Source organism: Mustela putorius, unplaced genomic scaffold (assembly GCF_011764305.1).
Source record: "Mustela putorius furo isolate JIRA1106 unplaced genomic scaffold, ASM1176430v1.1 tig00003847_pilon_pilon_pilon, whole genome shotgun sequence".
NCBI lineage: Eukaryota > Metazoa > Chordata > Mammalia > Carnivora > Mustelidae > Mustela > Mustela putorius.
The window spans coordinates 273513-345601 of record NW_025422000.1 but is presented as its reverse complement, the minus strand read 5'-3'; the positions used below and the strand labels follow the sequence as shown (position 1 = coordinate 345601).

The window sequence follows — 72089 nt, the reverse complement described above, 5'->3', positions numbered from 1 at the left end:
CTTCAAGGAGCATTGATTTATCTCACTGGGTTTAAGCCATTGGTTTCCATTTATATTACTTCTCTCCTTCTGTAACCTTCCAAAGGCAGGTTAAACCAAAGGATTCGAATAAAATGCTCATGAGGTAAGGCACGGAACAAAAATGGCCAAAGCTGCTCAGGGGCAAACACTAGGGAATGGTGAGGAGTGGGGAGTGCAAGGAGGGCATCACCCCTCTGCTCCAGCCAATTGCTGCCAGGCAGATGTGTGGCCCCAAGTATAGTTAGCACATCTGATGTTTTAAGAGGTACTCTCTATAAATCTGGAACTTTAATTTTTAAAATTTATTGATTTATTTAAAGATTTTATTTATTTATCAGATAGAAAACCCAAGTAGGCAGAGAAGCAGGCAGAGAGAGAGGAGGAGGAAGCAGGCTCCAGGCTGAGTAGAAATCCCGATGCAGGGCTCAATCCCAGGACCCTGAGATCATGACCTGAGCCAAGGGCAGAGGCTTTAACCCACTGAGCCACCCAGGTGACCCCAAAATCTGGAATTTTTAATATGAATCTTCCTTACCTTTTAAACTAGTAAACCTCTGTTACAAATTATGCTGTCTTCACTGTTCTTCATTCTCATTAAGGGAAGCCCTAGTCAAGGACAGAGATACTGAAAAGACAATATGAGCAACACATTAAGCTCTGTGAAAAGAAGGCATGTAGATTCTTTTGGGGAGGGACTGGTCTTTCCACAGACAGGACCTGCATTGATCTACACAAGCTCTTTGTGTTACTCTTCTGAAACTGTATATACTGTTCTTTGTGACACTAAGCTGCAGGTGTGGGAATGTCTCATTGATCTGAAGGTCATATCAAGGACATCTCTCATTTCTTTGTCATCTCTGTGGTCTGTGGTTCAGCACAGATGAGGGTATCTATCATATCATAAACACAAGTGTTAAGATATAACCTGCCCCCATCAACTTAATATCCTGGTTTTGCTTAATTTTCATGTGTAAATTTCTCATTTTTGTGCATGTGCATTAATTAGTCTCAGCTGAGAAGTTTGATGAACATTTTCTTAGTATTTATTCATTCAACAAATATACAGGCTGAGAAGTATTTAAGAACTTGGAAAATAAGGTGTTTTATAATTTAAGGAACAATGCTTAAAATCTGATTTGGTCAGATATTGACCCTTTCTAAATTTCTTAGATTTCTAAGATTAAGGAACATTAACTATGAACAACTTTTGATAGATTTCTCCCTTAGTGTTCTAATACAGCACAATAGTTTAGACATTCTTAAAACAGTGCAGTGTTTTGCAAGAAATGTCATTGTTAATAACAGTATTACCATGGGACCTGAATGATAGCACTTTGATTTAGAACCAGCCTCTATAGCCTCTATAGCAATGGTTCAGATTCTATTAGTCTGAGTTATTCATCTGAACATAATAGGATCTGTCTTCTTGTTAGAGGAACCAAACTGAGTTATTTTAGAAGATGTAGAGGGTCATAACTGGGTACCTTAGAAAAAAAAGGGACAATGCAATTAGTTATTCTTAAGGAAAAACTTCAGGTGAATACATTTCTCTTGGAAAACCTAAGTTTATAAAAAAATTGCACTGTTTATTTTTAAAAATAAGTTTTGAAGATTATGGATTGTTTATTTCAGAACTTGAACTGTTCAAAATTATCCTTGGCTTAAGTTTGTAAGCAGATTTCAAAATATTCTGTTTTTTTTTCTTTTAATGATGAAGAAATAATTATTAAAATTTGTTCTAGATTTATAAGTATTTAGAGATAGGTGTTCTATTGTTTAAGAATTCTGTTTCTTTTAAATACAGGTAGGTCTTCAAATTAATGCCATGCTTCAACTCAACTTTCTAACCATAGAGCACATTTTATTGGACTGTGTTCTTTTTCCAGATAGTTACACCCATATGTAATCATATGATTGAAGATGAAATGTTCAATTTGCATATAAAATTCTAGTTTCTTAGAAAGAATATTATGTCTAACTTTTTTGAAAATTTAGAATTGCTACTTCAGTTTGGTAGCTACTTATTGAGTATTTTATCTAGTAATTCTATTGGTTATTTAATTAAGAAAAAAAATATATGGGCCAAAGGATTGGAGAAAATATTCTGGAAGGAAGTGGGCTTTGACCTAGGCCCTGGAGGATGGATTGAAACCTTCCTTCACCAATGCAGTGGTGGCTGCAGTTCTTATCAATGACACTGGTGACTGAAGGGAAATGAGTGGAATTAGAGTATGATTTTGAGACGAGTAATGGCTGAGCGATAAAACTTAAAAAGCTAAATGAAGTTCTGTAGGAATGATTTATGTAATTTTAAACTGATTATTGCTCATCTACTATCATCTGGTCCTAGGTGATTCCACTAGATGATTGCATACATCTAGTGCAAGCCAGATCATGCTTGCTTCTTCTTCTTCTTCTTTTTTTTTTTTTTTAAGATTTTATTTATTTGACAGAGATCACAAGCAGGCAGAGAGGCAGGCAGAGAGAGAGGGGGGAAGCAGGCTCCCCGCTGGGCAGAGAGCCCGATGTGGGGCTCTATCTCAGGACCCCGGGATCAAGACCTGAACTGAAGACAGAGGCTTTAACCCACTGAGCCATCCAGGTGCCTCTCATGCTTGCTTCTGTCCCAAGGCTATAGGCTACACTTACTATCTCAGAAACCTGCAGCGGGGGTCATCAAGCAGGTAGCTATTGACAGGCAAGAGGGAAAAACCTGCATTAGCCAGCCCAGGAATCTTCTCTTTTTCCTTTGACAATTATTTGACATGGCATAGATATCAGAACAAAAATTCAGCTGGAGTTGCCTTAATATTGTCACTGAATGTATTTTTCTAAGTTTTGTGGTAGAGAAGAGAGAGATTCTTTCACTATTTATAGCCTTTTGATGTCGACTAATTGTTTCTCTTAAATCTTGAATGAAATATCTTCCTGTACTTGAAGAAGATAATACAGATGACTATGAGTTATTTACATATAATCGTATATTAAGCAGTTGTTGGAAAATTGGAATTCAAAAAAGAACACTGGAGAAATGAAATCGTTATTCCCAATGAATTTGACATTCTTTTGTTTTGCATCTATTATGCGTGAGATTCTGGGCTAGATTCTGTGAGAGAACCAGGGAAATAAATTTAATCCCGGTTTTTAAGAATTTTATCAGTAACTACCGTTGCTGACTCTGTATTCGGGAGAACTGCTTCACCATGAAGTCCAGATAATGTGTTAACACCTGTGTATGGAGCTTGTGCTATGTGTCAGACCATATAAAATCCAGGACACATTAAGAGTAAGAGCTGTGCCTGGAGAGAACACAGGGGTTAGACCCTAGAAGACAGTATATGCAAAGGAGATCTATACAATTTGAATATAATTTGATAGGTGTATAATTCTATCCTAAAACTAATTTTTTTTTTAATTTTAAACATTTTGAGGGGAAGAATTGTTTTATCTTTTTTTCTTTTCTTCCCTGCTTCCTGCTTCATATTTTTCTCCTCTTCTTTTAGACAGTTTACTTAGTACACTCCTTATGTTGATTGCCCTCCATACATAATGATATATATAATAAAGTTTTATAGATAATGGAAGTATAAGGTTTAGAGTTATTGTAAAGTTACTGAATAGAATTACATGGCTTTTCATGCTTAGATTCCTTATAATTAGTATAATGCATAACATTTTCTTAATAAGCCTTTTATTATGGGTTTTAATTTTTTTATTTTCACTGCTTATGTATCAGTGAATGATATAAATTGCTATGATATAAATGGCTCACCTGGTGATGATTGAGAATTGGCACTTTAACTTAGTTTTAGAGTGTCATTTGTAGTCCTAGATAAAACCACATTCTCCCCAACACTTGGTATTGCTAGTCTTTATTATTTTAGTTCCTGGTATTAGTGTATCTTATTTTCATTTTGATTTGATTGTTCCTGATAACAGATGATCCAAGCTGCTCTTTTAAGTGTTTATCAGCATTTTTGTATCTTCTTTCTGTTCAAATGTTTACCCGTTAAAAAATTGTAAAGTATTTCTTTTTTTATTATTGATTTAAATATTTGTATATTCTACATAAGGAAACTTTGTCAGACTTACATATTACAGATATTTTTCCCCAGTCTGTGGTTTGCCTATTAATTTCCCTAATTAATGGTGCTTCGATCGGGGCAAAACTTAGATTTAATATCATAAAAGAAACAGCTTTCTGGAGAATGAATGCTTAGGATAATTATCATTATTAACTACATTGGTCATCTTCAAAGGAGATTTTATGCTGTTTTGAATTCATTAGTACATTGTTTTGGATGTCTGAAGACTGATTCAGAGTTTCAGGGTTTGGCATGTATGCTATGTCCTAAACCCTTATAAACTCCTGTATTTCTCTCTGTAGTAGTAATACAATAATTTTGGATGAAAACAAGGTAAACTCTAAGTATCTAAATTCCTCAAATGGTGAAAGGCCATTTCCTACATTTTGTAGGTGAAACTAGTGGATAGTATGCTAACCAGGCAGACTTTGGTCTGCCCCTGGTAATTGCTGGAATTTGTTAGCTGAAAGTAGGTACTCAGTTGTATTGTGCTCTTTAATGTGGTCTTAACTTACATGCTATAATTAGGTTAAGAGGACAGGATTTTCAGAGAATTTTCTTCTGTAAGCAATATTCTGTTACAGATATAAGAGCTTACTCAAATTCTGTGCTTTTTACTCATTTCAGGAAAAAGTCCCTACAATCAAATCTAGTAGCCTTAAACAGAAGATTTCTGTGCTCAAAGATATGAGAGAGTGCCAGAAACTGAACATAATTTGGTTTCTGTCTCAGCCTCTGCATGAGGTCTCCTGACCTGACTATTTTAGTTTCCCTGTGAGGGAGTGTGGGTCTCATAATCCAGTGCTGAGTCAAGCAAGAATATAATCCAGGATCCCTCATATCCTGGCTGCTTGAACTTGAAGTTACTTCACCTTTTTAAGACTCAGTTTCTCCATTGTTAAAATTCAGCTAAGATTATATCCAAACTTAGAGGATCATGGAAACATTAATTGAGTTAATTTATAGAACTGGTGAAAAAAATGGACACTTTATTTATTAAATAATTAATGAATTAAATGTTATTGCTCTATATGTGATAGAAATAGTAAGTTTGACCAGTAACCTTAATTATTCTGTACCTGCATTTCTTTTTCTGTTCATGTGGCAAGGGCTAATTATTTCATGTCCCTTTATTCATATGTGTTTTTATTAATTAATTCTTTACTGAATAGGCATCAAAGCAGTTATGTCTGTCTTTACTTAGTCAACTGAGAATTCAGAGTTGTTTATATTTCTTGCCACTGAGAAAAGGGCCTTGCCAATTTATATGAAATACTCTTATTTTATATTTTTTAGTTTAGTATTTAGGCAATTTACTTATTGATTAAAATAAAGTTTAATATTTTTCTTAAACAGTCACAATCCATATATGAAAATATATATAACATTTCTTATTTCTGAACAAATATTCCAGCGAGTGTGGACTTTTGACCCGGGAGGAGTTCATCATTCCTTTCTATCACTTTGGAATGAGAAAGAACCCAGTATGGCCACATCTCATTCATTCTTAACTTAATGAAATGATACATAAGAAAGCAATTGTTGACCTTATTTATAAGTAATAGGTTTTTTTTAAAAAGATTTTATTTATTTATTTGAGAGAGAGACAGTGAGAGAGAGCATGAACAAGGAGAAGGTCAGAGAGAGAAGCAGACTCCCCATGGAGCTGGGAGTCCGATGCGGGACTCAATCCCGGGACTCCAGGATCATGACCTGAGCCGAAGGCAGTCGTCCAACCAACTGAGCCACCCAGGCCTCCCATAAGTTATAGTTTTTGATGGCTTCTTTAATTCAGACTACAGAACAGAAGGGAAAATTTAAAATGAAAAAAAAAAAAAAAAACAGAGAACAGAAGAAATAGTCATGCATCTATTCCTTAACTGGCATTTTAAATGATTTTGAGAAATAAAAAATGGGATTACTTGGATCGGTGTTTATTAATTGAAATGGGGTGTGTGTGTGTTTGTGTGTGCATATGGATGTGTGAGAAACATTTTAATTATGGAAGTACAAAATTCATTTCACCAAATGAGAGATGCAGTAGCTTCATCACTCATCTTCCTGCTTCTGAGCTTGCATCTCATTTTTTATTATCAGAAAGCGACCAGACTCCATCTAAAACATAGGCCAAGTCCTGTCACTACTCAGTTCGAAACCTTCCCCATTGCACTAGGAGTAAAAGTCAAAGTTCTCATAATGGTCAACAAGGTCCTATACTCTCCCCTCTCCTTACCTCTCTGCTCTCATGCTCTACCTCTTTTCTTTCTCTATAAGGTGATACTATTTTTGGCCCCTGCTTACACGTGAAGAAACGGAGACCCAGAGATTTCTTAATCTAGCTTGCATTCAGTCCATTGTTCATTTCTGAAACATTGAATTTCTACTATGTGCAAAACAATGGCCTGCTATTTTGGGTATAAAGGCGGTTAAAATATTGTGTTTATCCCCATAAGCTTCAAGCTAGAGGGGGAGAGGGGTACATAAATTTAATGCAATCAAATAGTGCACAAGGTACAATCATGAGAAAGTGCACAGGGCATTCTCGAAGCCAGAAGAGCAGAACCAACTCCAACCTAGAGAATTAACGCAAGGCTACCTACAGAAGAGGACCCTGAACCACTGTTAGGGAGGAGTAGAAGCTGACTAAATTTGGAGTGGAGGAGGGCATTCCAGGGAGAGGGCATGGTGAGGACACAGGCACAGAGTACGAAACAAGGTGATAAATGGACACTGGGAGATGGCGGGTGTTTCAGGGCCATAAACTTAACACAAAGCAACAAGCGATAAACAGACTGCATCGCCTCTTCCACCCTGGGAAGCAGGATCTGGAATTAGTTTTACTGTCTCAGGTCCAGGGAACTGGACCTAATCCCTCAGTTTCAAGCTGATAACGCACTTCTGCAGTGTGACTCGGCACTATAAAGTCACATGCTACTTCATTTCTGAATTTTATTCCAGTTCTTTATCAGCTTTAGGGTCCAAATCTAAATCCTATTGCATTTGGAAGAGGCCATGACAATAAAAATTATTCCCCGGTAGGTGCCATTTTCCCTTCCTCCCACCTCCTCTTCTCCCCACTCCACGTCAAGGAGCATCTGTATATTCGTATAACTTTCAGACCAATGACAGCGGGACACATGCTCCCATCTCCCTGAATATTATCATTGCTGCCTGAAGTCTTCTTGCTGGGGGCACTTAGGACTTCCAAACAAACCCCGAAATATTGGGTGTAGTTCTGATTAGATTTTAGTTTACTGTTTAGTTTGTTCTTTATATTGTTTGCATTTTCAAGCTCTAAGCTCTGCAAATAATTGCCCTAACCCATGTTAGTAATGTGCACTCAGCCTAGGGACAATTTCATTTATATCCCATTAAGGCTGCTTCTTGAGGATCTAGGATGATTTAAGTGTTCTGAAACAATGAAAGTACTGGTATTAGAGGGTATTTGCTGTTTTGGAGCAGTAAGCAAATCTATTGCATCTTTGTGGATATATAACAAAATTCATAAAGTTTTGAATGAACATTAGCTTTTTCTTTGTTATTTTACATAACCCAGGCCAGAAAAAATGCATAAATTTTTGTTGTTGTTATAATTGTTGTTATAATTTTCCTGTAAGGGCAGTTTTCTCATTTACCTGCATCCAACTTGCTTCATGAATATTCAGCTGTTGATGGAGCTGCAAGCTAATATCCATGGAAATGAACACATTAATAGTATTTTCCTCGCTCCTACTTGGTTCATGAAGTATACAGACCATTTATGATATTTCCTATTTCATTTTCCTGTTGGCTCTTGAAATATAATGAGATTATTGATAATAATTGTTATCCCAGATTTTCAGTTATTTTTTTCTCATATTTCTTGAGTGCATAAGCAAAATATTTCAGATATTTGCCTTTTTAAAGATTGTTAATGTGTACTTATAAAGCAAATTATGAATAAAAATTATAAATGGATTAAAGACCAAGATATTTTACATATTTATACATATATGATACTAATCCTTTTGTTAATGCATTGATTATCACATGTTGTATAAAAGACTGATTCTTCTTGAAGGTCTTTCAGAGATTAAATGTACTGTCATTTAATGAGAATAACATCTGGCAAGTATATTTGGTGATATAAAATAAAATAGGAAAAAATAGTAGTAGTTATAGCTAACAATGATATATTGGTTTCTGATGTAATAGTTGCTTCACAAATATTAATTTATTTAACCTTTGCCTGAAGGCTATAAGAAGAAATACCATATTAATTCTCATTTTACAGATGTTGGGACAGCATCAGGGAAGTAAATTTACTGGTGAGATGTCTTCTATCTAGCATTTGGTAGACCTGGGGTTTGAATCCAGGCAGACTGGCTCTAGAATTCAAACTTTAAACCACTTCATGTTCTTTTTTTTTTTTTTTTTTTTGTTGACAAAGTCTGCAAACTGAACTGACTGTTGTCTCAACACCTGTGCATTCCTTCCCCACTGATTTTTTAAAGTACTACGTGCTTCATGGGGCATCTGGGTGGGTCAGTTGGTTAAGCCTCAGACTCTTGATTTTGGCTCAGGTCATGATCTCAAGGTTGTAAGATTGGGCTCCACGTGGGGCTGTGGGCCAGCATGGAGTCAACTTGAGGATTCTCTCTCTCCTCCTCCCTCTGCCCCTCTCTCCTCTCCCCTATGCATGCTTGCAAGTGCTCTCTTTCTCTATAATAAATAAATTAATTAAAAAAAATAAAGTGCCACTGGTTTTCAAATACAGAATTCCCTTCTACTCAGAGTGTTTTCTGGACTCTCTTCTGTTCCACTGATCTGTACTAGCCCCAAACTAACTGTTAACATTACTATACATTAGTTCCTTTTAGAAATAGAGTTCAGATAGAATGAAAATGGAAAGGAAACAGAACTATAGACTGAAAAGTGGATGGTATCGTGAATATCTAGACATGAAGAAAGGAGAGAAGGGGGTATGGTAAGTCAGAAGGGCAAAAGAATGTTGGTAGAAAAGTCATATGTATCTTAAGGATAGGAATGGACAATTTTAGGAGTTCTGAAGAAAAATTAAAATAGATACAGAAATTTCTAAATAAAAAAAGTTCTTTAAATTAGTTCAAGCATACATGTATCATGAAGCAAATTTAAAAAAAAAACCTTTCTTCTCGACCTTGTGGGATTATATAGTGAGCTTGAACAGAGTGTGGAAAAAAAAAAAAAAAAAAAAGAGGTCTGGATGCCAGGCAGAGACGAATCCTCGTGTTGGGATCCTCAGTCATTTCTCTGGGTTGTTTTCCAGCATTAAATACTTTTCCTTCCCTCGCTGTTACATTTCCTTTTCATGGGAACTGAATTCTCAAATAACAACTTAAACAGGAATAGTGTTCTGCACTTTAAATTGGGGAAATGACCAGTTTCCTGTACCAGAGAAAAATTTGTGCTTGAGAATATTATCTATATAATGTGCTTTGTACTTCCTGCTTAGCCTTTTCTTTCACTGTGCTGTATTTTTTAAGTTATCTGATATCACTGTGAATTCCTGAGCAGCACAATATGAAGTATTATATTAGAGCCACAGTAGTCTCCTGGCATCTCTGAATAAATATTTGTGCAATATTAAAAATAAGTTAATTGAGCTGGCATTTTATTGAGATAAAAATTTCACAAATGTGTTCCTATAAGCTTATGAAAGGCCCTTGGAAATTCATTTTATCCCAACACCGGAAACATACTTTTATCTTATTAAATGCCACCCAAAATTCTGAGATATTTGAAATACCCTTTTTTGTTATTAATTCAGAATGTAATGAAAGGTTCATTATTTTCATGTGACTTTGAGATCTTTTACAAATATTATGACTTGTAATACTTAAAGGAATAGATTTTAATTTTTGTTTTATAATCTCACCTAATGCACCATGTTTGTTTAATGGTTCTCTTGGTGCTATAAAGAATTAATAGTATTCAGAAGAGCTAAGGCAACTCCAAGAGTATTAGTCTACTTTCTGTACCTGACTTTTCTGTAGAACTTTTTTTCAGATTGGCCTGTCATTTTATTTTATTTTAAACTATTAATATTTTTTGATAAAGTGATTTTTTGGCAATAAATTTCTTTTGGCTTATATATTCAAAGTATCATTTGATTCATGATGATCTTGTATTCCTTGTATTGTTTTGAATGATTGAGGTCTTTTTCCAGAATGGTCAGTGAAACACCAAACTTCAGGAAAAAACCAACTAAATAAATAAGATTAAGAAGTGCCCAATGGGGACGCCTGAGTGGCTCAGTTGGTTAAGCAGCTGCCTTCGGCTCAGGTCATGATCCCAGCGTCCTGGGATCGAGTCCCATATCGGGCTCCTTGCTCGGCAGGGAGCCTGCTTCTCCCTCTGCCTCTGCCTGCCATTCTGTCTGCCTGTGCTTGCTCTCTCCCCCCTCTCTCTCTGATAAATAAATAAAATCTTTAAAAAAAAAAAAAAAAAAAAAAAAGAAGTGCCCAATGTTTATTGTTGGCTGTTTTGAAACCCCTCAGAGCTAATCCTCCTCAACACACCTATAAACACCTACGCAGATACAGGATGTCTCAGGCAGGGAATGCAGCCAAAGCTCTGAGCCTTGGTTTCCTCACACATTAAATTAGGTTAGAAATATTAGTACTTTGGGATGTTTGGGTGGCTTCGTTGGCTGAGTCTCTGGCTTTTTGCTTTTGACTCAGGTCACTATCTCAGGGTCCTGGGGTAAGCCCCACATCCAGGTCTGCACTCAGCAAGGAATCTGCTTGATATTCTCTGCCCCCCCCCCGCCCCTACCGCTGCTTATGGGTGCATGCTCTTTGGCTTTCTCTCTGTCTCTCTGTCTCATTCTTGTTCTCTCTTAAATAAATAAATAAATCTTTCCAAAGAATAATAGTACTTACCTCACAGAGAGGTGAAAAGAATTCACAGAGGTAATTTTGTCGGCACTTTGCACAGTGTCAGTGCATAATCAGAGCCAAATAAATGCTGACTGGTATTTCTGCCACTACTACTGCTGCAACCACAGCATCTACTGTGGTAGATCTATTACATCTACTGTGGTTTTATTTATTCCTAACACTAGAGAAAAAATAACTAAAGGGTAAACCCCCACCTCCCGTTTTTGCTCCTCTCTTAACAGTAAATCAAGCCAACTAATGCTAACTTCAAGACAATTCCTTGGTTTCAAAACAAATAAGTCAAGGTATTTGTTTGGAGGGGGTGCTATTGTTTGCTAAAATATATGTATATTCCATATTGTCATATAGTATTGGATCTTTTCTGCTCAGAATTCCAGGTTTGCCCTCAAATGTGGTTCATGTCAATCAATCTCTTCAGTCCTATTTTCTAAACATTTCAGAAATTTAAAAACTAACAAATGCAAAGAAGGTAGAAAAACTTAATTCAAGATCAAACTGTAAGGTGTTTATAGAGACTGCAGCCCATCTATAATCCTTGAGAGGACTTAGAGCACAAAGTACTAATATAAGTTGAACAATGTATGTGGAGTAAGGCCACACTATGGCTTTGATTTCAGTGATCTGCTAAATGATCTTGGTATGGACAGAACTCACACAGGTTGATTAAGTAAAATGACAGACCTATCCGAAAAAAAAAATGTAAACTTTATGTTAGAATTAACATCTAATGTAATTGTTAATGCCTTGGAAAAACAGATGTTAAGTAAATAGGCTCCAATTTTCTTCGTGCTATTTCTTTAAGCTTTTTCTCTTCTCATCTGGGGACTTTTTCACTCTAATACTTTAAGACCATGTGCCATTTTAAACTCTCCGGGCTCAGTCAGGGGACCATGCGACTTGATCTCAGGGTGCTGACTTCAAGCCCCACCTTGGGTGTAGAGATTACTAAAAATAAGCAAACTTCGAAAATAAAATCAAATAGAGGTTAGAAGTATGGAATTATAAGGGCCCCTCCCGCCAGAGGGAGCCATTTCCTTGTGGGCTTGGGTTGACCCTGACCCTCCTGGAGTAACTTGCTTGCAGGCCCCAGATCTGGGGGCGGGCCAGGTCGGTTGGAGACATCCAATCAGTGGGGCACGCATATATTTGCCGTGGTAAGTTGGAATTTAATTGGCCACCGGTATTGCTGAGGGAGGGTGACTGCAGTTTTCCCTGTTTGTTGCAGTCTCATTGGCCACGTGTGTGGGCGGGGCTCAACCGCCTCTATAAAGATTAGTCTGCAAGGCAGGCAAGTAGTGATAGTCGTCTGGGGGTAGTAGTGGTAGCGTTGGGGTCGTTGGGGTTGTCGGGATTGTCAGGGTCATTGGGAGCGTCATGGGCCTCAACAGGGAGCGGCCTCGCCTCGCGGCCTGGCTTCACCAGGTAAGGGGAGTGGTCTGGCCCGGCCTTCCCTCGGCGGGTAAGGGGAGCAGCCTGGCCTGGCCTGGCCTGGACTCGCCTCGCCTGGTCAGGGGAGCGGCCTGGCCTGGCCTCACCTCAATGGGTAGGGGGTGGCAGCCTGGCCTCCTCTCGCCTCGCCCGGTGAGGGGAACCGCCTCCCGGGGTGAGGGGAACTGCCTCCCGGGGTGAGGGGAACCGCCAGGGTCCGTGTCCTGGTCCTCGTCGCCTCTTTGTAAGAGAGGGCCCCAACTGGTTGGTTTGATTTTCGATGCTTGCTGCGAAGTAAAGCTTTGCTTGACTTTCACTTTGCGTTGGTTTCATTCCTTTGATCACGGACCCCAGCAGACTGATTACTATTAAAGAAAGCTTTATAAAGCCCACAGGGCCTTGGCAAAACCTCAAGATTATGTGCTGAAAATTTAAAGGGCCACAGAGATTTCTAAGTCACAAAAATCAGTAAAATGAATTTTATGTAAATTAGATACTAATATTAGTGTCGAGAATAAAAAAACAATTGCCATTTAGTTTTGGTCTGGGGGTAACAGGGAATAGTGATGACTGCAGGGAGGGAAGGGAACTTGTGGTTGCTTTTGCTCCAGGCTATTGCTGCCATTCAGGAATCTGGAACCTGGGTTGATTTTTTTTTTTTTTTTTTCTAGTGTTTGAAGAGGGACTGTAATGATTGATTTTTATGTAAATGTTCTTATTAAATGGAAGCCGTTAAAACAATATCTTAACCAGTTGTGTTATGTTCAAAAATACCTCCACTTCTTTCAATCTCCGCTTTAGACTTAACTCATTGCCTTAAGTCAATGGAAGTTAAATATCCAAAAAAGATGACTATTATTAATCTACTTTTATGGGTTGAGTGGTGAGGATGAGACGGCAGGAACTGAAATCACAGAAACACAAGAGAAAAACAAAAACTTAACAAAGTAACAAAAGTTGACAAAAAACACAATTCAGAAAAGTTTGCTTTTATTTTGGTACGTTATTGAAATCACTTAATAAAATCTGATTTTTACTCTTCGTTCAATTTTATGCATCTCCGAGATTTCATTGATCATGGTTGTGGTAAAACTTCATCTTCTGTCCATTTTCACTAGTGGCTTTCTAGCCACCTCTTAACCACCCTTAAAATCTTGTGCCTTGTATGTAGTTAGAGTACCGATGACATGCTGATCCTTCATGAATTCTTTCCCCTGAGAAGTCCTGAAGAGCACAGTTCTGTCATGCTGCCTTTTAACACATTGAGGTCAAACAGAAAACACTAAATAATGTTTTAATTATCCTCAAATCCCAGGGAAGTTTCAGCCCAGGAAGTTTAAAAAGTATGGTTGTATGGTGAAAAATTATCTTCGCCTAGATGTTGGTGATGTTAATTTTGGAATAATAGTTGTTTTGAGAAAGAATAAAACATCTTTTGTGGGAAATTAAGTATAGGCTCTCAACAAATATGACATTATAAATCCTTTTGATTCTGAATCATGAAAAACACCAACATTCCAAGATTTTTTTGGTCTGGATATTGACATAGTGTTTGGTATCACTGTGATGTTTTTAGGCATCTATCTGAGTAACCCAGGGTGGCATATATTTTCTTTTAATGGTTTGTAGAGAGATAGATGCCCAAGAGGGTCAGTCTTCAGTGCTACTGAACAAGTGACAAGTGATTTATTATTCTCTCAGTTTTTGGAGTTTTATACGGATGGAATGTTGTCATGGCAATCTAGGGACAAACTAATATCTGTTCCAAAAGATGAAAACATGCTGCCCATACATTCTCTGTAGCATCATATAGTCTGATGGAGAACAGACATGCAAACTCAAAGTATTTTATAATTGTTGTTCATTGTGTCTGAGTTGAAACTACACAACAAAGGGAGCTTTAAAAATTCCGCTTTGTTTGAAAGGAACTTTAAACTCTGCCTAATAATTTTATAAAAATGTGGTGGACTTTTTACTTATAATCTAACGAAATCATTGTGGGACATTGCTAAAGCCCAGGAAGCCAGAAAAAATTACTTATTTTTATAATGTAGCCCAGAGATGTTGATAATGCAGATGCTTTTAGTCTCAAATTTGTGAATCTCCTTAACAGTGCTATAGGTATTTTAGGATTGTATATACCAGGGATGCTCAACTGCACCACTGTGGTGGTGCTGAGTCATGGCAATGTGGAGAGACATTTTTGGTTGTTGCAACTGGGATGGTAGTTGCTGTTAGAATCTAGTCAGTGCAGGCCATGAAACTCTTAAATATCCTACATGTAAGGACAAACCCCACAACCAATATTTTTCTGGCGCAAGTGTCCAGAGTGTTAATATTGAGATACCCTGGTATATGATGATGAAAAAGAAAAGCAATTGTATGATATTTTTATACTCTAAGTTGCTGATGATTAGATATATTCTAATATCTGGGAAGATAATACAATAGGGGAATTAATACTACACAGTCTGGTAGTCTTTAGAAACGAAGATCTAGTAAAGAAAATATTTTTTACTTATACCACTAAACTTATTGAGTGCTTACCAAGTGCTAGGCATTGTTGGGAGACACTGGGGAAACCCAAGTGAACAAAACAGATAGACTGCCTTCACAAAGCTCTGGTATGAATGTGGGAGACTAGTAAACTAATACATAAAATGGGACATGGAGGAGCAAGTAGTGCCATAGGGTACATAAAGTGGAGTAGTAATGGGGTAGGTAGGTAATGATAGAGGGTGGGAAAGGGAACACTTAGACTGGATGACCATGAGAGACCTGAAGCTTAGGAGTGAGTGACAGCAGGAGGCAGCCTGATGAAGTGGGTTTTAGGCAGAGGAAGAAAGTTGTGAAAAGGTGTCAAGGTGGAAAGTAGGTGTGGCTTGCTGGGAAGGCGCAGAGAGGTGGCTGTGGTTGGGCAGTGGTCCAGAATCGGGAAGCTGGGATGAGACAGAATACAAGAGGAGGGAGGGGCCAGATCATGCTCATTTCTTTTTTAGGTTGAGAATATTCCATTGTCTGGACGCATTTATCCATTTACTTACTGAAGGACATCTTGATTGCTTCCAACTTTTGTCATTTATGAATGCAGCTGCTATGAACTTCTAGGTGCAGGTTTTGTTATGGATAAATTTTCAGCTCATTTAGGTAAGTTCTAAGGAACACGATCCTTGAATTGGCATGGTAAGAACATTTATGGGAAGAATATGCCAAACTGTTTCCAAAAGTGGCTGTATCAGTTTGCATTCCCACCAGCAATCAGTGAGAGTTTCTGATTATTCACCATCCTGCCAGCTTTTGGCACTCTGAGTATTTTGGATTTTGTCCTTTCTGATAGGTGTGTAGTATTTCATTGTTTTAATTTGCAGCTGCCTAATGACACTAGATTTGAACACCTTTTCATATGCTTATCTGCCATGAGTATATCTTCTTTGGTGAGGGGTCTGTTCAGTTCTGCTCATTTTTTAATTTCATTGTTGACTTTCGTATTGTTGAGTTTTACTTTGTACCTTTTGGACAATGGTTTTGTTTTTTTTTTTTATCACATGTGTCATATAATTCTTAGGGAAATACTTCCTGGTTTGTGGCTTGTCTTCTTCTCTTGTCATTCACAGAGGAAAAGTTTTTAATTTTAATGATGTCTGGATTGTCAATTATTTTTTTCATGAATCATACCTTTGGTGTTACATCTTAAAAAGTCATCACCATCGGTGGTGTCACCTAGAAATTTTCCCCTATGTTAATTCTAGGCACTTTATGGTTTTGTATTTTATATTTGGGTCTGATCCATTTTGAGCTAATTCTTCTGAAGGATGTAAAGTCTGTGTCTAGATGATGATGATGATGATTATTATTATTGTCTTTTTACATGTGGATGTCCAGTTGTTCCCAGCACTGTTAGAAAGACTGTCCTTTCTCCAATGTATAGCATAGCCTTTGCTCCTTTGTCAAAGCTTATTGAACTATATTTGTGTGAGTCTGTTTCTGGGCTCTCTGTTGTATTTCATTTATCTATTTGTTCTTTAACCAAATCCATATTGTTTTGATTATGGCTTTATAATAAGCCTTGAAATCAAGTAGTGTCAGTCTTCTGACTTTTTTCTTATTTTTTAGTACTGTTTTGGCAATTCTGAGTCTTTTCATTCTCCATATAAACTTATCATTTTGTTGATACCCACAAAAGAACGTGCTAGAATTTTGATTAAAGTTGTGTTAAACCAGGTTGGGAAGAACTAGCATCTTGACCTTACCAAGTCTTCCTATCCATTAATGTGGACTACCTCTCTCCACTTATTTAGTCTTTTTTTTGGTATATTTTTATCAGAGTTTTGTGGCTTTCCTCCTGTTGTACATATTTTGTTAGATTTATACCTAAGTATTTCATTTTTGGAGGTGCTAATATAAATGGTATTGTGTTTTTAATTTCAGTTCCATTTGTTCATTGCTGGCACAGAGGAAAGTGAGTGAATTTTGTATATTAACCATGTATCCTGCAACTTTGCTATAATTGCTTCTAAGTTCCAGGAGGTTTTTTTGTTGATTCTTTTGCATTTCCCACATAGATAATCATATCATTTGTGAATAAAGACAGTTTTGTGTTTCCTTTCCAACCTATATGCCTTTTACTTCCCTTTTTGTCTTATTATATTAGCTAGGAAATAGAGGACAATGCTGAAAAGGAGTGGTGACAGGAGACATTCTTGCCTTGGTCCTGATTGTAATGGGAAATTTTCTAGTTTCTCACTGTATATATGATGTTAGCTGTAGGGTTTTTTTTTTTTAAAGATTTTTTTAGCTCTCTCTCTCTCTCTCTCTCTGTCTCTCTCTCTCAATGCCTGCCTCTCCATCTACTTGTGATCTCGGTCAAAAAAATAAAATCTTTAAAAAAAAAAAAAAAAAAAAAGAAAACCGGGCGCCTGGGTGGCTCAGTGGTTTAAGCCGCTGCCTTCGGCTCAGGTCATGATCTCAGGGTCCTGGGATCGAGTCCCGCATCGGGCTCTCTGCTCAGCAGGGAGCCTGCTTCCCTCTCTCTATGCCTGCCTCTCCATCTACTTGTGATTTCTCTCTGTCAAATAAATAAATAAAATCTTTAAAAAAAAAAAAAAAAAAAAAAAGATTTTTTTAAATAATGTTGAGGAGAGAGGAGTCAAGATGGCGGAGAAGTAGCAAGCTGAGACTGCTTCAGCTAGCCGGAGATCAGCTAGATAGCTTATCTAAAGATTGCAAACACCTGAAAATCCATCGGCAGATCGAAGAGAAGAAGAACAGCAATTCTGGAAACAGAAAATCAGCCACTTTCTGAAAGGTAGGACCGGCGGAGAAGTGAATCCAAAGCGACGGGAAGATAGACCCCGGGGGGAGGGGCCGGCTCCCGGCAAGCGGCGGAGCAACCGCGCACAAAATCAGGACTTTTAAAAGTCTGTTCCGCTGAGGGACATTGCTCCAGAGGCTAAACCGGGGCGAAGCCCACGCGGGGTCAGCGTGGCCTCAGGTCCCGCAGGGTCACAGAAGGATCGGGGGTGTCTGAGTGTCGCAGAGCTTGCGGGTATTGGAACGGGAAAGCCGGCTACAGAGACAGAGCCGACAGTAATCTCGCAGCTCCGTGTTACCTTGAACCGGTCGCAGGCTCGGTGAGCTCGGAGCGCGGCCGGAGGTCAGGCAGACGGGAGTAACTGGGCGCTGTTCTCTGAGGGCGCACTGAGGAGTGGGGCCCTGGGCTCCCGGCTCCTCCGGGCCGGAGACCAGGAGGCCGCCATTTGTATTCCCGTCCTCTGGAACTCTACGGAAAGCGCTCAGGGAACAAAAGCTCCTGAAAGCAAACCCGAGCGGATTACTCACCCCGGCCCCGGGTAAGGGCGGTGTAATTCCGCCTGGGGCAAAGACACTTGAGAATCACTACAACAGGCCCCTCCCCCAGAAGATCAACAAGAAATTCAGCCAAGACCAAGTTCACCTACCAAGGAGTGCGGTTTCAATACCAAGGAGAGCAGCAGAATTCCAGAGGAGGAGAAAGCCAAGCACGGAACTCATGGCTTTTTTCCTGTGATTTTTTTTAGTCTTGCAGTTAATTTAATTTTTTCTTTTTCATTTTTTTTTTTTTTTTCTCGCCTTCGGGTAAAATTTTTTTTTTTTTAACTGTTACCTTTTTCTTTTTTAACGATTTTTTACTAGTTTATCTAATATATATATATATATATTTTTTTTTACATTTTTCTTAGGTGTTTTCTTTTTTTAAAATTCTTTTCTTTTCTTTTCTTTCTTTTTTTTTTTTTTTTTTTTTTTTTTTTTTCTCTCTTCCTTTTTGAACCTCTTTTTATCCCCTTTCTCCCCACTCACGATTTTGGATCTCTTCTAATTTGGTTAAAGCATATTTTCCTGGGGTTGTTGCCACCCTTTTAGTATTTTACTTGCCCCTTCATTTACTCTTATCTGGACAAAATGACAAGACGTAAAAATTCAACACAAAAAAAAGAACAAGAGGCAGTACCGAAGGCTAGGGACCTAATCAATACAGACATCGGTAATATGTCAGATCTAGAGTTCAGAATGACAATTCTCAAGGTTCTAGCCGGGCTCGAAAAAGGCATGGAAGATATTAGAGAAACCCTCTCGAGAGATATAAAAGCCCTCTCTGGAGAAATAAAAGAACTAAAATCTAACCAAGTTGAAATCAAAAAAGCTATTAATGAGGTGCAATCAAAAATGGAGGCTCTCACTGCTAGGATAAATGAGGCAGAAGAAAGAATTAGTGATATAGAAGACCAAATGACAGAGAATAAAGAAGCTGATCAAAAGAGGGACAAACAGCTACTGGACCACGAGGGGAGAATTCGAGAGATAAGTGACACCATAAGACGAAACAACATTAGAATAATTGGGATTCCAGAAGAAGAAGAAAGTGAGAGGGGAGCAGAAGGTATACTGGAGAGAATTATTGGGGAGAATTTCCCCAATATGGCAAAGGGAACGAGCATCAAAATTCAGGAGGTTCAGAGAATGCCCCTCAAAATCAATAAGAATAGGCCCACACCCCGTCACCTAATAGTAAAATTTACAAGTCTCAATGACAAAGAGAAAATCCTGAAAGCAGCCCGGGAAAAGAAGTGTGTAACATACAATGGTAAAAATATTAGATTGGCAGCTGACTTATCCACAGAGACCTGGCAGGCCAGAAAGAGCTGGCATGATATTTTCAGAGCACTAAACGAGAAAAACATGCAGCCAAGAATACTATATCCAGCTAGGCTATCATTGAAAATAGAAGGAGAGATTAAAAGCTTCCAGGACAAACAACAACTGAAAGAATTTGCAAATACCAAACCAGCTCTACAGGAAATCTTGAAAGGGGTCCTCTAAGCAAAGAGAGAGCCTACAAGTGGTAGATCAGAAAGGAACAGAGACCATATACAGTAACAGTCACCTTACAGGCAATACAATGGCACTAAATTCATATCTCTCAATAGTTACCCTGAATGTGAATGGGCTAAATGCCCCTGTCAAAAGACACAGGGTATCAGAATGGATAAAAAAACAAAACCCATCTATATGTTGCCTCCAAGAAACACATTTTAAGCCCGAAGACACCTCCAGATTTAAAGTGAGGGGGTGGAAAAGAATTTACCATGCTAATGGACATCAGAAGAAAGCAGGAGTGGCAATCCTTATATCAGATCAATTAGATTTTAAGCCAAAGACTATAATAAGAGATGAGGAAGGACACTATATCATACTCAAAGGGTCTGTCCAACAAGAAGATTTAACAATTTTAAATATCTATGCCCCCAATGTGGGAGCAGCCAACTATATAAACCAATTAATAACAAAATCAAAGAAACACATCAACAATAATACAATGATAGTAGGGGACTTTAACACTCCCCTCACTGAAATGGACAGGTCATCCAAGCAAAAGATCAGCAAGGATATAAAGGCCTTAAATGACACACTGGACCAGATGGACATCACAGATATATTCAGAATATTTCATCCCAAAGCAACAGAATACACATTCTTCTCTAGTGCACATGGAACATTCTCCAGAATAGATCACATCCTCGGTCCTAAATCAGGACTCAACCGGTATCAAAAGATTGGGATCATTCCCTGCATATTTTCAGACCACAATGCTCTAAAGCTAGAACTCAACCACAAAAGGAAGTTTGGAAAGAACCCAAATACATGGAGACTAAACAGTATCCTTCTAAAGAATGAATGGGTCAACCGGGAAATTAAAGAAGAATTGAAAAAAATCATGGAAACAAATGATAATGAAAACACAACGGTTCAAAATCTGTGGGACACAACAAAGGCAGTCCTGAGAGGAAAATATATAGCGGTACAAGCCTTTCTCAAGAAACAAGAAAGGTCTCAGGTACACAACCTAACCCTACACCTAAAGGAGCTGGAGAAAGAACAAGAAAGAAACCCTAAGCCCAGCAGGAGAAGAGAAATCATAAAGATCTGAGCAGAAATCAATGAAATAGAAACCAAAAAAACAATAGAACAAATCAACGAAACTAGGAGCTGGTTCTTTGAAAGAATTAATAAAATTGATAAACCCCTGGCCCGACTTATCAAAAAGAAAAGAGAAAGGACCCAAATAAATAAAATCATGAATGAAAGAGGAGAGATCACAACTAACACCAAAGAAATACAAACTATTATAAGAACATACTATGAGCAACTCTACGGCAATAAATTTGACAATCTGGAAGAAATGGATGCATTCCTAGAAACATATAAACTACCACAACTGAACCAGGAAGAAATAGAAAGCCTGAACAGACCCATAACCAGTAAGGAGATTGAAACAGTCATTAAAAATCTCCAAACAAACAAAAGCCCAGGGCCAGACGCTTTCCCGGGGGAATTCTACCAAACATTTAAAGAAGAACTAATTCCTATTCTCCTGAAAACTGTTCCAAAAAATAGAAATGGAAGGAAAACTTCCAAACTCATTTTATGAGGCCAGCATCACCTTGATCCCAAAACCAGACAAGGATCCCACCAAAAAAGAGAGCTATAGACCGATATCCTTGATGAACACAGATGCGAAAATACTCAACAAAATACTAGCCAATAGGATTCAACAGTACATTAAAAAGATTATTCACCACGACCAAGTGGGATTTATTCCAGGGCTGCAAGGTTGGTTCAACATCCGCAAATCAGTCAATGTGATACAACACATCAATAAAAGTAAGAACAAGAACCATATGATACTCTCAATAGATGCTGAAAAAGCATTTGACAAAGTACAACATCCCTTCCTGATCAAAACTCTTCAAAGTGTAGGGATAGAGGGCACATACCTCAATATCATCAAAGCCATCTATGAAAAACCCACCGCAAATATCATGCTCAATGGAGAAAAACTGAAAGCTTTTCCGCTAAGGTCAGGAACACGGCAGGGATGTCCATTATCACCACTGCTCTTCAACATCATACTAGAGGTCATAGACTCAGCAATCAGACAACAAAAGGAAATTAAAGGCATCCAAATCGGCAAAGAAGAAGTCAAATTATCACTCTTCGCAGATGATATGATACTATATGTGGAAAACCCAAAAGAATGCACTCCAAAACTGCTAGAACTTATACAGGAATTCAGTAAAGTGTCAGGATATAAAATCAATGCACAGAAATCAGTTGCATTTCTCTACACCAACAGCAAGACAGAAGAAAGAGATATTAAGGAGTCAATCCCATTTACAATTGCATCCAAAACCATAAGATACCTAGGAATAAACCTAACCAAAGAGACACAGAATCTATACTCAGAAAACTATAAATTACTCATGAAAGAAATTGAGGAAGACACAAAGAAATGGAAAAATGTTCCATGCTCCTGGATTGGAAGAATAAATATTCGGAAAATGTCTATGCTACCTAAAGCAATCTACACATTTAATGCAATTCCTATCAAAGTACCATCCATCTTTTTCAAAGAAATGGAACAAATAATTCTAAAATTTATATGGAACCAGAAAAGACCTCGAATAGCCAAAGGGATATTGAAAAAGAAAGCCAACGTTGGTGGCATCACAATTCCGGACTTCAAGCTCTATTACAAAGCTGTCATCATCAAGACAGCATGGTACAGGCACAAAAACAGACACATAGATCAATGGAACAGAATAGAGAGCCCAGAAATAGACCCTCAAATCTATGGTCAACTAATCTTCGACAAAGCAGGAAAGAATGTCCAATGGAAAAAAGACAGCCTTTTCAATAAATGGTGCTGGGAAAATTGGACAGCCACATGCAGAAAAATGAAATTGGACCATTTCCTTACACCACACACAAAAATAGACTCAAAATGGATGAAGGACCTCAATGTACGAAAGGAATCCATCAAAATCCTTGAGAACACGGGCAGCAACCTCTTCGACCTCTGCCGCAGCAACATCTTCCTAGGAACAACGCAAAAGGCAAGGGAAGCAAGGGAAAAAATGAACTACTGGGATTTCATCAAGATCAAAAGCTTTTGCACAGCAAAGGAAACAGTTAACAAAATCAAAAGACAACTGACAGAATGGGAGAAGATATTTGCAAACGACATATCAGATAAAGGACTAGTGTCCAGAATCTATAAAGAACTTAGCAAACTCAACACCCAAAGAACAAATAATCCAATCAAGAAATGGGCAGAAGACATGAACAGACATTTCTGCAAAGAAGACATCCAGATGGCCAACAGACACATGAAAAAGTGCTCCATATCACTCGGCATCAGGGAAATACAAATCAAAACCACAATGAGATATCACCTCACACCAGTCAGAATGGCTAAAATCAACAAGTCAGGAAATGACAGATGCTGGCGAGGATGCGGAGAAAGGGGAACCCTCCTACACTGTTGGTGGGAATGCAAGCTGGTGCAGCCACTCTGGAAAACAGCATGGAGGTTCCTCAAAATGTTGAAAATAGAACTGCCCTATGACCCAGCAATTGCACTATTGGGTATTTACCCTAAAGATACAAATGTAGTGATCCAAAGGGACACATGCACCCGAATGTTTATAGCAGCAATGTCCACAATAGCCAAACTATGGAAAGAACCTAGATGTCCATCAACAGATGAATGGATCAAGAAGATGTGGTATATATACACAATGGAATACTATGCAGCCATCAAAAGAAATGAAATCTTGCCATTTGCGACAACATGGATGGAACTAGAGCGTATCATGCTTAGCGAAATAAGTCAAGCAGAGAAAGACAACTATCATATGATCTCCCTGATATGAGGAAGTGGTGATGCAACATGGGGGCTTAAGTGGGTAGAAGAATAAATGAAACAAGATGGGATTGGGAGGGAGACAAACCATAAGTGACTCTTAATCTCACAAAACAAACTGAGGGTTGCCGGGGGGAGGGGGTTTGGGAGAAGGGGGTGGGATTATGGACATTGGGGAGGGTATGTGATTTGGTGAGTGCTGTGAAGTGTGTAAACCTGGTGATTCACAGACCTCTACCCCTGGGGATAAAAATATATGTTTATAAAAATAAAAAATTAAAAAAAAAATAATGTTGAGGACATTCCCTTGTATTCTTAGTTTACTGAGTATTTGTAATGAGTGGGTGTTGGAATTGTCAAATGCTTTTTACTTCATCTTTTGATGAGATCATATGATTTTTCTTTTTAGACTGGTAATGTGATGGATTTCATTAACTGATTTTAGAATGTTGAACCAGCTTTGCATACCTATGGTAAATTCCCCTTGGTTGAGGAGTACAATTGTTTTTAGACATTTGTGGCTTTTATTTGTTAATATATTGCTTAGAACTTTTATACTTATAAGAGATATTGGTCTGTTATTTTCTTGTGAAGTCTTTGGTTTTGGTATTAGTGTGATGCTGGCCTCATAAAAAAAGTGAGGAAATATTTCTTCTACTCATGTCTTCTGAAAGAGATTGTAGAGACTTGGTGTAATTTAAATGTTTGGTAACATTTAATAATTATTATTTTTTTCAAATGTGTAGATATGTTTTTATTATTACAGTAAGATCATTGCTCAGTTTTAGCACCTAGCTTCTCGTATGCTGAATATATGTTTATTGCGTATTGTCTGCCTCCTCCCACTAGAATAAGAGCAGAAATTCTTGACTATTTTGTTTATTTGATATGTTTTATATGCCTAAAACAGTGGTTCTCAGTGTGTGCTTTGCAGTTTCTTGGGGTTTTGCAAAATCCTTTTGGAGAATATAGAAGGTCAAAGCTATTCTTGTGGTAATACTAAGACTAAGAATTAATTTGCTTTTTTCTGCCACACTGTGCTGTTGCTCACACTGGTCAGGGAAAATCAGTCATGTGTAAAACTGCTGATGTTTTAGTGTGAATGGAGCAGTGGCACCAAATTCTACTAGGAGCTACTACATACTTCCTGGTCCTCCCTCATGAGGGAGTGACAAGGGGATGCCAATTTCACTTAAAGCTGTAAAAAATATGAGTTTTATTAAGTCCTGACTCTTGAGCATGTGCCTTTTTAATATTCTGTGTGATGAAATGGGAAGTATACCTAGTACTTCTGCTGCATACTCAAAAATATGGTTGTCTCCAGGGACTAGAATTTGTGATTGAGTTGCTATGGAACATTATATTTACTTGAAATAACAACTGTGAGATAAACTATGTTTCAGTTTCAGGGCACTCAGGCATTTGGCAGATACTTTTTTACAAAAAAAGAATGAAGTAAGCTTTTCACCTCAAGGAAAACAACTAATAGTACTTGTTGATGATGATAAATTCAAGTTTGCAAGTAAACTTTCGAGTTTTGGAAAATTTATATCTATGAGCTGGATACTTTCCTAATACCTACAGATTTTTCTATTGAGTTGGATACTGATATTAACTATTGTGATGGTGGGTTTTCTTTGATATAAAATAACAAAATGTGTTAATATCTTGAAGATATATTTTAACTCCCAGTGAATCATTGCTAAAAAAAAAAAAAGTACAGCATCAAGCATATGTAATCGATCCCTTCAAACTGCAGATAGATTAGTTGGTTTTAATGCAACAGAGTGTGGAGAGTTCACTGATATCGTTGGTTTCAGATTAAAAATCATGACTACCCTTTAAGAAATGACCACTTAATGAAGTTTGGTGTTGTATTAAAGAAGAATATCCACAACTATCTGAAAATGTTATAGCAATGAACATGTCTGTGTGACTTTTAAGAGTGATCTACTGTGCGTGCCTGACAGGAAGAGTGGGGAGGACAAAAATGAGTTGAAGGAGATAAATTAGTACATCAGAATTATAAAGTAAACTGGTACATTCTGAGAATGAAATTCATCGTGGAGTTTGTCTTACCCTTTCAACAAGCAGTGGCCCAGATGGGCAGACATGGAGGAAGGGAATTGCTGTTTTCGCTCTCTTTTATCCTCATGAGTTTTCTTCCTTCTTTTACTCTCTTGGTAGCACATTTGTGACATTTTTAGCTTTCTTAAGCTTTAATTAATATATGACATTTACCCCGTTTTACCAAATACATGGTAGGAAAAAAACAAAATGGAAGAAACTGAAGAGGAGATGAAGAATTCTGTTCTTGGTGTAGGGAAAGAGAAGCCCCTGACTGCAGTGAATCTAGGAATGTGTTGTGTAATCATTGTTAGCTGAATGCTGGCAAACTGAGTTCATGCTGACACACCTGCAAGCTGGAAGGCACAAGAAAGGGTAACTGTGAGCCTCACCTCTTCCAAATGCAATGTAGTCTGTCTTAGGTCACTGGTCTCTGCATCTCCCTAGCCTTCAGACATATTATGCCCCGTTTATGCAGCCCATATTTGAGGTTCATGATCCAAACGGTATCCTCTGGTATGATGATCAGGAACACCAAGTGGCAGATCCAGAGGTTATTGTGAATAGAGGGAGCTGACATAGGGTTTGAAAATAAAGAAGAAATAACTGAACCCATTTTTGCTATTGAGACTCACTTATTTCTTCGCGGTCTGTTTCTTTAGTCTTTGGAAGAATAAACTCACAGGAGTGTTCATCAGATGTGGTCTCTATACCAATTGCATCAGAATCATCTGGGGAACTTACCAACGTGCAGATTTCTGGGTCCTCAACTAGTCTGCTGAGTCAGACCTTCTGGGGATAGGGCAATCTGCAATTAGAAGAAACTCTCCAAATTTCATGCATAATAAAAAGCTTGAGAACCACTGGCATTACAAGCTTTTTCCAGTACTTACTTTCAATGTATTCATATCAAAGTGAAAATGACCTAATTCTGATGAAACTCTGGACCAATAAGAATTAATGAATGCAGAGATAAAACAGTGTATGAAATCTCTCATGTATTTTTGTATTTAGGTATTAATGACTAATTGGAGAAAAATGCTCCAATTACAAAGACTGAAAGGACTTTGTAGATGCTGGTTTTTACAAGAGGATTCTGAAAACATGTTATTTTTCTTTATCTTAGGGAAAGAAGACTTACATGTTTTGTTAAGAATGTCAGTTTTAGTGATTTTGTGCTTTAGGCAAACTATCTGAAATCTGACTGAACGATGTGTATAAAATGAAGCTCTTAGAAAGATAAATGCCTCATCAGAAATGTTAACAATTTCCAGGTTTTATTTCATATACAGTTAAACAAAAAGTTCCATGTTGTCACAGAGGCTAAGAAGATAAAAAGTCAGGTGAAGATACAGTTTACTTTCTTAGTTTGTATGTGCCTTTCTAACTCATATTTTGATCCATTCGTACTGTCTCCTTACTTTAATTCATGGGCTTCAGAATGTGATTGAGTTTAGCTCCTAAGAAAAGGTTTATAAATGTAGAGGTGAACTTTCGGTTTTGCTTGCATGAGAGGTTACCTGTTTACTGTGTGGTCAACATGAAATGTAAACTAGGCGACTACACCACCATGTTATTTTAAGACTAAGTGGAAAGAACTGATGGAGCCTTTTTGATATGAGTGTACAAAACCAAATCTAAAATTAAAAATGAGACTGATAGTGATTCAAATGGGCAAAGTCAGAAATTTGAAATCTCTTTTCATGAGTAATTTTACTTAACTCTAGATAATAGTTCAAAAATCATATCACAAGTTTCCAATTAAAAAAACAAGGACAAGACATCCATTACTTTCTTATTAAGTTTATTTAATTCAGCCGAATTATTTCATTCTGTTGAGGCTGTTAGTATTGATGTGGCTTCGTAATTATAGACTGAAACATGAACTAATTGAATCAGGAATAGAGATGAGTTTGAAGCTAATGCTAGGAATGAGGTCCTATGGCTCATTTTTTTTAATAGTTTTGCTTTTCTTTTTACTAATGTTACAGTATGCTCACAGCCAAATATTCTGTGCATAAGGAGGTATACAAAGGTCACTTTAACCACTGTTGCATTTTGATATGTGCTACATATTTTTTCTTAGTATGAATGCACACTGCCATTACACAAGTATATTTATGCCTATATGCTTGTGTGTGTAATATGTATTTGTGTGTACATATAGTGTGTGTACCTATCAAGAAAGCTGTTTGATAAATTTGTTCATGAAACAATATTTTATAGACATCTATTTACACATATTTCTATGAAATTTTTGTCACATTCCACTTATGATTATAGTTCTGCATAGTATTTTGTAATTTGCATGTACCATTATATAAATGATTCCCTTTTGAATGGGCATTTATGTTGTTTCCAATGTTTTCACTTTTGTAATTAATATTTCATCTTATCTGAAAAGTTTTCTTGAGATAAATTCATGGAGGTAAGAATTTCTGGGTTAAAAGGGTATGCCCATTTAAAATTTTGAGATATATGGTCAAGTTATTCCCAGATATGTTGTGCCATTTTATACCCCCCCCTTTTTTTAGAGAGGGAAGGGGGAGGGGTGGAGACAGAGGGAGAAAGAGAATCTTAAGTAGGCTTCACACTCAGCCCAGAGCCTGATGTGTGGCTCTGTCTCACAAACTCAGAGATCAGGACCTGAGCTGAAATCAAGAGTTGGATGCTTAACCAACTGAGCCACTGAGGCGCCCCTGTGCCATTTCATATTCTTACTCCAGTGTGCTTGAGGGTGATTTGGAACATTATGAGCAATACTGGGCTTTCTTAATCTCTTAAGTCTTTGTAAATATAGCATGTCAAAAATGGGATTCTTACTTTAATCTTCATTTGTTTGATATAGTATCCAGAGGTTCCTTGGAGACTCTGTGTGCCCTGGGGATTGATGGGCTATGTACTCATACCCCAACTTGGCTGGTAGTACTTGAAGTTCTTAAGACAGACAGGGAAACAATGATTTCACCTGGTTACAAGGTGGCTAATGAGCAATGTCTTGAGGACACAAGTGACTGCATGGAAAGTCACTTCTCCTTTTCCTTCCAAACTTTCTCTTTTAAGGCCCAATATAAAAAGCTCTTTCTACTCTTTTCTTCGTTTGCAAAAATAATAGCTTACTTGGTCATGGGTCCAAGTTTAATTAATGACTTATTAAGGAGAGTCCAGATCTTTGAAATACTAAGGAACTTTTCTGCCTACCATAGGGCTTTGGAGAGCCCTGACCTGATCCCAGAAATGCAAAATCTGGCTTTCTAAAACTTGGCAGGGGGTAGTTAGGAAGGGAAGGGAAATTGTTTCATTCCTTCTTGAAGAGTCTCTTTCTTTCTCTCTTTCTCTTTCATTCTCTTTCTATCTTTGACTCCCTACTTCTTCCCTCAGTCTTTCTCAGTCTATCTTAGTTCCAAAGGATCACCTTGGAATTTCTGACCCCTCCCCTTTTTTAAAAATCAGAAATCCCATTTTTCATTAGATCTTGGTGTTTTGTGCTTCACAAGACTTAGAAGTTTAGGAAACATTTGACTCCTGTTTACCACAGAACAATGAGATCGTGATGGATAAATTTAGTTCATGTATATACATGGTCACTTTTGGGCTTGCCCCCAAATTCTGAAGGATATAATTCCCAGGGAAAAACCACTGTGAACCAGGGTTTCAGGGTTTCACTTTTTACAACAAAACTATTATTCTCAGTAGTTATTGGGTTTTTAAACTCTGGCTTCCTACAAAAATTTCAGTTCTAATCAATACCCTGTTATTTTACTAACCTAATGTTGCCTTCACAAAATCTTTTTTTATTTGTTTGTTTCATGCAGGCATTCTTACAAGAATGAACCAGTGTGCAGCATCAAAAATTGATAAAAATGTAACAAAAGAAACAGTAAAGGTGAGGAGGCATAGTCAGCCCTTAACCCAAGTACACATTCCCTTTTAGTTAAAATTTCTTCTGTGGGATGTTACTCTAGGCTTTTCAGCTTCTCCTCAGTTCCACTATAAGTTCTGCACCAGTTACTTGTGTGGGCAACCCTGAGATAAAGGGAAAGAGGGTTTGGGAAAAGAAACAGAGACTGATAAGGATGGTGAGAAGACATGGAACAACTTTCTGCCAAGGCCTTAGGACAGTTTGAAAAGACTCCTGACCAAGAACCTCAGTGTCTGTGAGCAGGGGGGGAATAGAGCCCTAAGTGGAAGAATTGCCAGATGTGGCTTAGGAAGGCAAGGGTAAATGATTTGAGTGGTTCCATGGTGCGGATAATGTCTGCATAATGTCTTCAACTCAGAAACACATGTATAAGCCCTTCCTTTTAGGCTGCAGGAAAGGAAAATGATGAAGGGTTTTGTAAAGGGGGGAGGAGGTAAATGAAAATTAATTGCACTACATTACTATTCATTTAAGCTGCCTAAATTATTATTGATGTTTATTTTTGGTGCTGATTTGCTGTTTTATTTTACAAAAAATAAAAAATTCCCAAGGATTTTTATAGGCTCTTCTGACTATTTTTTCATAAATTAAAAATGAACTTTCAAATTCTCTTACCATGGGAGCATTTTAGTTTGTGTGCTTTAGGTCTCAAGCAAAAGACACTTATTATTCAAATGACTTGGAGACACTTCAGCTCTCAATTGGGGACTCCAGACAGAAGAGAAGGTTCAGGACCTGTGACTCAGGGAGGTCGATAAGATTGCCAGGTTCTGTCTAGCTCTTCACTTTGCCATTCAGGTTATCCACTTTGCCCCAGGAATGGCTCCTCTCATCCCTGCAAAATGACGTTGTAGCTGTCCAAGCTATCACTTCCAGACACAGCACCTTCCCAGAGGGGAAGCTGTCCATTCCAGGATGCCGTTCCAGAACCAAAGAAGCCTTTGCTCTGAAAAGCCTACCAGCAAATCTGCCTGCACTATGTTACCTGCTGCCCATTCTCACTAATGGGTTTGGGACTGTCATGCTTGGATTTAGTCACTCGGGCTTTTCCTGAGAGCCAGGAATGGGTTCCTGGTTCCCAGAGCTGTGTAGGAGTAGAAAGGATGTCCATACAAAATTGGTCCTCTGCTCTCTGGGTGGGTGGAAAGGATAAGCATGCCCTGAAATTTTCAGCTTGGAAAGAGAATACATCCTCTCATGGACTTTTTTTTTTTTACCTGCATCATTATTGCACTTATATTTATTTGTAGATGCTGTTCTCAAACATTGAAGATATCCTTGCTGTACATAAGGAATTTTCAAAAGTCGTGGAAGAATGCCTGCATCCAGAACCTAACGCTCAACAAGAAGTGGGAACCTGCTTTCTTCACTTTGTAAGATCAATTTCTGTTTATTTTGGAAGCTCTGCCCCACCCCACCCCCCAGATTTTAAGGTTTAGCTTTTGGCACAGTAGCATGTGAGAACTCAGTGTAGAAGTAAAATGTGACACGGAAAGTTTGGGGTCTTTTAAGGCCAATGAAATCTTCCACTGAGAGCCAGAAAGGGGATGAGGGCCTCACATCATCCATTTTATTCAGTGAAGAACAAACAGCCTTTTCTTTTTCCCAGCAAGTTAGTTCTTTGCATCCTCTGTAGCTTTGAGTCCTAATGAATATTCAGGCTGTTCATAATGAATGGATTTTTATGTTTCTCCCAAAGACAGAGCATTTCCCTTTTGAGGCAGAAAATCCTTACTCTTATAATGGCGTGATGAGCCTTTTGTGAGTCAGAATGTTTCCTTGTTAATCGGCTGGTGACAAGCCTGCGGGTGAACAAGGGGTGTCACTCTAGGTACACAGACACCAGAGTCTTGGTGTTTCTCAAGGGTAGTTTCTCAGAAGGTCATACTGAGTGGTGGAGAAGTATAACCAGTCAGTCCTCAGTTGTTTCAAATTACACATCACGCTCATGTAATCATTTCTGTCTCTTTGGACAGGATAGTTGAAATTATTTGTGCAATTGATTTATAAAATAAGAAGTCACCTATAAAATGAAAATTATTTTTAGAACTGAAGGGCATTCATAGCAAAAAAAAAAAAAAAAGAAAAATAAAAATAGTGCTGCTATTTATAGCATTCCACAGACGCTAATTTTCCGAACACCTACCTGAATTCCTTTCTATACCAAAGTGCTATATAATTGATGTTTTTTATTTAAAAATGCATAAGAGTATTTTGTCACAGAAGTCAATGTTTGTTTATTTTTATTTCTATTTAGCCTTTAGAAAGGTAATGGTATGTAGTCTCTAAGGCTGTAATTCTGTATGTAGTGGGCAGAGCTGCATATGTCCTTTTTATAATCAGGAAATATTTCATAAAGGTAATTAATATTAAATGGAGAGAGGCTCCTTGGCATAGGAAGATCAAGCCGTACTTTCCTTGGGTATGACTAGAAACCATGCATGTTTGTGTCCACTTAATCCAGATTTTTCCTCTTCATGAAGGAATTCCCATCTTCTGCCAGATCAGCATTTGCTGCCTTAGTCCAGGGCCTCACATGGGAATCTTGCACTCTGACATCCATTTCCTCAGTAACACACTATGAATCTGTCATCCGTGAATTTAGCTAAACGATTTCTGAAGCATATTTCATTCTGGGTCATACCATCTCTTGAAATAAGTAACTCAATATATATATATATATATATATATTTTTTTTTTTTTTACTTTATCAAGTTATCAATGATTTTTTTAATACTTTTTATATTTTCAGCGTAACAGTATTCATTATTTTTGCAGCATACCCAGTGCTCCATGCAACCCGTGCCCTCTCCAACACCCACCACCTGGATCCCCCGACCTCCCACCCCCCACCCCTTCAAAACCCTCAGATTGTTTTTCAGAGTCCATAGTCTCTCATGGTTCACCTCCCCTTCAAATTTCCCTCAACTCCCTTCTCCTCTCCATCTCCCCTTGTCCTCCATGCTATTTGTTATGCTCCACAAATAAGTGAAACCATATGATAATTGACTTTCTCTGCTTGACTTATTTCACTCAGCATCATCTCTTCCAGTCCTGTCCATCTTGCCACAAAAGTTGGGAATTCCTCCTTTCTGACGGAGGCATAATACTCCATAGTGTATATGGACATCTTTCTTATCCATTCGTCCATTGAAGGGCATCTTGGTTCTTTCCACAGTTTGGCGACCGTGGCCATTGCTGCTCTAAACACTGGGGTACAGATGGCCCTTCTTTTCACTACATCTGTATCTTTGGGGTAAATACCCAATAATGCAATGGCAGGGTCATAGGGAAGCTCTATTTATAATTTCTTGAGGAATCTCCACACTGTTCTCCAAAGTGACTGCACCAACTTGCATTCCCACCAACAGTGTCAGAGGGTTCCCCTTTCTCCACATCCTCTCCAACACATGTTGCTTCCTGTCTTTCTACTTTTGGCCATTCTAACTGGTGTAAGGTGGTATCTCAATGTGGTTTTAATATGAATCTCCATGATGGCTAGTGATGATGAACATTTTTTCATGTGTCTGATAGCCATTTGTATGTCTTGATTGGAGAAGTGTCTGTTCATATCTTCTGCCCATTTTTTTGATATGATTGTCTGTTTTGTGTGTGTTGAGTTTCAGGAGTTCTTTATAGATCCTGGATATCAACCTTTTGTCTGTACTGTCATTTGCAAATATCTTCTCCCATTCCGTGGGTTGCCTCTTTGTTTTTTTTTGACTGTTTCCTTTGCTGTGCAGAAGCCTTTGATTTTGATGAAGTCCCAAAAGTTCATCTTCGCTTTTGTTTCCTTTGCATTTGGAGACATATCTTGAAAGAAGTTGCTGTGGCTGATATCGAACAGGTTACTGCCGGTGTTCTCCTCTACGATTCTGATGGATTCCTGTCTCACATTGAGATCTTTTATCCATTTTGAGTTTATCATCATGTACAGTGTAAGAGAATGGTCGAGTTTCGTTCTTCTGCATATAGCTGTCCAGTTTTCCCAGCACCATTTATTGAAGAGACTGTCTTTTTTCCACTGTATTTAATTTTAGACCAATATCACTGATGAATATGGATGCTAAGATTTTCAAAAAGATCCTAGCAAACAGGATCGAATAGCACATTAAATGACCAGGTGGGATTCATCCCTGGGTTACAAGGATGGTTCAACATTCGCAAATCAATCAATGTGATAGAACAAATCAATAAGAGAAGAGAGAAGAACCACGTGGTCCTTTCAATTGATGTAGAAAAAGCATTGGACAAAATCTAGCATCTGTTCCTGATTAAAACACTTCGAAGTATAGGGATAGAGGGAACATTCCTGAACTTCATCAAATCTATCTATGAAAGACCCTCAGCAAATATCATCCTCAATGGGAAAACGCTTGCAGCCTTCCCATTGAGATCAGGAACACGACAAGGATGCCCACTCTCACCACTCTTGTTCAACATAGTATTAGAAGTCCTAGCAACAGCAATCAGACAACAAGGAGAAATAAAAGGTATCTAAATAGGCAGTGAAGAAGTCAAACTCTCTCTCTTCGCAGATGACATGATTCTTTATATGGAAAACCCAAAAGACTCCACCCCCAAACTACTAGAACTCATACAGCAATTCCGTAACGTGGCAGGATACAAAGTCAATGTACAGAAATCAGTGGCTTTCTTATACACTAACAATGAAAATACAGAAACTGGGGCATCACGTTACCTGATTTCAAGCTTTACTACAAAGTCATGATCACCAAGACAGTATGGTACTGGCATAAAAAACAGAAGTGGCGGGGGGGGTGGGGAGGTTGGGGTACCAGGTGGTGGGTATTATAGAGGGCATGGGTGGCATGGAGCACTGGGTGTGGTGAAAAAATAATGAATACTGTTTTTTCTGAAAATAAATAAATTGAAAAATTAAAAAAAAAAAAAAAAAAAGACACATAGACCATTGGATCAGAGTAGAGAGCCCAGATATGGACCCTTAGCTCTATGGTCAATTCATCTTCCACAGAACAGGAAAAAATATACAGTGGAAAAAAGACAGACTCAATCTATTTTTTGCTGGCTATATAAAATAGTATGCATTGTTGCTTTCCAAATGTATGTCATAGAAATTCAAGAGGGTACTTCGGTTCTAATATTTGATCAATACATTTTCTGTGTCTTCCTGGTATTGGAGCTGCTTTGGTAGATACTAATCCAAGCCACTGAGAGAAAATCTAATGACGGAAGGATGCTCAGAGGCCATGATGGTGAAATTACTCCCTTTTTGAAAGTACCCCTTCTGTAGCAAATACGAAGGTTATTTATTTTGTTCCGACTTGATCACTTTTAGTGAGAACTATAAACACTAGAAGACCTTTATGTTAATCCTGAATCTGCCTACCACTGCCCATTGTGGATTGCCCTTGCAATTTCCACCCAGTGGTCTTGGATTTTGTTTTGGAGCTACACGCTGTTGTAAGTCCTATTACAGTATGACAGCTGTCTGAAAGTAGCTACCATTTCCTTACTTTATTATACTAACAAATCATTCTACTTGAAATTACCTCTCATACTTTTTCACAGAGAGTCTCATATTAGAGTCTTCAAAGTCCATCATTATCTTAGTCACTTGTTGCTGACTATTCTCATTTGTTCGTGTCCCTCCTAAACTCTGCTGTCCAGATTGGTGCATGTGAACTGCAGGGTACTAGGTCTCTCTATTATTCTTGCATGATCAGGCACATGCTTTTCCCTGTTCCTAAAATGCTTTCTTCCCTCACCCTGCCTGGGAATGATGGATTCATCTCTCTGAAACTTGCTCAGATACTACTTTTTTTTTTTTTTTTTTTTTTAAAGCTGTATCTGAACCCTCTCAGGAAAGCTAAGCACTCTCCTCTCTGTAATTTGCTACCATTTGGCTCATTTACTTAGTATTGCATACATCATATTGGACTCTAGTTAATATGACCTTTTTCCCTAGATTATTATTCTTGAATCAGAGAAAATTGATAAATAAAGTGTGCTTAGATACATACATAGAATAGAGCTCCCAAAATATTGTAAACACTTTGGACACATAAAGTATGTTCACAAACATCATACAGGTTAATCTTTCCAAGTAACTACTGCCATGACTCTCTCTAACTTATCCTTATTCAAATTCACAGAAAGACAAGTTTCGTATATATGATGAATATTGTAGTAACCATGAGAAGGCAGAGAAATTGGTTCTCGAACTTAACAAAATAAGAACAATCTGCACATTTCTTTTGGTAAGTATATATATGAGTGTTACCATACGCTGTGATTTGTTGATAGGCTCTCTAAGGAACCAAGGACTAGCATCAGTGTGGTGTAAAAAGTACTCATGGGACAATGCTTTAAATGTGTCTAACCTAGGAGACTAGAGTCCCAAAGGACTCTAATCATAAGAAGAGAGAGTTGGCAGGAGCTCATGGATGGGCAAACACTGATAATGCCCTCTCCTGGCTGACTATGAATTGCTTGTGAGAACCACAGATTCTTAGTGAGAGAAGACATTTATGCTCATCATCGCTTTTATATCCCTCAGCTCCCTAGGGTTTCATTTGCTTTTCTAAGAGAGCTGTAAGTGGGGCAGTCACAGGAAGGAAGCAGATCCTGGATATGGTAGAAAAGAAATTTAAAGATTGACCTTTCTTCTGCATAAATTCTTTACTCACTTTCCACAGAAAGAAGAAGAATCTATGTTTCATTTCTTCAGGATAGCACAAAGAAATGCATATTTTGGTAGTAATTTGGGCAATTTAATTGCCAGTGAGGACCACATTGTAAGTGTACAATTCAATAATATCTAGCCAGTTGTGGAGTGGAGGAATAATCCCCAATATCCAGTTATAGATATTTCTAGCACATCCCTCATGCCTGCTCATGGCCCATCTCTACAACCCCTGTAAACTTTAGGCAATCATTGATTTATTTTCAATCTCCGTAGTTTGCCTTTTCTGGATAGTTCTTACAAATGGAATCCTTCAATGTAATATTTTACACCTGGTTTCTTTTACTGAGTAAAATGTTTTGAGGTTCATCCCCATTGTGACATGTATCCATATGCCATTCATTTTTATTGCTGGATAGTATTCGTTGTACGGCTATACCATATTTTATTTATCCATTTGCCGGTATATGGGCTTTGGTCAGCAAGCAGGTATGATTAATGATGGGCCTTGAAGATCTTTTTGGAGAGAGGTATTAGTATAGAAAAAGTCAGGAAATGTCCAGTTTGAACTGTTTTATAAACGATGCTGAGATGAACATTCATGTACAAGTCTTTGTGTGGATATTTTCATTTTCTTGGATGGATGCTAAGAGTGGAATTGCTAGGTCATAGTAAGTGTATATTTAAGAAACTGCCAAAATGACTGTGCCATATACACCAGCAATGTACGTTTGCAGTTTCTTTATATCTTTGCAAACACATGGTATTACCAGTTGCAATTACAGCTGGTTTAGTGGGTGTAGTTTATCTCAAGGTGATTTTTATTTGCATTTCTCTCATGACCATTGATATCAGGCATGCTTTCAATGATCTCATTAGACATTCATATATCCTATTGGTGAAATGTTTATTCAGAACTTTTGCTCCATTTTTAAATTGAGATGTTTATCTTATATTGAGCTACAAGTGTTCTTTATTTTGGAATACACCTTCTGTATCTGACATATAATTTGTGAATATTTCCACTCAGTGTGGTTTGTTTAAAAATGTTGTCTTTTGGAAATCAAAATTCTTACATTTTGTTGAAGTAGGATTTATTAAATTTTTTTCCTATGAACATATTTTCATTTTATTTAAGAAGTCCGTATTCAGGTTTTATACTTACTTGTTAAGTTTTTTCCCAAGTATTTCGCTCTTTTTTGATGCTGTTGTGATTGGAATGATCTTAATATCATTTTTTGGACTGTTTATTGCTACCATATAAACATTTGACTTTTATTTATTTTTGTTTATTGTATATTTTTGTATCATGTGCTTTAAATTCATGTATTAGTTCTAATAGTTTTTTGGTAGGTTCTTAGGACACTTTACATATAGAATGAAGTCATCTGAGGGTAAAGGCAGTTATATTACTTCCTTTACAATATAGTTGTCTTTTTTTTCTCCCCTGGGTTTTTTACACTGGTTAGAACCAGTTTACTATTGAATAGAAGTGATAAGAACAGACATGCCTGCCTTGTTTCTGATCTTGGGGGAAATCAATCAGTTTTTCATCATGAAGTGTGATGTTAACTGTTGTCACAGATGTCCTCTTACAGTTGAAGAAATTCCACTATATTCATAGTTTGTCAAGAGTTTTTATTGGAACCTTTTTGCTTTTTCCAACATAGGTGTTTAAAGCTATGAATTTTGCCCTACACACTGCATTAGTTTTATTCCCTAAAATTTTTCATATGTTTTGTTATTGAAAAGGTCTAGTTTCCTTTGTAATATCTATAGTCTCTTCTTTATTTAGAGTTTGTCTTGCAAGGCAGTTCTGCATGGGACTGTGTCCCTGCACATTTTCTGAGTGGAGGGACTGACTGCTTTTGTTCTGGCTGATCTTTAAAGGATGTTTATATCACAATATAAGGGATGTTTATATCAGAAAGTAGAGATATTCTCTTCCTCCTAAGCGATGGGCAGTCATGCCTGCTGACCTCATGAAAGATGCATGGTTCTTAGCCTTAGGTCTCCTTTCCTGGTGTCCCATGTGCATGGGCCACCTGGTCTTCCCTGTGTTGCAATTTGGGAACTGAGCCTTGGCAAACTGGCCCCCAAATAATGATACTCTGGCTACTGCTATTGCTCTAAGGGGAAAAAAGTCCTGTAGCTCTGGCTTAGGAGTTTCACGTGTTCTTCCAGCATCCAGAAATCTCTGGCCTATTGACTTTTGAGCTTGTCGTTAGGGTAAAATCTTAGAATCATCAGTTTTAACATTCTGTTATTTTATTTCCCAATGTTGGAATTTTTCAAATTTCTTCCTGTAGTTGACTTTTTAAATTTAATTCCATTTTGGTCAGAGAACATAATTAAATCATTTAAATCTTTTTAAATTCATTAAGACATTTTTATGGCTTAGCATGTGATCTGTCCTGGAGTTTTTTTTTTTTTTTTTTTTTCCCCCTCTCTGTATGCTACATGTGTGCTTAAAAACTATGCATATTCTGCAGCTGTTGAGTGGAATATTCTATAAATGTTAGGTCAGTTTTGTTCATAGTGTTGTTCTTCTCTTCTTTGTCTTTTCCTCTAGGTGTTCTGTCAGTTATTGAGGGTAGGATATTGAAATCTATAGGTCTAATTGTTAAATTGTCTGTCTTGCCTTTCAATTATGTCAGTTTTGTTTTATATGTATTGGGGCTCTGTTGTTAAATATATACTCATTGAAAGTGCTTGTATTTGTATTTCTATTGATCATAAAATGTTTTTCTTTGTCCCTAGGCATATTTATTTTCTTTTTTATTTATTTATTTGTTTGTTTTTTTTTAAATTTTTGTTTATTTATTTGACAGATGGAGATCACAAGTAGGCAGAGAGGCAGGCAGAGAGAGAGGGAAGCAGGCTCCGTGCTGAGCAGAGAGCCCGATGTGGGGCTTGATCCCAGGACCCTGAGATCATGACCTGAACTGAAGGCAGAGGCTTAACCCACTGAGCCACCCAGGTGCCCCGGGATATTTCTTTTCTTAAAGTCTGTTTTGTCTGATATTATTATAGCCATGACACTTCTTGTACTGTTTGTTTGTCTTTTTCCAGTATTTTACTTACAAACTATTTAGATCTTTGAATCTAAAACATGTCCCTGGGAGACAGTATATAGTTAGATCCTACCTTTTTTTTAAAAAAAAGTGTATTTTATTTAAATTCAATTAGCCAACTATAGTACATCATTATGGATCTTGCTTTTTTTTTTTTTTTAGATTTTTATTTATTTATTTGACAGGCAGAGATCACAAGGAGGGAGAGAGAGAGAGAGAGAGAGAGAGAGAAGCAGGCTTCCTACTGAGCAGAGAACCCGATGCAGGACTCGATCCCAGGACCCTGAGATCATGACCTGAGCCGAAGGCAGCGGCTTAACCCACTGAGCCACCCAGGCGCCCTGGATCTTGCTTTTTTATCCAGCCTGATCATCTCTGACTTTTGATTGGAGTGTTCCATTCATTGATCTTTAACTGAATTATTGATATTGTATTGAAAGGTATCGTTTTACTGTTTTTTGTGTATGTGTTTTTATTGTTGCCCCTCTGTTCCTCCTTTACCTTCCTTAGTGTACTGTTTTATCTCCTCTGTTGCTGTTTTTGAACTATTTTTTTTAGTGTTTAGTTTTTTAGTGTTTTTTTTTTTTTTTTTTTTTTTTTTTTTTTTTTTTTTTTACTGTCTAGTGTTTTTAGTGTTTAGTGTGATTGCTCTAAGAACAATATTCATCTTAATTTATCAAGTCTATTTCCTGAAGTTGGTTTTTGTTTTTTGTTTGTGTTGTTTTGTTTTGTTGTTGTAACTTTCCTGGACTTGATTTAAGAACCTGTGACTCTTGTATGTACAGCTGCTATCTCTACTCATTTTTTTTTTTTGTTTTATAATTTAGCCTTTCTTTTTAGGGGGTGACTCCAGTAACTGCTTAACTTAGTTCTGTTGATGGTTTGTCAGAGGTGACTAAACATCGTTAATCATCTTGTCTATGGATCTATGTGTTAGTTGGTGGGGGGTGGGGGAGACATTCAAAGGGTAGGCAGTTATCAAGTCAGATCTAGGTTTTTATTTCCATGGGGATACCCCTTCCCCTTTGGGTCTTTTCTACAGATGCACAGCCTGATATCTGCTCCAAAGAGGGCTGTAATCTCAGGCCAACAGAATTGTGGGCATTCTCCATTTTTCTTATAGAGTGTGCTAACTTTATTGACAATGCCCTCAGGAGTGAGATATTTACCCTCTGCAGTAAAGGGTCTACCTGAAAGCAGGTTTTCAGGGTCTATCACTATGTCAGGGCCCCTTTGATGGAGCCACTGCAGGACAGCCACTGTGGAAGCACCATTTTGATAGGGCTACTGTGCAGGGTGAGCTGAGGAGGGATGGGAGGCCATGAGGAGGGCAGAGTGAAGGTGGGAGAAAGCTCGTGTGAGAATGTTATAGGGCATGAGGAGGCAGAGGGAAGGTGGGAGAAGCTCTTGTGAGAATGTTATAGACTCCCACCTTTCTTAGCTGAAATTTCCACAGTTTTTCATGAATAAAAAGATCGTTTTTTTGTTTGTTTGTTTGTTTGTTTGTTTGACTTTAGTTGATTTCCAGAGCTCTGAAGTTGATATTTTTGACAGTTTGCTGAGGTTACAGTTGTTTTTTTGTTGTTGTTGTTTTGGTTTGGTTTGGTTTGGTTTTTTTTGGAAGAGGATTTACTGATCCCTTTTCTCTGCCACAGCCAGAAGAGGTGTCTATGCCACTAAAATTTTAGGGCTTTTTAGGAGGTGTTAGAGCTTCATTGTCTTAGTGAATCCGGTCTTTTCTCAGCATAGTCAACTCTTTGATCCCCTTGGTCTAGTTTATTGACTGAATTGTGTCAAGCCATGCCAGTAAAGTCCGAAGAGTGCTGGTTTTTATATGGTCTTACAGCACAGTCTGGTAGGAAACCTGGCTTTTATAATTCCCGCTCTGGTACTAAGTGACCTCTAATTACATGAATGACTTTAAGAAATTCAGTACATCGCTGGTGTCATTTTCCATCTCTGTAAAATGGGGGTTAATAACAGTCACCCTTGGGAAGACAGGTGAGAGTTTACAGATTTGGTGATGGATACTTGGATATGCCACCACCGTTTTCATCATCAGGGAGATCTCTGGGAGGTCATTTAGAAGATATTCTTTCTGGACGCATGGAGAGAGAGTTGGCTTTCATAAGCCAGTCTAAAGTGACAACCCACCTCTGCTGTTATGAAGACAGTCCATGATCTGTACAGGCCTATTAGACAAGGAAATAACAGTGTGTTAAGCAGTCATGAAATTCTTAGGGTACTTCAACCCAGGGATGGGGAAAGGGGTGGATGTGTTTATAAGGGGTGCTAACTTATGTAGGGATGCTGAAACATCACTGGAAATACAGTGAGATGTACATGGTTGTGTTTCATATGGTTCCTCTGGGGACAGCACCATGTGGGGTTGGAAAAAATATTTTGGTAAACTGATTGCAATGGGGGATGAAGCCCTCAAAGAGCATGCTTGAGTCAGAACATTTCTTTGCTTCCCTGTCTTCTAAAGTGTCTGGGTGAAGTTAAAGGCATGATGTTAGTTTTGCTGACATGAATACATTTGGCTAAAGCCAAGTTGCTCACGACAGTCGGGGGTGGGGACATATACTGCTACCCCCAGTCTTTTCTTTTTCATCCTTTCCTGTTTAGCTCTTGGTCTCGCTTCTCAATGTATGTCAGACAGTAGTCTCAGCCCTTGTAAAATGCTGGTATAAAGGTTGTTAAATTATCAGTATGATATTTGAGGAGCCCTTTTCTCCATTTATTACATATTTATTGACTACTTTCTTTTTGCCAGCCACTCTGATAGGCATTGTAGGAAAAGGATTTGGCACAAGTTTCTAATCTTTTTCTTTTTTAAATTGATACTTAAACTATGAAATAAAGACAAGATGCTTCAGAGGATATAGGCTTTTTTTTTTTTTTTTTTTTTAATCAGAGTTGATTCTCTCTTCTATTACATCTTATTCTGATTGCTGCTTTTGAGATTTCTCCATTCATCTTGCCTCTCTGGTGATCATACCTGACCTCCTTCTCAGAGACTGGCTGGCCATTGTCACTGGTAGTGTATTATAACTAAAAGTAATTTAGCAATCACTTGGTTAAAACACGACAGTTTTACAGGCAGGAAAACTAGCATTCTGAAATCAACCCAAAGTGGGAGCTCTCTGCCACTCACGGAGCTCCCAGGGGAGTGAGCCGGTCTGATGGTGGAAGCAAATGGGTCACACACAATAACTGAAAGCGAAAACTGTTTATTAGCATGTGCCACACAATAGCTAATACAAGACAGACAACTCTAGCCACGTGGGCTAGGGAGAGGGCTCCATCCCCTTCTCAGGAGCACACCGTTTGGGTGCATCAACTGATAAGGTGACCAATCCCCTCCCTGGAGCACACCTTTTGGGTGCATCGACCGGGAGGATGATCTGAGCGAGAGTGTCCCAAGAGCCCTCTGACAAGCAGAGGGCCAGTGTTGCTTATATGCCAGTTCAGTCACTGCGTCAAAGGCGCTTGCGGTTAATCTGCGGTCTGCTGTACGTGCGAGGCTGCTCGTCTGCTGCTGCTGATGTTACTTGTAGCACGTACCCCATGTCCTGGTGGTCTATCTGTGGTCGGTTATAACATCCTCCATAACATCTCCTAGTTCATAACAGTTCCCGGAAGCCCTTTGTCTGCTGGGAAGTTCTGCAACAGTGGGGTTCATGCTCACAGGACTCCCTCACAAAGTTACATCACTAGTCAGTGGTGAGGATGTATAGAACCCAGTTGTCTCCAGCCCTGCTCTTTACAACACAGCACAACACCACAATTCAGCTACAACACAACTCCTTTATAAGCAGGATTGATCTGTGTATCTTTGTGTCTATTATTTATTTATCCATCAGTCCATTCATCCACCCATCTGTCCATCCATCCATCCATCCATCCATCCACCTACCCATCATTTATTCCTCCATTTCTATCCTATTTCTTTTCTTCAGACTTCAGAGGATAGTACATGAAAATTAATTTTAAAGGTATGTATTTGAAACATATTTTGGTTTCTATAACTAACGTGATATGAAAATACTTCTCTTTGTCATCTGTAAATGTTCTTTGTGATTTCCCAGGCTCATCTCAGAGAAAGAAGGTATAAAGACAGGCTTTCACAAGTTTTTGACAGAAAATTTTATGATAAAATTTCATGCCTTCAGCTTTAAAAATTCATGATTATTTTTATCTCCACTGCAGAACTGCATGCTACTTGGAGGACGGAAGAATACAGATGTTCCCCTGGAAGGATATTTAGTAACACCAATACAAAGAATTTGCAAATACCCTCTCATTTTGAAGGTATTTTATGTGTTTATTTTACTGTAGTATCTTTCTTGTATCTGCATATTTTGCTGCATATTTTGCTTTAAATTTTTTTCTTTTAAATAATCTGATTTTCTGAAGAAAGTGCAGCTCAGAGTTACTAGGAAAAATAGCTATTTCATCACATATATATGGATTAGGAAACAAATCTTTTAGGAAAGGAGACTTTTAGTGCTCTCTGTATAAAACTTATCCATTTGAGTTTTCTTTAGAGTAAATGCATTAGTTTCAAGATAGATCCCATTAAATATCTTATGACAAGTTTATATTGCATATTATCTACAGGGTTCATTATCTTAAGTAAATCTATTGTTTTATTTTTTGACTTCCCCATTGATGCTAATGAACTTAAAGTGAAAGTTACATAATTTCACAGTTTGGTTTTTGAATCAGTATTATAGGAAATGTTGTGGGTCACATGGGACAATAAATGGTAGGATGTAGAATGACCGTGCTAAGCAAGTACTGCCTCTGGACACATTAATGGTCGTAGGCCATTGCCTCATTACAATGACTAAAAGTGTTATTGTGAAAATCATATTTTTTTTAAACATTTATTTATTTATTTGACAGAGAGAGATTACAAGTAGGTAGAGAGGCAGGCAGAGAGAAAGAGAAGGAGGCAGGCTCCTTGCTGAGCAGAGAGCCCGATGCGGGACTCGATCCCAGGACCCTGAGATCATGACCTGAACCGAAGGCAGCGGCTTAACCCATTGAGCCACCCAGGCGCCATATTTTAATGTGCTAATTATGCTTGTACTGTAAGAATATGTGAATAGATTGGAATAGCAATTCTGGAAATGGTGCTTCTAGGAACCACAGCAGCCATTTGTGTTTGTGGTTGAGCACGGGAGCTCTGAGTTCAGATCCTAAGTATTCTGCTTACTAGCTGTGTGACTGAATACATATTCTAACTTCTTAAAGCCTTGGGTTTTTATTAATGAAGCAGAAATAATGATGATGAAATTGTAGCATATGTCTGCAAGGATGTGTATAACGGATGTGTATGTCTGTGTATATGTGTATATACATATATATATACACACATATGGAAAATGTATTACATAAACATAGTAATTAAACTGTTATGCAAATCATTTAGCACAGCATGTACTCCGTATATGTTAGCTATTATTATTCATATATATTTGATTCTGATTTATCTTAATAGTTTAACTACTTCTTTAAATTTTTAAAAATTTAAAATATTTCAATATGTTATGCAAGATATTAACTGGTGTTCTTATTGATTTACTTTTTGAGAAACAAATATAAGGAATTTGAACTTAAAATACATTTTTTTAACTACAACTTCCATGAGTTGCATAATTGGGAGAAACAAATTGTGTAAAATTTCTTTGAAAAACAATTTCTCCTTATTTAAAAAAACAAGTTAAAATTGCTTGGCTAAGCCACAGAGGGAAGCTAACATGGGGATCTTCAGTTCTGCAGACCTTTAATATGGTCTTCAGTACAGGAAGGTTGGGGCAAACATGACTCCTGTCTTTCTGAGAGTCCTTTCAGACTCTTGACTTGGTGACTCAGATCACATCAGCTATTCCTGGACCTGATTTAGCAATCCCAGGCATCTGTTTGTTTTAAGAGTCAGAAGGGATAGTGATATTAAGAGAAGGATATCATGCTAAGTAGTTGTTCTAAATAACTTCTGGATGGGGATGACCACCAGATAGGGTTGGCTGATCTGACCTCTCAACAGATAGAATAATGGCCACATCCTTGCTTAGGAAGAAAATGATCAACTCAGCGCTCCTTCAAGAAGTGGAAAGATGCCATCTTTCCCCTTCTTTGGATGATTATCTTCACAAAGAAACTATTTACTTGTGTAGTAGATATGTTGGTGTTGATAATTTTTTTGTTGTTGTACCATTGTGCTGATAATCTCTTTGATTTCGGTTGGCTTTATTTATTCAGAGAAAAACATTGAGGTTACACTTTGTGTTAAACTATTGGTCATATTTGTGGAACTTGAAATTATTGGTGTGGCCAACCAGTACAGTGTTCATAGAAAGTAACTGACAAAAGATTATTACTAGTTATTTTTCTTGCTACTTCACATTGTCTACATTCATGTCTCAACTTCATGGATACCCACTGGGCACAATTCCATAGGACCTCAAATCACAGTCCACAGACTGACTTGACCACTTCACATAATTTACAAATACTTCTGCACTTTAGAATTTTTAGAGAAGCTAGCATATCTCTTTTATGGATTTGTGATCCAACATAAGTTTTTAAATTTTATGTTGGGAGTGATGCAATGTGTATTCTTCTGGCGATAGCTCTGCAGAATGGAGTTTGAACATACTGAATGCAGGGTCAAAGTTTATGGCAGAAGTTTCAACAGTAACAGCCCTCAAGAGAGTATAACAACTGCATAATTTCCCACTGGATATTAAGAATTGAGAAAATTATTTTAAAGACTTGCCCCAGGATTTCTGTAATTGTGTTAGTTACGTGATGATGGCAACTGTAGTAAAGAAACAAATGACTGATTAAAAAGCAATGTGGTCACAACTGTCTACACAGTGGGAGTGGGTGAAGATGTTTAATTTTGTGCTTCTAAACAACAAACAAAACCTTTTAAATTTAAAATATTAAAGATCACGCTTGCTCTGATATCCTAAATGGAAAAAAAAAACATAAAATGCCCCCCAAAACCCCCAAAATCAAAACCACAACAACAAAAAAATAATCTGTGGAGGGGCTTATGGCAATTCATTCATTGCAGAAAGTGAAACCAGGTTTTTGGTGAAAATAGCATAATTGCTCTGTTAGTGATGGAGTATCATGGAACTTGTAAGTTATTTATTTTGCTAGAGTATAAGACATTATTTAAAAATTTTGCTTTACTTATGGCATGTTTTTGTAGTTTCTCAAAGGTGTATTAGGAAATAAGGCATTGAAATTATTTTTGATATTATGAGACATATTTATATAAAGACTTAATGTTCCTTAAGGCTCTAGGAAGACATACAGAGTTCTATTTCTGTTGGAGCAGAGGGAATCAATCAATCTTACAATTCAAAAGGAGGAAATCTAATTTAGTTTTTAAACAAATTACATGCTGCAGGTGAGATATTTGACAATTCAAAAGGTTTTGTGAGAGAAATCTAATTTAGTTTTTAAAACACCAAATATCAGGGAGATTTAAGGCAAAAAAAAGATTAAAGGAGCTGCAAAATGTGTGTCAGGGTAAAAAAAAAAAGTATATTGTGTCATTGATTCATTGATTCAACCTTTGTTTTTGATCTGAATTTTAGTGGAGTTTGTGATGTCCCTTCTGAAAGTGGCTCTCACAATCTCTGCAGTTCTCATTTCCTGGCCATTCTGAACATGCTATACCAGAAAGCTGAAGATCAAAGGGCGATTTATTTTTTGTGTGTATAAACAGGAGTTGCTGAAGCAGAGTCCAAGGAAACACAGTGACTACGCAGCGGTAATGGAAGCCCTCCAAGTCGTGAAAGCTGTCTGTTACAACATAAACGAGGCCAAGATGCAGATGGAGAAGTTAGACGTCTTAGAGGAATGGCAGTCTCACATTGAAGGCTGGGAGGTACATTCACTCTACTCAACAATGGAGCTTAAAATTGTTTTGTTATGTCTTGTGCTGCATGTAGAATTGTTGACATTGGATGGAACCATAAATGGTCATTTTAACAGATAATGCCAGAGGGCTATAACCATTTCTGCAAAGTGCTGTCATTATCATTTTTAAATATCTTTAGAGTGGCAAGTTAATTGACTTAACATCAACCTGAAAGCTTTGTCATAGAACCTTCTAATATTGTGTGGGTTATGAGCTTTGGTATTTCAGTATTTGTGCATCTTGATTATCCTGCCCTCCTTTGGTCAGTAAGTACATAGCCTAAAACCTGGAGAGAGTAAGGAAGGGGAGTTATGCCCCATATGTGTTCTATGATACTGTTATTTTCAGATTCTAAATTAGGTGCTTGATGATGAATTTCATTTTAAGGCCACTTAGTCTCTTAAATTGCATTTCATTGCAATTATTTCATCATTTCTAAATGAAGAGACTGTCTATGATGTGATTTTTAAGGTCCATTCAAGATGAAAAGTCTTATGGATTTATGACACATTAAAGAAAGATTTTTTTTAAATGATAAAAAAAGCAAACGAAGAGTGATATATGTTTTCATCCATGGTAACTTTTAATCCCTATTATTTCATGGGGTTGGAGCTCTATGTTATAATGCATAAACTAAAATTTTGTCTTTAAATTGACTTAATTGAGATGAGATGAGCTTTCAACTGGGATCATTTATTTTTATAAAGTAAAGCAATTAAGACATTTTTTAAAGGTATAGGGAAGATTTAAAATGTTTCCAACCAAATAATGTATCACACAAATTCGATTGGATTGCTTTTTATCTATAGGACCTTATAATTGACTGATTTGTTTCGTATCTTCAATATGTTGGTTTCCATTTAGATCTAAAATTATATCCATTCACATTTGCAAAGAAACCTCAAACGTTGACGTCCACGAATTCCCCAGTTTATCCACTCTTCACCATGAAACTTTCAAATCCAGCAGGGATCAAAGCTTTCTCTTTATATTCTTTCATTTCAAGTGTCCAGGGTGACCTCATATTTCAGCATGAATGCTACTTATTTCAGTCAGTTAAAATGGTTGTGTGTTTTACAGTTGATTCACGATGATAATTCCTTTCCTGGGGAGTGGTTGTCCTGCTGGGTTGAGAAAAATGGATTGAAGTTTGCTTTTGTCATTCTGTTGTCACTTGAGCATTGGAAGAAAACCTGAATGTGCTTTACATTGCAGGGTTTTTCATTGATATCTGCCCAGCCTTTTCCCAAAACAAAACCTCACAGATTCTTCTCGGTACTCTAGGGGAATGGAATCTGTCATAATTTTGTTCCTCCTCACTTATTTTCTAAAAAAAAAGAATTGTATCTAGTGCAGAATTAAGAGATTCTTTAAAAAGTTGATATTTCTTGCTCTGGGCAAGCCAGTTACTCAAAGGAAGAATGTGTGTGGATCATGTTCCCGTTACTATCAGCCCCTAACAGGGGGTCCCTCAATCTCACCAGCTCTCTATGTTTACAACAAACAGTTGAAGTGCAAGAGGAAAAAATGCAGCACCTGGACAGAGGAAACTGGCTGCAGGAAATCAGATATGACTACAGTTCCAGCAGGCACAGAGGAGATCATATGAGTGTTGGGTCCCAATAAAAGGGCACAGCAATGCAGATTCTATTTGAGTAGGATTTGAATATAATTGCATGAGACACAGCCAGGCTACTTTGGGGGGTTTTGGGACATTGAGGGAATGCAGCTTGGAGGAAGGCCCAGCTAACTGGTTGGCAATTTTTGATAAGAACATGATTCCTCATCTCAGTCCACCAGCTTGGAGAGAGGGGGAAAGGTCTTATAATACTCACACCTGGTCTGTTTCTGGAAGCTTTGGAGAAACTGCTGATAGGACTCCAATTTGTCCAGGAGAGAGGGGTAGTCTTAAAGAATAAATGCAGGCCCTGGGTTGGGAAGGAGGATAGATACAGAGCTTTCTCTAAATTGCAAACAGAGATTACTGCTCAGCTTGCAGACAGCTTTGTGTATGTTTAGAGTAGCTCTAGTGGGTTTAGGACATGGCCAAGGGCAGATATCAGGTGGCATGCTGGCTAAGAATGGAGAGTTACTTAAAAAACCTTTGAGGTAAGAAGTCTTGAGCTTATAAGGTTGGGAAAAACAACAACTCCCTGTCTAATTCCTTCCCCAAGCTCCTGCAGACCCTTGAGGACCACCTGAGGGATGACACCTCGCTCCAGTAACTAAAATTTCTTGAATGGGATCTGAATCTGATACACCATGATTTAGCATTATTTTCACCTTAGGTGGATTATTTATTTCAAGTAAGTCACTTCATTATCCAGTCTTATCTTCCCATTAATCAAATAAAGGCTTTTTAGAGTGAAATATATCAGGTATCTTGCCTGTCTAATATTCTGTGCTATAAATTATCGTTACATTCCTTTATGTTGAATTTAGGTAAACAAGTGATTGAAATCTATGGTCCCAAATTAGATGACATAGAGCTGAAGCCTGATTTTCAAGCAGACTTCATCTTTTTGTCCGGACTCTAACCCTTACTTTGGGGATGATGTATCAGACCTCTCCCACATACTATGTGGGTTATTATAGGAGCCAAACGAAATAAGTGGAGGTGCCTTGAATAATGTCAAATGCTATGCAAATGAGTAATATTTTAAAGCTCTGCTTCAATGGTAGGATTTTACCCTTGAGAAATTCCTATTTGTCTAATACATGCTCCTGCCTACTGAAGGTGTTATATTACTTCAGTTAAGGTTAGATAGTTCCAAGTCACAGAAACTAAAAGAAAAATTAATTTAAAAAGATATGGGGCAGCTCACAGAATCAGTAGAAAAGCTACACTCTCAAGGGTGTCTAGGCAGCCAATGCTCGTAAGTAGGTTCATCAGTGCCCTGACTAAAATGAATAGACTCTAATAATTTTTTCTGTCATTCTATTACATCACTCAGGATTCAAGATCAAAATCTAAGAATCCTGTAGTCTTGCCTAGGGGAAGACAGAGGTCCTTATTGGCCAGTCAGCCACTTTCCTTTTGGGGAAAGACTGATCTTCCATTGTATGCAATCTTGGTGAGCCCTTAACAGTTTGCGGAGGTATTATAATCCCCATTACACAGATTTAAAAAATGAGGGCCATAAAATTTCCCTCAAGTGCTTACAGCTAATGGATGGCAGAGTTTAAACCTATATTCCTTGTCACCATGTAATATTGTATCTACTCAGAAAAAAATTAAGCTAATTCTTTAGATTAATTTGATTGCTTGCCATTTAGAAGTAAATTGAATATAGAAATTAGGTTTTGTCATCATTTACATAGTGACTGTCATTACAGAAGATCTGTAGTTTAATTGCTCATATTTGAAGTTTTGCCTTTTATTAGTATAATTTATCATATCTCATTTTTATGTCTTATCCAACATTCAGAGCATTGCATAGGATATTCTACCAAAGGTAATTGTAGGGCAATGATCAGTGTGCTTGGAAAGGAAGTTCGTTAGTTGTTTAATCAGAGTCACTGATTCATTTCATAGAACAGGACCAGTTGCTGTCTTGGTCTGCTTTTTTGGCTGATTGATAGCGTTGTAATGGTAACTTTAATCTTTGGAATCATAATGAACTCTATCAACAAGGGAGTATCAAAAAGCATTATATTACTTGGTAATTCAGCTTTATATCCATGATAGCCCTGTTTGGAATAGATCTCTCCAATCTGAAAACAATCATATTAAAAGATAAGAGGGAGAATTATTAATATATGAAGGTGCTGGAAAAAAATAAGATCAAAATAGTCACTGCATTTTACGAAATAGAAACAGAATAGAAATTTGACACCTCTTGGCTTTCTACATGGAGAAATATAATGGCACAAAACCATTTTAACATCCATTTCCTGCTTTACATATGATTAAGTTTGTGTCTGACAGTATATTGACTTCAAGTCATGTTCTCTTACTTTATGAGTGTGAGTCTAACAGAGGTTGTGATCAGAATTTTTTTTCTTTTCTACAAAGTGATTTGGTAGATACAAATTTGTCTATTGCCTTGAGACAGAATTGATTTATAGATGGCCCTTGTTACTTAAGGATAGGTCGTTTGGGAAGAAGGCCATTGAAAGTTAATCTGTGAAGAAAGGGAGCAGAATTTTCTAAGTGGGAGGGGGCGAAGCTTGATTGGGACTTCATTTCGATAAAATGAACATTTATGTTATTAGTTTTATCTAATATATGACAGAATGTAGGTTAAAACATCAGTTAATAAATTGAATCTCAAAAAGAGTGAACCAAATGCTGAATCTTGCTGGGCGGCATACATTTTATGACATTACATGATAAAATGATGTGATATTCTTCATTTCATGTTTAACTTTTCTAGTAGTTTTAAAAGATTTTTTGAAAGAATATTCAAATGCTTCATTCATTTTCTTGAGACACTTCTTTGATATTGAAACCATTCTCTTATGCGACGGCCCACCCAGTTGTCATTCTTGTCAATTTTCTTCCACAGTGAGTGGGTCTAACTCTTGTTAGATCTTCATCTGTCTGTGCTTTGTATATGATTGGGGGAAGTTTCAGAGCCTCCTGTCATCCTTCTTCTTTGCCAAGATTATGCCTTTTCTCTGCAGTCTGAGTTTTTCTGGTATTGACATTCAACATTTAGTTGACAAGATGAATGAGGTAGACTCTGGTATTAAGCAGGGAGCCCTGACAGTGGGGTCAGATAGTGACTAGTTTCCTATTATAGTGATTTTTTGACTCTTCATAGCTGCAAAGAATCAGTAATGAACCCTTACATAACATATTGAGAACTTAATATAAAAAGATTTAACCTTTCAAATAATCCAGACGTGGTTTAGCAATATTATTTTCATTGCATCTTTTTCAGAGGTGGGGCTTTGTTCTATTGTTGCAGTGTTTCATAAATCATTTCATAAATTGTATTTGAAGACACACTGGAAATTAGAAAAGGAGCCATAAAATAAATTCACACACTCCTGACTGTCTTTTCTGGGTGTTGTCATTTTCTGAAAGCATACTTTGGCACCTAACTAGTGTCCAGCTATGGAAATTCATCATATTCCAAATTAAATTAAATTAAATTAAATACATTAAGTTCTGTAATGGCACTTTGAATTTGCTAGTCTTTCATGTATGCTGACTATATAATTCACACCTGATTATACCTCAAATTGTAGAATCAAAATTTATTCAGCTTCTTAGCAAATTAGATTCGGAATTGTCACCATTTTCTGGCTGGATCTTGACCACGAGACACCCACAGTGAGAAGGGGAGCCATTGGTGAGGAGTGTTGCCAACATGGATTGCCTCTGGGTCCTGGATTTAGTGACTGAAGTCATGGTTTGCTCCATCCATTTCAGACTGATCTTTTCACCCTATGAGAAGGTGATACCGAAATGGTGTACTTTGTAAGTGACAAAGAAAATCCCTAAAGCATGATTGAAATCTGAAACCATGACATGAAATGAACTATATAGTTAATGATAAACAAATAATCATATACACACAGCTATCTCTAATAGTGTTAATTCATGCCAGCTCTCATTTTGTTGATACTCTGCTACTACAGTGATCATGCTGCATTTAATTCTATGCTTTCATATGTATTTCTTCCACTAGTATCGGGAACAGGGGTCATGTCCCAAGACTTTGCACCTGCTGGGACCAAGGTGAAGGAGGAGGGATAACATAGGTTTCCACAGACTGGACTAGAAAGAGAAGCTTTTGGAAGGAGAGGCACTGGGTGAGTAGATTCCCACCTATGGTGCAGTTATTAGTGGATGGTTACTTCTCCTCTTGAACTGCCACTCAGCCTTCCTTTCCTGATTTAATAAAAGTGGTCAGGATCAGAACCATCCATGGAACTTCCTTGCTGGGTCTTTGCTGTATTTAGTTCTATATATATAATTCATCACAGGTGTGATTTCACATGATCAATGTTGCTTCTTAAAGGGAAATGCATGTTAAAAAGGATAAATCATCTAGATGAAAAAAGTCCATTATTTTGGTTATTTATTTATTAAGGGAATGTTGAGACAGCATAACTCTGAATCACATGGGTAAACACATTATTTAAAAATACTTGCTTTGGGGCACCTTGGGGGCTCAGTGGGTTAAAGCCTCTGTCTTCGGCTCAGGTCATGGTCTCAGGGTCCTGGGAACCAGCCCCACATGGGGTTCTGCTCAGCAGGGAGCTTGCTTCCCCTCTCTCTCTCTGCTTGCATCTCTGCCAGATTGTGATCTCTCTCTGTGTGTCAAATAAATAAGTAAAATCTTTTTAAAAAATCTGTATTTAATTGTGTATATATACCACATCTTCTTTATCCACAATGGAATACTATGCAGCCATCAAAAGAAATGAAATCTTGCCATTTGCGACAACATGGATGGAACTAGAGCATATCATGCTTAGCGAAATAAGTCAAGCAGAGAAAGGCAACTATCATATGATCTCCGTGCTATGAGGAAGTGGTGATGCAACATGGGGGCTTAAGTGGGTAGGAGAAGAATCAATGAAACAAGATGGGATTGGGAGGGAGACAAACCATAAGTGACTCTTAATCTCACAAAACAAATTGAGGGTTGCTTGGGGGAGGGGCGTTGGGAGAAGGGGGGTGGGGTTATGGACATTGGGGAGGGTATGTGCTTTGGTGAGTGCTGTGAAGTGTGTAAACCTGATAATACATAGACCTGTACTCCTGGGGATAAAAATATATGTTTATAAAAAATAAAAAAAAATTTTAAAAATCTGTATTTAATATGTACATATACATATTACATTATGGGTAATAGCTTTAGAATAGTTCAAAATAAATGATTTATACAAGCCCTCTTACTTTTTAAAAATAATTCTTTTATACCTTGCCTCTCAAATGTTGGTTTATGACTCTATGATATATCAGTGTGCTTTTAAAATAGCTTATTTTCATGGACAATATTTTTTTTATGTTTTTATGATTATTTTTATTTTTTATAAACATATATTTTTATCCCCAGGGGTACAGGTCTGTGAATCACCGGGTTTACACACTTCACAGCACTCACCAAAGCATGGACAATATTTTTTTCACAAACACATGAAATTCCATCTTTGTAAAAGTATTTCTATAGGTTTGTTTGCTTGTTTTCCCATAGTGAAATAATCTGCTGCCTTCAACATCTACTTGGTGACCCATGAAAAACTGTACAAAACTGATCTAACCCAACATCTTTCCCTTTCTTTTACCTTGCACTTGTCCTCCCTCCATCTTTCTTTCTTTCCTTCCTTCCCTCCTCCCTTCCTCCTTTACTCCCTCCCTCCAGTTTCCCTCCCTCCCATCTCCCTCTGTCCCTCTTGCTTCCTAAAGTTTACAAACAGAGAAACCAACCTGCTAGAGATTTATACCAGGAAAAAAATGTTTAACACATTGTTTGACATGTTATAAAATGTTAAAATCCTGACTTCAGTATTCATATAGAGAAAAGTGTTTATCATACATGATTGTTCAATGACTAAATATGGAATTGCCAAAGAACATATTTCTAGATTTAAAAATTAGGATCAATTTTCAAAATGAAGATAAAACACTAACTAGGTTATGTAACATTATTTAGGTGTAAGTGAATACTCACCGGTGATGAAATATACCATAGGTGACCATGGGGTATATTTGCGACCATGGTAACATGATCAGTGCCTATCTGCCCTGGGACTAGGAAGCAGTCAGGACGACCTCAGGCAGAGACCTGTGCTCGCTCACCTCTCTCTCCCTGTCAGCAGGGTTGCCATCTGATGCACTTGAGCACCTGGATTCAGGTACCCAAAACCTCCAAGGTAATTTTACTTAGAGTGTTCCAGATGCATCAGCATTTACTGAAATGACCTGGGACCTACCACAGCTTTACTCAGTTTCAATCTCCAAAGGTAGGACCAGGGAACCTGAGAATTTCAAGAAGCATATCAGGTGTGTCTCCCAAACACTAAACTTTGAGAACCATGCCCTAGAGACTTTGTTCTCTTCCGATGATCTGCCTGGCTTGTTTTACTGCTTCCACATTTTTTATATTCTAGATCAGTTGGCTGACGTTGTCATTTTGATAGACTTTAGCGCTCCTGACCCTTACCTAGTAATCTGATGTTCATAATCATACTTTATTTCAATTTCTTCTGTGAATTTTATAGCTTGACTTCTTTATTTCTGACCCCAGAAAACTCTCCTGGGATTTCTAGGTAAATGAAAAAAAATTGCATGTAATTTCAAAATATCATAAATTTCATTTACTTTAAAGATAAAGTTGTGAGGTTTTTGTTTTGTTTTCTTTTGTTTTAGCTACAGAGAAAGGTAGACTTATCATGTAAGCAAGGAGAAAATAACCACAACATTATTTAAAAAGAGACGCTTATTAAGTGTCTACTTGTACATGGGATGGAATTGAAGTGAGAGGCATATCATGACTATACAGAAGACTGTATATACACTTGGTCAAATTTTTAATATTTCTAACATTGTACGTCTCTGTAGTTAAAAGATTCTTAGTGATTTCTAGTTGCCATTGTCCTATTAATAATGCACAGATTCAAACATGGTAAATCAAAGACACAATGGTTCTTCTTTACCATTTACGGCTTTACACAGGGTATAAAGAGAAATGCTATAGGCCATTCATTTAGAAGGAGTTTTTTAGACAAATGTGTATGTTCAACTCAGATTCCTTTAAGTGAGTAAGCAATCCTCTGGGAATTATTTAATGGACATTTCCTGTGATAATAGTAGATTACTATTATCTAATACTATTACTATTCTACTCTGGTACAAGATGGTAAATGTACCTACTCTACTGATTCTTAAAGCTTGATGTTAAATATGAAAGAAATTTCTTTACAGTGATAGAAATGTCTCAGTAGGATTTAGTAAAATATAATGAGTGATGTTATGTTTATATTGTGAGATATACTTTAAAACATAAAAAGATTGTTGGGCTTGATGTCATTACCCGACAAAATTTCATTAATAGATTATTAAACAGATGCTTTGGGCTGTTTTTGAAAAGAAGTGTTTTACCTCACAGTTCAATTAATATTCAGATTTTTTATCAGGAGCTAGGAGCTAATGGGAACTTATGGTAATGACTTAAACATAATTTAGTTTTTAATATTTTTTAAAAATTTTATTTATTTGAAAGAGAGAGAGGCCACAAGTGGAGGGACAGGGAGAGGGAGAGGCAGACTCCCTGATAGGCAGGGAGCCTGACACAGGGCTCCATTCCAGGACCTTGGGATCATGACCTGAGCTGAAAACAGACAGTTAACTAACTGAGCCACCAGGTGCCCCCAAATATAATGTATTTGTATATTAGTAGGGGGTTTAGGGTTTGCTATGATACCAATCTAGATTAAATCAAAAGTCGAACTATTTAAGCATACAATAGAGGAAAATGATCTAGAGGCGTTGTTGACTAATGGAGCACTTTGAATTAGTTGGAAGATGGAATTGCCATAGATGTGTTAATACAATCTTATAGGATCAAGATATATATTGTAGGGGTCTGGAGAAATTCTGATATCACTACATGATTTATTCGCCAACTTGCATCTGAGTAGTAGTGCTCACTTCTAGAGATGTTTCATATTGAGGGAGACCCTCACAAACTGGAGAAGGTTCAGAAGAGATCTTCAGGGATCTTGCAAATCTTTCCATAGTTTGGCTCTTGTGGACATTACTGCTATAGACATTTGGGTGCATGTACCCCTTCAGATTACTACACTTGTATTGTTAGGGTACATACCCAGTAGTGAGAGTGCTGGGTCATAGGGTAGCTCTATTTTCAACTTTTTGAGGAACCTCTATACTGTTTTCCAGAGTGGCTGCACCAGCTTGCATTCCCACCGACAGTGTAGGAGGGTTCCCCTTTCTTCGCATCCTCTCCAACATCTATTGTTTCCTGACTTGTTAATTTTAGCCATTCTCATTGGTATGGGGTGGTATCTTATTGTGGTTTTGATTTGTATGTCCTGATGCCGAGTGATGTTGAATACTTTTTCATGTGTTTGGTGGCTATTTGGATGTCTTCTTTTCAGAAATGTCTGTTCATGTCTTCTGCCCATTTCTTGATTGGATTATTTGTTCTTTGGGTGTTGAGTTTGGTAAGTTCTTTATAGATTATAGGTACTAGTCCTTTATCAGATATGTCATTTGCAGATATCTTCTCCCATTCTGCCAGTTGTCTTTTGGTTTTGTTGACTGTTTCCCTTGCTGTGCAAAAGCTTTTGATCTTGATGAAATCCCAAGAGTTCATTTTTGCCCTTGCTTGCCTTGCCTTTGATGATGTTTCTAGGAAGAAGTTGTTGCAGCTGAGGTTGAAGAGGTTTTGCTGCCTGTGTTCTTCTCAAGGATTTTGATGGATTTCCGTCTCACATTGAGGTATTCCATCCGTTTTTAGTCTATTTATGGGTGTGGTGTAAAGAAATGGTCCAGCTTCATTCCTCTGCATGTAGCTGTCCAATTTCCCCAACACCATTTGTTGAAGAGACCATCATTTTTCCATTGGACATTCTTTCCTGCCTTATCAAAGATTAGTTGACCATAGAGTTGAGGATCCATTTCTGGGATTTCTGTTCTGTTCCATTGACCTATGTGTCTGTTTTTGAGCCCATCCCATACTGTCTTGATGATTATAGGTTTGTAATAGAGCTTGAAGTCCGGAATTGTGATTCTGCCAACTTTAGTTTTTTCTTTTCAACATTCCTCTGGCTATTTGGGGTCTTTTCTGGTTCCATATAAATTTTAAGATTACTTATTCAATTTCTTTGAAAAAAATTGATGGTATTTTGATAGAGATTGCATTAAATGTATAGATTGCTTTGGGTAGCATAGACATATTCACAATATTTGTTTTTCCAATCTATGAGCATGAAACACTTTTTTCCATTTCTTTGTGTCTTCCTCAATTTCTTTCATGAATACATTATAGTTTTCTGAGTACAGATTCCTTGCCTCTTTGGTTAGGTTTATTCCTAGGTGTCTTATGGTTTTGGGTGCAATTGTAAATGGGATTGACCGTTTAATTTCTCTTTCTTCTGTCCTCTTGTTGGTGTATAGAAATGCAGCTGATTTCTGTGCACTGATTTTATATCCTGACACTTTACTGAATTCCTGTATGAGTTCTAGCAGTTTTGGAGTGGAGTCTTTTGGGTTTTCCACATAAAGTATCATATCTGCAAAGAGGGAGAGTTTGACTTCTTCATTGCCAATTTGGATGCCTTTAATTTCTTTTCCTTGGCTGATTATTGAGGCTAATACTTCTGGTATTATGTTGAATAGCAGTGGTGATAGTGGACATCCCTGCTGTGTTCTTGACCTTAGGGAAAATGTTCTTAGTTTTTCCCCTGTGAGAATGGACATTTGCTGTGAGTTTTTTACAGATGGCTTTGATGACTTTGAGGTATGTACCCTCTATCCCTACACTGTGAAGAGTTTTGATCAAGAGAGGATGCTGTACTTTGTCAAATGCTTTTTGAGCAACTATTAAGAATATCATATGGTTCTTGTTCTTTCTTTTATTAATGTACTGTATCACATTGATTGATTTGCAGATGTTGAACCAACCTTGCAGTCAAAGAATAAATCCCACTTGATCGTGGTGAATAATCTTTTTAATGTACTATTAGATCCTATTGGCTAGTATTTTGGCGAGATTATCTGCATCCATGTTCATCAAGGATATTGGTCATAATTCTTTTTGATACGGTCTCTGTCTGGTTTTGGGAATGCTGGTCTCATAAAATGAGTTTGAAAGTTTTTCTTTCATTTCCAATTTTTGCAACAGTTTCAGGAGAATAGGTGTTAATCCTTTAAATGCTTGGTAGAATTCCCCAGGAAGACATCTGGCCCTGGGCTCTTGTTTGTTGGGAGATTTTTTTTTTTTTTTAAAGACTGTTTCAATCTCCTTACTGGTTATGGGTCTGCTCAAGTTTTCTGTTTCTTCCTGGTTTAATTTTGGTAGTTTATATGTCTCTAGGAATGCATCCATTTCTTCCAGATTGTCAAATTTGCTGGTGTGTAGTTGCTCATAATATGTTCTTTATAATTGTTTGTATATCTTTGGTGTTGGTTGTGATCTCTCCTCTTTCATTCATGTTTTTTATTTATTTGGTTCTTTCTCTTTTCTTTTCGATAAGTGTGGCCAGGAGTTTATCAATCTTATTAGCTCTTTCAAAGAACCAGCTCCCAGTTTTGTTGATTTGTTCTGCTGGTTTTTTGGTTTCTATTTCATTTATTTCTCCTCTGAGTTTTTATGATTTCTCTTCTGATCTTTATGATTTCTATTCTCCTGCTGGGTTTAGGCTTTCTTTGCTATTCTTTCTCCAGCTCCTTTAGGTGTAGGTTAAGTTGTGTACTTGAGACCTTTCTTTTTTTCTTGAGAAGGTTTATCTTGCTATATACTTTCCTATCAGGACTCTCTTTGTTGTTTCCAAAAATTTAGAATAGTTGTGTTTTCATTGTCATTTTTTTTCCATGAATTTTTTTAATTCTTTAATTTTCTGGTTGACCCATTCATTCTTTAGCAGTATGCTCTTTAGCCTCTATGTATTTGAGTTTTTTACAACTTTCCTTTTATGGTTGGGTTCTAGTTTCAAAGCATTGCAGCCTGAAAATATGTGGAGAATGATCCCAATCTTTTGGTACCAGTTGAGACTTGATTTGTGATCCAGAATGTGATCTATTCTGGAGAATGTTCCATGTGCATTAGAGGAATATGTGTAATCTGTTATTCTGGGATAGAATGTTCTAAATTTATCTGAGATGTCTATCTGGTCCAATGTGTCATTTAAATAAAGCCTTCATTTCCTTGTAGATCTTTTCCTTAGATCATCTATCCATTTCAGTGAGGGGGTTGTTAAAGTCCCCTACTATTATTATTAGTGTTATTATCAATGTGTTTCTTTGATTTTGTTGTTAATTGGTTTATATAATTAGCTGATCCCATGTTAGGGGCATAGATATTTAAAATTGTTAGATCTTGTTGGACAAAACTTGTAAGCATGGTATAGTTTCCTTCCTCATCTCTTACTATAGACTTTGGCTTAAAATCTACATCATCTGATATAAGGATTGCTACGCCAGCTTCCTTTTGACGTCTATAGCATGGTAACTTGTTTTCCACCCCCTGACTTTAAATCTGGAGGTGTCTTTAGGTCTCAAATGAGTTTCTTGCACACAGCATATCAATGGGTCTTTTCTTTTCTTCTTCTTCTTCTTTTTTTTTTTATCCATTCTGATACTCTGTGTCTTTTTGACTGGGGCATTTAGCCTACTTACATTCAGAGTAACTACTGAAAGTTATATATTTATTGCCCTTCTATTGCCTGTAAGGTAACGGTTACTGTATATTGTCTTTGTTCCTTTCTGGTCTGTTACTTTTAGGCTCTGTCTTGATTAGAGGACCGTTTTTAATATTTCCTGTTTGGTGTTTGCAAATTCTTTTAGTCTTTGTCCTGGAAGCTTTTTATCTCTCCTATTTTCAATGACAGCCAAGCTGGGATGTAGTATTCTTGGTTGCATATTTTTTCTCGTTACAGTGCTCTGATTATATCATGCCAGTACTTTTGGCCTGCCTGATCTCTGTAGACAGGTCTGCTTCCAATCTAATATTTTTACTGTTGTAGGTTACAGACCTCTTGTCCTGGGCTGCGTTCAGGGTTTTCTCTTTGTCACTAGGAATTGTAAGTTTTACTATTCAATGATAGGGTGTGGACCTATTTTTATTGATTTTTAAATTTTTTTAAATTTATTTTTATTTTTTTATAAACATAAAATATATTTTTATCCCCAGGGGTACAGGTCTGTGAATTGCCGGGTTTACACGCTTCACAGCACTCACCATACACATACCCTCCCCAATGTCCATAACCCCCCCATTTTTATTGATTTTGAGGGGGGTTCTCTAAGCCTCCTGGATTTTTATGCTTGTTCCCATTGCCCAATTGGGGAAATTCTCTGCTATAATTTTTTCCAAAATACCTTCTACCTCTCTCTTTCTTTCTTCTTCTGGGATCCCAATTATCCTAATATTATTTCATCTTATGGTATCATTTATTTCTCAAATTCTGCCCTCATGGTTCAGTAGTAGTTTGTCTTTTTCTCAGCTTCTTTTTCTCCATCATTTGGTCTTCTAAATCACTAAATCTTTCTTCTGCCTCATTTATCCTAGAAGTAAGAGCCTCCATTTTTTTTTTATTACACCTCATCAATACCTTGTTTGATTTCAACTTAGTTAGATTTTCATTCCTGTATTTCTCCAGAAAGGGATTTTATTTCTCTAGAAAGGGATTCTCTAGGGTCTTTCATGCTTTTTTCAAGCCAAGTTAGTACCTTGATAGTCATCATTCTGAACTGTAGTTCTGAGATATTACTGTTGTTTGTATTGGTTAGGTCTCTAGGCATCCGTACTGCCTCTTGTTCTTTTTTTTTTTTTTTTTTTTTTTTTTTTTTTGTGGTGAGTTTTTCCACCTTGTCATTTTATACAGATAAAAAAGATGAATGATTGAACAAAATACTACAAGGGTGGCAATGATTCCAGAAAATTATATATTAACCAAGTCAGAAGAGACCCCAAACTGGGAGGAAAACAAAGGAGGAAAAAAGGAAAAAAGAAAAAAAATTATATTAGACTGGAGAATAGAACAGACAAAATAAGGGTAAACATGATGAAGGGATGGAATATGACTGTAAAGCTAAAAATTAAAAAATATTCTAAAAAAGGAAACAATAATTTCTTTGAAAAAGGAGAAAAAAAAAGGGGGGGGGAAAGAATGTGATTAGGCTGGAGACTAGAACAAAGACATGTGCTAGATTTAGGGTATATTCTGGCCTATTAGAAGAATCTGTGTCCCAGAATTAAAAAAAATAAATAAATAAACCTGTATGTATACAAAAAATAAAGTTAAATACAATGAAGGGATAGAATATGACTATCACAATGAAAATTTAAAAAGAATTTAAAAAGGTATTGATAAGATAAAATAGTTTAAAAAAAGTTAAAATAAGATGGAGGAGAAATTTTTACAAATAGAATGAGAAAAAAATGTAAAAAATTAACTTTCAAAGACTAAAGAATCATGGGAAAAAGTAATGAATTCTATGTGTTGCTTTCCCCTAGCTCTGGAGTTCTGCAGTTCTCATTGAGAGGAAACTTGTTCTTGGCTAGATGTTCTTGCTAATATACTGGGGAAGGGGTCTGTTGCAGTGATTCTCAAATGTCTTTGCCTGAGGTGGAACTGAACCACCCTTGCCAGGGGCCAGGCTAAGTAATCTGCTTGTGTTTGCTTTCAGGAACTTTTGTTCCCTGAACACTTTCTGTATAACTTTGGAGGACCAAAATGAAGATGGTGGCTTCTCAATCTCTGGCCTTGGAGGAGCTGAGAGCTTGGGGGCCCTACTGCTCAGTGCACCCTCAAAGAAAAGCAGTTAATCCCTCTGTCTCCCAGGTCTCTGGCTGCAATCCAAGCTCACTCATCCTGTGACTGAGTTTTTCTATCTCTGGAGAATGGCCCCATTTGGAGTCTCCAAACCCAGCTGATTCTGGCACTGTGCTCCTGTGGAGCTCCTCTTGGAGGAGGAAGGGCGTTTCTCCCCTGATCTGCCCTTCGTGGGGTTCCTGCTGGGAGAGTAGTGGCCCAACTATGCCTCGGATTATGGTTTAAGGTAATCCTGAGCTTAGTTCTCCCCCCTTGGCTCTGTCTCTGCAGCCAGCTTCCCTGCTCTATACCTGGAAGGCTTGCCACACTCAGACACCCCTGGTCTTTTTTTGACTCCGTGGGTTCTGAGACCATACTATCCCGAAGAGTGATACCCCTTACCCCCTTAGCCTCTACAATGACATCCCACAGTGGAGTAGACTTCTAAAAGTTCCTTTTTGTGCTCAGCTGCTCCCTCTCTCGCTGGAAGCTGGCCCTTCCCCCCAGTTTGTCTTCCCATATGTCACCTTGGATTCACTTCTCTGCACGTTCTACCTTCTGGAAAGTGGTCTATTTTCTCTTCTTAGAATTACTGGTCTTCTTCTCTTTGATCTCCTGTTGAGTTTGTAGGTATTCAGAATGGTTTGATAACTATCTAGCTGAACTCCTGATGATATATTTTTTTAAATGAATTAAAATTATTTATGGTCAGAACACTTGAAGATAAATCTCAGGAATACAAATACAGGAGGAAAAAAATCAGTGTGGAATGCATTCTGTATCATCCAGTAATGTTTGCTACAGTGAGTCTGTTCTCAAGGCACATTCCTAGGGTTTTACTGCTTATGATGGAAACCTTTATGAGTGGATTCTGATTTTGAGAAATGACGCGTGGAATTATGCTGGTTTGTAAAATGAGTGTAATCCAAATCTTCAGCATCTGTCATGATAGGTGGTGGTGGCCGTGCTGGCCTGTCATTCTTAGAACGGTGAGGGTCATCACTCTCTTTCGACTTTGAGTGTGCCGATTTAGTTGTTTTTGGCTTCTAATCAGGGTTGTGCTTCCTTTTGTCCAAAGATGATTTCTCCTGCTCCTTGGCCTTCTTATAAGCTTTCTTTTCTTCAGCCATGAGAAGTCTAGCTATTTCCTCATCCTGGGATACTTGAACTGCTCTCATGTCCACCTGGGTAGCCAAAATTTCTTCTTCTTGCAGTTTTCTGGCAATTTCAGCATCATACCATTCCTAATCTCTGTGGGCCACTCGTGAGGGAGTAGAGAGAGCTTCTTTCATCCCTCTTGGCTTCATTCCTCCATTTTCGTAATAATAACTATCTCCATACACCTCCCCCATCTTGCTCCTCTCTTGCAGGTCCCATTTAATTAGATAACAACTTAGCTTCTTTGTTTTACTTTTTTGGGCTACCATGAGAAATAACCTAAGGTGAAGTATTTTGTACATTTTGTAAAATTGTTGTCAATAAAACCAGTTTAATAACATTGTATAGGTCCTTGTGCAAGAATCAATGTGATGTTTCCTTATTTCCATTTTTTAATAGTATTCTATTGTAATTTTTTTTCTGAGGTAGGGATAGTACTTAAGTAAGAGTCATTGCCACTGAAATTGGGATTTATATTTGAATTTGATGACAGTTTTACTTAATTATCATATGAGGAAGGATATGAAATTATATAAATTTTTGATAGATCTCTAGTTATAGGTCCACATTTATGATGAAAGATGAAAAAAAAGGAAATGTCTTAAATCTAAAATATTTTTTAATGGATGGTCACCAGAGGTGAGGTGAGTTGGGGGAAGGGTGAAAGAGGTGAGGGGGATTAAGAATACACTTCTCATCGGCTCAGGTCATGATCTCAGGGTCACTGAATAAGGCATGGACCTTGCTGAGTCACTATATTATACAAATAAAAAATTGAAACTAGTCATGACACTGATATGTTAACTCTCCTGGAATTAAATTCATTGTTTTTTAAGTCACTTTCTAATATATGTTTAAAATTTAAATTGTTTTTTTAAATATAAAAATAAAAAATAAAAGTAAAATATGTGTGTAGGGATGCCTGGGTGTCTCACTCAGTTAAGCAACTGCCTTCGGTTCAGGATCCCGGGATCCTGGGATTGAGACTGCTTCTCCCTCTGCCTGTTGCTCCCCCTGTTTGTTCTCTCTCTGTCTCTCTCTCTCTCTCTGACAAATAAATAAATAAAATCTTTAGAAAAATAACGTTAGTAAAAAATAAAAATAAATAAATAAAATGTGTTTGTAATGCAGATACTCAGCACAATCACATTCTCTTAACTTCCCATTTGGGAAAGTTCTTACTGACATGTATGAGTTATCACTGTAATTTAAATTTTTGTAATCAGGGAAACTATCAATGATTACTGTGGAAATATGAAATTTACAATTAGTTGTCTGATTTTTAAATATCAAAAACAAAAATAAAAGAATTGAGTTGAAAAAGAATTAGAAATTTATCCCTAGATTTAAAGAGACCAGAATATTGAAAAGAGAGCATGTTATCAGCTATCTACTAAAAAATTTTTTTTTCTTTGCTTCTTGTTTTGTCTAACTTAGTGCATTACTTGTGATAGTTTAAATTGTAGAAACAAATGCACTGCCATTTTTATAATGGCTCAAAGGAGAAACTGTTGATCAGCTCACACAATAATCCAATGCTTGTGCTCTGCTTCTTTGGGCAGCTTTCCTCTGTTCATGATTCAGGCTCTTTCCATCTGTGGCTCCTCTCAGTGGTTAGTTTTTGTGTTAAGACTTAGTTTTGTCACTAGTCATCTGACCTTAGTATATACTCAGTGAAGGCTTCTTTAAGGAACAAGTGTGCCTATGCTAAATTTTAACTTGGGTTAAAGCTCTATGGAAGGTTGCTCTCTTTAAATAGTTTACTTTTTTCTTTTGTTTCTTCTTTTTTCTTCTATCCATCCAAGGAGTGGATAAATAGGTTGAGACCTGTTAAACATTTAGAGAATTTAATGTACTTTGTGATATATCCATGGAACTCTTTTCCCATACCAGGGAAAGAGAGGAGGGGGAGAGGAGTGCTAGACACATGAATTTTACACATCAGTTTGAAATCATCTCTTTGTAAAAGAGCATAGGTAACATGTATCATCCATGCTTATATATGCCTACATGTGTAAGAAAGCTAAAAGAAGACCCAGAGTCTCCTAACCACAGTTGTATCTGCTGAGACTGATGAGGAGGAGTCTGAGAGGAAAAGAGAACTCCATCCAGTGTTTATTTATGGTGTTTCAATTTTTATCCTGTCCATATATTGTATCTTGATATAAAAACAGACTTTTAATGAGAAAAAGAATTACACAGAAGTTTCTGTTAAGTAATCAGACATTGTCTCTCTCTCTCTCTCTTTTACTTTTTTTTTTTTTTTTTTTAACCTAGGGATCCAATATCATCGACACCTGCACTGAGATGCTAATGTGTGGCATCTTGTTGAAAATTTCTTCTGGAAATATTCAAGAATGGGTGTTTTTTTCTTTTGATAATCTTCTGATGTATTGCAAAAGAAAAACACAGGTAGGGTGATAAACAGGTACTACTTTAGAAATAATTTATTAACCTTGGAAAATATTTTTTAAGAAAAAATAAATTATCAGTCTCAGTTTCAACCTTTTCCTCTGTCCTCCTGGGAACTCAGGATTTCCTCAGTAAAATTCACATACTCTTAGCCTGTTTTCTGATTCTTCTCATTACCTTCTTGTAAAACCTGACTGAAATGTGACTATCATTCAATAACACTACCTTCCTAGGAAGCTTTTGGAGGAAAAAAAAATTCTTCTGTTGCTAACCCACATGCCTCAGGCTCTATAGGAAAGGCGAAAATGTCTTCCATGTTTCCCAGTGCTGTTTCCCAGTAATTTCCTCCCCGTCCTTGGAAATATTTTCCTTGACTGCCCCATCTGGTATAGCTTCCCGGCAATTTTATATCGGTATCTAGAAAATTCTTGTTAATATTTTCTTTATTATTTATTTATTTGTTGCCACCTTTGATGGATTAGACTATAAAGTCCATGAGAATACTGGTCTTGCTATTTATTCTGTGCTATTTCCCCCGAGACTGGACCTGCCGTGTAATAGACACTCAAGAGGTATTTGTTGAATAAGTGAATAAATGAATGAACAAGTGAATGAATGAAACCCAAGCAAGTTCCTGGTATATCTTAGTTATCATTAGTTTAAGCAATTTAATGTAGCAGTGTTAATGATGTATGTTATTTGTTTTAAAGTAGGGAATATAATTTTCTCCTCAGGAGGTACTTAATTTATAGGATGTTTCCTTGAACTCCTGGTGAAACATTTTACAGATTGTTTAAGCAAAATAATAAAGCTGAAATTAATTAGCAAATTTCCTGAGCCTTTATATACTTCCTCCTAACCATATCTAGGATACAATATTTTCAGTGAAAAGATACTAAAAGCCTTCATGAAATCTAAAGGTAAAACAGATGGGTTGAGGATGCAGGGTTTGCATGAGTGTTTTCTTATAGGTTCAGAAATGAGGACAATGTAACCTAAGATTTTTGGTAACATGAGAATGAGAAACTCAAACACTGATTTCTGAGGCAAGATTAAGGGAACATCATTCTTCATCTCTTGAAATGGAATTTCCTAAGTCAATGTACACAGATGTCAAGAGCAAGTTCTCTGAGTTGGCAGCTATGTTGATGGCATGGGAGTTCAACCTCTTGGATTATAGTATCAGAATGCCCTAGCAGGAGACATTAGTGCAAACATACAGTGATGCTGAGAAAGCATAGAACTACCCATGTGTCTTGCTGAAAGGGAACAGGTTAGGGTTAAAGTCAAAAGATAGTTATGGATTGCCTGGGTGGTGCAGTTGGTTAAGTGTCTAACTCTTGGTTTTGAATCAGGTTATGATCTCAGGTTTGTGAGATTGAGCCCCATATCAGGCTCTGCAACAAATTGGTGTCAGCTTGAGTTTCTCTCTCTCATTCCTTCTATCTCACTCTGCCCTTTCCCAATCTCACACATGCTCTCTCTCTTTAAAATAAATAAAGAAATAATAAAATTTTCAAAAAAAGATATTTTTAATCCCCACCTTAATGAGCTTAAAAAAAAAGATGCATTCTACCACATATGAAAATGAATTGTCTATTTTATTTTACTGTGCAATTCTAAATTCTTTGTATTTTGCAGCAAGATTGGGACTCACAGAAATAGGTTTCAGGAAGATGTAGAAAAGGATGTTAATTTTACTTGTATAGCACTCATTAAAAAATTATAATGTGCTTCAAGATGTTAAGGTACAATTGTTTTTATCCAGCTTTATTGAGGACTAGTTGACAAATAACATTGTAATATATTTTAATTGAACAACATGATGATTTGATATACATCATGAAAGGATTTTGCCCATGGAATCAAATAATACATCCATCTAGGTCCAGTTATTAAAGGCATCCATTTGAGAATTAGAACTTTTTTAAAAATTACAATTGATCTTATACGGATTAATATATATGCCTGCCTTCAAGTGCAAGCTTTTGCAAGGTTAGTCATGTACAATGATGATATCATTTACAGTCTTATGACTTTCCTTGTTAAATTGGTAAACAACAGAAAAGATTTTGTAAAATTAAAATCCTGAAGGGTATTTTTGTTTATTTTTTAAAGATTTATTTAATTATTTTGAGAGAGAGAGAGAGCAGCAGGAGGGGCAAAGGGAGAAGGAGAGAAGCAGACTCTTCCCGTTGAAGTGCAGAGCCTGACATGGACTTAGTCCCAGGACCCTAAGATCACATTTTTGGCTTCTCTGCTGGGGTTGAAATTCCAGGGAAATCAAGATATGGTAGAAACTCCTGAGAGATTAGGGTAAACCATGTAAGAAAGAGGACTCTGTTCTGTTCACCATGTATCTCTCTGAGAGGAATTCACTCACTTGATACTCCCATGCCGATATTTGGCAAATGCAGGAGGAGACAACTGGCAGTGTGGTACAAGTCGGCTGAGAGCACTAGACCCAGCCCCGTAGAGCCTCCTAGAAGGCAGAGAAAGAGCCAGAAGTTCCCTGGTGTCCCTAGAGAAGGCACAGAAATTAGATGAGTTGAAAGCCTAGGACCTGGTCATTGGACTTCTGGGCTAGAGGGGAGATGGCCTGTGGAAGGGATGCTGCCCACAACCCCTCTTGGACCAGATGCCTCCTGTCTGCTTTGGGATACTGAGGATTAATAGGAGAATGAACTAGCATAGAAGAGATGGTGTTCTAATGCTTGGCAGGTTTAAAGTTGTTGAAATCATTGACATTCCTTTTCTCCTCGTCCGCAGGACCACCATTAGTGGGAAGGGGCCTTCAAAGATGCAAGAGGAGTTTATCACTTACAGCAGCCCTGTCAAGTGTCAATATCCAACCACTCCAGTCCCTTCCACCCCCTTGGCATCCCCACTGCTTTCATAAGGACACAGATACGTTCATGTACAGGCTTTTGAACAAACGTAAGTTTTGATTCCTCTAAGATAAATGCCATAGTGCCATGACTGGGTCATATGGTGGTAGCAAGTCTAGTTTTCAAAGAATCTGTGTGGAAGTGTTGAGTCACTCTAGTGTGCACCCGAAATTGGCATTGCATTTCATGTTAACTCGAATTTAACTCAAGGCTTTGAAAAGGAAAAGAAACTGTTAACTGTTTTCAAGATTTAGCTCTATTATCTTCTATTCCCAACAGCGATGCAGGAGTGATCCTGTCATTCCACATCCTGCCTTGCATTTGGTAGTGGGGTCTGTCTCTCCCTTTCTGGTGCATTTGGTTTGAATCATTGTGATAGGTGTGCAGTGAGAGCTCATTGTAGTTTTAATTTGAACTGCCACAATGGCAACTTCCTATGTGATTTCCATCTGTATACTCTTTGGTAAAGTATTTAAGTCTTTTGCCCTTTTTTTTTTTTTTTTTCCTTTTCCTGACTGGATTGCTTGCTTTCTTATTTGGGGGTCAAATTTTGAGTTTTTATACTTCAGACAGGAGTCCTTTATCAGGTATGTGGTTTACATATATTTTCTCCCAGTTTGTAGCTTGTCTTTTGTGTCTTCTTAACAGGGTCTTTCACACAGTACAGATTTACAATCCGGATTGTTGGATAATGTCCAAGTAATCAACTTTTCCCTTATGGAAAATGGTTTGATGTCCAAATGGAGGATTCTTTACCTAGCTTTACATTCTGGAAATTTTCTCCCATTTTTTCCTTGTAAGATTTATCACTTTAGATGTAAGGCAGTAAATAATTATGAGTTAATTTTTAAAATTTCTTTTTTTTTTTTGAGAGAATGAGCATGCGCATGAGCTGGGGATGGGGTGGAGGGAGAAGGGCAAAGAGCATCCTTAAGCAGACTCGCCAGTAAGCTTAGAGCCTGACTTTGTCCCAGGACCCTGGGAGCATGACAAGAGCTGAAATCAAGAGCTGGCTGCCTCACCGGCTGAGTCATCCAGGCACCCTGAGCTAAGTTTTGTATAGGGTATGCGACTTAGATTGTGGTCCTCATCCTCCACCACCACCTCCTCATCATCTCTCCCCCTGCCTCTTCTTCTCCTTCTTCTTCTTTGGCTATGCAAGTCCACTTGTTCTAGCACCATTTATTCAAAACGCTGTCACGCCTCCACTGAACTGCTTTTTACCTTTGTCAAAACCCCATTGCACATATTGGTGTCGGTCTCTTTTTGGGTCCTTGATCCTCTTCCACTTCTCTATCTTTATTCTGTTCCATTTGTCTATCCCTTCACCAACACCCCACACTCTTGATTACTGTAGCTATAGATCTTGAAATTGGGTAGAAGGATTCTTTTGGTTTTATTCTTTAGTTTATTTTCTCTTCTTTTTCTAGGTTCTTAAGCTGAGAGCTTGTTGTTTTGAGACTCTTTTTTTTTTTTTTTAGATGGGGGGGAGAGAGAGACAGGGAAGGGGCGCAGAGAGAAAGAGAGAGAGATTATTAAGCAGCCTCCATGCCCAGCACCAGCACAATGCAGGTTCAGTCTCACAACACCGAGAATGATCATGACCTGAGTCAAAATCAAGAATTGGACTAACTGACTGAGCCACCCCTCCTTCTGAATGATGCCCCTCCTCCTTTCTAACATATGCATTGAGTGCTATAAATTTGGCTATCCATTGATTTAGCTGTGTCCCACAAATTTTAATATGTTGTATTTTCATTTTCCTTCAGTTCAGCACATTGAGATATTATCTTTAATCTTTGATAATGTAGAATGTTTCTTTCTAAGTGTTTGGATATTTGTTATCTTTCTCCTTTTGATATTTAGTTTTTTTATTTTTTTAATTTTTAAAATTTTAATTCCAATAAATTGATATCTAGTGTTATATTTGTTTCAGGTATACAATAGAGGGATTCACCCCCCACACCCCAACTACTGTCAGCTCCTGTTGCCACGCACTGATTTGCATTGGAGACCCAGGTGCACCTCCTCCACCCCAACTACCACAGCTCCTGTTGCCAGGCACTGGTTTGCGTTGGAGACGGAACCCTCATAGGGGTTCCAAGCAGTTACTAGTGGCCCAGAAGACCCTGGTGATCAGAGACAAAGCCACAAGGCTTTTTGGATCCAGCTGGTGGCCATCCAAATGTCTCCGCACATAGTGCTGGAGTCGCTGTGGGCTGTCCTGGAGCAGCTGTGGGCTGTTGGGTTGGTGATATATGAACGTTTGCCACATGTGCCACGAGTCTCTGGGTTTGGGCTGGGAGTTCCTGGTGTCTACTGCAGTGGTGTTGTTCATTACAGTAAAGTATGGACTCAGCTTAACAAGAAGAAAGGGGCATTGTGCCCAGAATGAAGTATCTTTGAAAAGACATGGTGAAGACTGACCCGGATGCACAAGCCTGTGGAGACATTGCATCATCTGAGTAGAAGGCCAGTACTCTCCCATTACAGATTCTTGCTCTGGCTGCCCTGAATCAAAATGTCGGGTACTTTTCCGTGGAAAACACTATGCACCTGCTGAAGGGAGTTCGGGAAAGGCTGTTGAAGAACCCTCACCAGTTGACTGATGAAAATTCCATCTCTGGAGCAGTCCAGGAAGATGGAGAGAACCCCCCGTGTGAGGAAAATACCAGAAGGCTTCAAGGCTTCAAGGACAGCCCTGATCTGCAGGGAAGTGCAGACCCACCAGTCCAGGACACTGGCAGCTGTGGACAGAGAGTGCATGAAGAGGCAGGGGAAGCAGGCGGGCCCAAGCTTCCTGA

The 72089-nt window shown here is 37.6% G+C and overlaps 1 protein-coding gene and 1 pseudogene across 4 annotated transcripts; one reads left to right on the top strand and one right to left on the bottom strand.

Moving 5' to 3' along the window:
* The first annotated feature begins 12342 nt into the window (after positions 1 to 12342).
* LOC123387217 (phosphatidylinositol 3,4,5-trisphosphate-dependent Rac exchanger 2 protein-like) lies at positions 12343 to 66294 on the top strand. Of its 4 annotated transcripts, XR_006601536.1 has the most exons (9): positions 12387 to 12448; positions 15454 to 15601; positions 29576 to 29646; positions 30933 to 31055; positions 35820 to 35924; positions 43636 to 43737; positions 47177 to 47338; positions 49546 to 49677; positions 66263 to 66294. XR_006601536.1 is itself a non-coding variant. In XM_045063237.1 (8 exons), exons 2-8 carry the CDS (start codon positions 15577 to 15579, stop codon positions 57808 to 57810), a joined length of 693 nt encoding a protein of 230 aa, XP_044919172.1. In that variant the 5' UTR covers positions 12383 to 12448; positions 15454 to 15576; the 3' UTR covers positions 57811 to 57829. The 4 variants fall into 4 exon arrangements, 3 of the variants coding, with proteins under 3 accessions (XP_044919173.1, XP_044919174.1, XP_044919172.1); XM_045063237.1 differs by lacking the exons at positions 49546 to 49677; positions 66263 to 66294 and adding an exon at positions 57706 to 57829 and having other exon boundaries at positions 12383 to 12448; XM_045063238.1 differs by lacking the exons at positions 15454 to 15601; positions 49546 to 49677; positions 66263 to 66294 and adding an exon at positions 57706 to 57829 and having other exon boundaries at positions 12343 to 12448.
* Positions 63595 to 64179, bottom strand: LOC123387220 (annotated as a pseudogene).
* Positions 66295 to 72089: the final 5795 nt, after the last annotated feature.

What these genes read in the sequence shown, in the direction of transcription:
- LOC123387217 (XM_045063237.1), top strand. Translation starts at nt 15,577, where the DNA reads ATGGATAAATTTTCAGCTCATTTAG. An exon ending in AATACCCTCTCATTTTGAAG is followed by an intron (nt 43,738 to 47,176) that starts GTATTTTATGTG and finishes GTGTATAAACAG; the next exon opens with GAGTTGCTGAAGCAGAGTCC. An exon ending in CTCACATTGAAGGCTGGGAG is followed by an intron (nt 47,339 to 57,705) that starts GTACATTCACTC and finishes TGATGTTTCTAG; the next exon opens with GAAGAAGTTGTTGCAGCTGA.